Consider the following 72,089-nt stretch of genomic DNA (forward strand, 5'->3'; position numbering starts at 1 on the left):
GCTGGCGGATACCTCATCTAAAGGGGACTGGGGTGGATGCCCTAGAATGGCCGTAAGGACCTCAGTCCTATCTTCGGGGTGTGTGGGAGCCACCCCTAACTGTGGAAGGTGGAGGATTTGGGCTATGAAATCCTCGGAAATAAACAATGGGACACCGGCTACGGTTCCCTCTATTCCCCCATTCCCCCTATGGACAGTACCATAGAACTCTCTAATTAGGCCAGGGTATGTGGGGAGGTCTAGGGAACAAAAGTACTCTAAACCCTGGGCCCTAAGTCTATCTCCTATAGTGAAGCCCTCCCGGGAGAGATAGTCGAAATCGACGTATCTCCCGGTGGAGACCGCCTTTCCGGCACACGGCCTCGAGGGAACGGCCCTCGGCGGGGAACGAGCCGGAGGTTGTGGCCTCACGGGGTCGTTCCGAGCCTTGGAACGCCGCTCGGCACCGGTCGCGGACTGGGGCCTCTTCCGGCTTGGGACAGTGGCTTTGCGAGGCATGGTTGACCTAGAATGGTATGAAATCCTAATGGACGATGAAGGATCAACGGGAAAAGGACCTAGGGGTGGCCGGAGACGTTCTAGGAGTCGGCTCTAGGGTTTTGAACAGTGGCGGCGGTGAAAATAAGTGTTTTCTAAACGATAGAGTTAGGGTTAAAAAGTCGGATCCCGACTGCGAGTCGACTCCACTGAGTCGCGAGTCGACTCGACCTCGAGTCGACTCCAAAATATGCGCGAGTCGACTCTCCTTAGGCGCCTGTTGACCTCGAGTCGACTCCTTACTGTATGCGAGTCGACTCCCCCTCTGCTGCCATTGTTTTCGAGTCGACTCCCGTAAATGTGCGAGTCGACTCCCCCTTACGAGCCGACTCTGAAACTTACTCGAGTCGTCTCGAACTCTGGCACGGACCTAAAAATCATGCTATGTTCGTGCCGAATGAGGGAAAATAACTAAGTTATGATCTGATTTGATGATCATTGTAAAGAGACTCTAAATTAACCACGATCTAATCATCAAAATCAATGAACTAGTGAAAAACACCACTAGCATGGATCAATCACTCCTAATCCCCTCCTAAGCACACTAAATCTCTCTTCACTTAGGGGTTCTGTAAAAATGTCAGCTAACTGATCATCAGTACAAACAAAATGTAGTGTCACATCACCATTCAGTACATGATCTCTTATGAAGTGATGTCTTATCTCAATATGTTTAGTTCTTGAATGCTGAATTGGATTCTTAGTTAGATTAATGGCACTTGTATTATCACAATTAATGGGTATTTTATCTTGTTTAATGCCATAATCTTCTAATTGTTGTTTGATCCATAAGATTTGAGCACAACAACTCCCGGCTGCAACATATTCAGCTTCAGCAGTAGATAATGCAACCGAGTTTTGTTTCTTGCTAAACCATGAGATTAAGTTTTCTCCTAGAAATTGACAAGACCCGCTGGTACTTTTTCTATCAAGTTTACATCCAGCAAAGTCTGAAACTGTGTATCCTATTAATTTTAGGCTAGATTCTTTAGAATACCATAAACCTATATTCTTAGTTTCTATTAGGTATTTAAAGATTCTCTTAACTGCAATTAGATGTGATTCCTTAGGATTAGACTGATATCTAGCACACATGCAAACACTAAACATGATATCAGGTCTACTTGCAGTAAGATACAATAAAGATCCTATCATACCTCTATATAGTTTCTGATCTACAGATTTACCTGATTCATCTTGGTCTAATTTGCATGATGAGCTCATGGGGGTGCTGATTGACTTGTTCCCCTCCATATCAAACTTTTTAAGCATCTCCTTGATATATTTGGCTTGATTGATGAAGATGCCTCCTTCAGACTGTTTGATTTGAAGCCCGAGGAAGTAGTTCAGCTCTCCCATCATGCTCATCTCAAATTCACTCTGCATCAAATCAGCAAATTCTTCGCAGAGGCGATTGTTAGTAGCACCGAAAATAATATCATCAACGTAAATCTGCACTAATAACATATCTTTGTTTTGCTTTTTCAGAAATAGTGTTGTATCTACATTACCCCTAGAGAACTCATGTTCTAATAGGAATTTGCTAAGCCTCTCATACCATGCTCTAGGTGCTTGTTTCAAACCATAAAGTGCTTTGTTCAATTTATATACATGATTAGGGTATTGATGATTTTCAAAACCAGGAGGTTGTTCTACATATACCTCCTCATTAATATACCCATTTAAAAATGCACTTTTTACATCCATTTGAAATAGTTTGAAGTCCTTAGAGCATGCATATGCTAACAATAATCTAATAGCCTCAAGTCTAGCTACAGGAGCAAAGGTTTCATCAAAATCTATACCTTCTTCTTGATTATAGCCCTTTGCTACTAGTCTAGCCTTATTCCTTATGATAATTCCATTTTCATCAAGTTTATTTTTATAAATCCATTTGGTACCTATAATTGGATATTCAGAAGGTCTTTCAACTAGATTCCATACTTTGTTTCTAGTAAATTGGTTTAATTCTTCTTGCATTGCATTTATCCAATTTACATCTTTTTCAGCTTCTTCTATGCGTTTAGGCTCAAAATGTGAAACGAAAGCTAGATGATTGTTTAAGTTCCTAAGGGATGCTCAAGTCCTGATAGGTTGAGACGGATCATCTAGAATTAATTCCTTAGGATGCCCGTGAGCATACCTCCAAGCTTTAGTTAGCCCATGATCTACTATAGTCTCTTGACTTGATGATGCATCTTCAATTAATTTTTGACTGTTATCTTGTAATGTCATCTCGTCAATCTTTTCTTCAAGAATTTTCGTATCATCATCAAAATTAACTCTCTTACTAGAAGAGATATCACTAGAATCATCGAAGACAACATGTATGGATTCTTCTATAACTAGGGTTCTTTTATTAAAGACTCTATATGCTTTACTAGTTGTAGAGTACCCTAAGAATATGCCCTCATCAGATTTAGAATCAAATTTTCCTAGATTATCTTTCCCATTATTATGAACAAAACACCTACATCCAAAGATATAAAAATAGTTTACCTTTGGTTTTCTGTTTTTCCAAAGTTCATAAGGTGTTTTCTTTATAATAGGTCTCAATAAAACTCTATTTAATATATGACAAAAAGTATTAATGGCTTCTCCCCAAAAGTACTTAGGGAGGTTACTTTCACATAACATAGTTCTAGCCATTTCCTCTAGAGTTCTGTTTTTCCTCTCCACAACTCCATTTTGTTGTGGTGTCCTAGGTGCAGAAAAATTGTGTGTTATCCCCTTTTTACTACAAAACTCATCAAATAAATGATTTTCGAATTCGGTACCATGGTCACTTCTAATAGTTATTACTGAAGTATCTCTAGCATTGGTTACTTCTTTATGAAATTTCTTGAAAACTGAAAAAGCTTGATCCTTATGAGCTAAGAACATGACCCAAGTGTATCTAGAATAATCATCTACAATAACTAGACCATATTTATTTCCACCTAGGCTTGTGGTTCTAGTTGGTCCGAATAGGTCCATGTGTAGTAGTTCTAGAGGTCTAGAGGTTGAGACACTATTTATAGATTTAAAGGAGTTCTTTGATTGTTTGCCAAATTGACATGCTTCACATATTTTATTCTTTTCAAACTTTAATTTTGGCAAACCTATCACCAAATCTCTTTTAACTAGTTTAGATATTGTGTCCATGCTTGCATGACCTAACTTACGGTGCCATAACCAACTAGCATCATTGTCCTTAGTTTTATTAACAACTAAACATGGATTGTGTTTGGCAAGATCCTCAAGGTCTACAACATACATATTTCCACGTCTTATTCCTTTAAAAACTAAACTATTGTCATTTGGGTTTGTTATGATGCATAGTGATGGTTTAAACATAACATTATAACCTCTATCACATAATTGACTAATGCTTAATAAATTATGCTTAAGACTATCAACATAGCGAACATTAACAATAAAAGTAGAAGGGGTAATTTAAACTTTACCTATACCAATGATGTGACCCTGGTTATTGTCTTCAAAAGTCACAGCACCTCCCTTCTTAGCTTCAAGGGTGAAGAATTGATCCTTATCACCCGTCATGTGTCTTGAGCAGCCACTATCCAAGTACCAGCAATTTTTGTTGACCTTGGCTGCAAGACACTCCTACACAAGCAGATCATATAATCTTAGGTACCCAAGTTTTCTTGGGTCCTTCATGGTTAGTCATATTGGTTCCTTTTGGAACCCATACCCTTTTAATTTTTCTTTTAGTTTTCCCTTTCCTATAGTCACATACATTTGCTTTATGTCCTACAGTTCCACAACAAAAGCAGGTTACTTTCTTAGTTTTGCTTTCTCCAGCTTTAACAAAGAAGTTACTCAGAAGTTTTTGCTTATTTTTAGGTTTATATCCTAAACCTGCTCTATTGAATACTGCTCGTTGACTATTAAGTATCATATTCAGTTTTTCTGAACTATATGTAAATTTTTCAACCAAGGGTTTGTATTTTTCAAGTTCTTTAGTTAGTGTTTGTTTTTCTGCTTTTAAATCATTCAGTTCTTTTGTGATACTCTCATTTATATGTTTATTGTTTTTGGGTTCTAATGTTTCTTTGTTCAGCCTTTCATTTTCTTTAGTTAAGGTATTATTCTTTTGTATCAAGATTTGGTTGCTTGTTTAAGTTCTGCATTTTTTTTGGTGATACAATCCTTATCCTTAACTAACTTATCGTATTTATGTAGGTAAGATTGATTAGCTATTTTTAGTTCTTTATTCTTAAGATTTATGGCCTTATATTCAATCATTTATTCATTAAATGCATCATACAATTCATCAAAGGTAAAATCGAGATGCGTGTTGGATGTTACCTCATTTTCATTGGCCATGAAACAGAAATTGGCCTTTTCTTCTTGTTCCTCATCCGATGATGAAGATGATGCGTCGGAGTCCGATAAGGTGGTGACAAGGGCTTTCTTCTTCTTGTACTTGCTGCCCTTCTTTAGTAAGGGACACTCAGCTCTGATGTGCCCCGGCTTCTTGCACTCATAACACCCAATCCCCTCATTTTTCCTTTCCTTACCTTTATCCTTGCGATAGGAATTTGAGGGGCCTCTCCTTTGATGATAGGACTTCTTGTGGATGATGAATTTTCTGAACTTGCGCACAAGAAGAGCCTCATCATCATCTCCCTCATGATCTTCTTCTTCACTGCTGCTACTGCAAGACAAATCTTTGTTAGATGATGTAGATTTGAGAGCTATTACCTTTTTCTTATGGGAGGACTCTTCTTCGCTGTGCTGCTTCATTGTTAGCTCGTGAGTCATTAGGGATCCAAGGAGCTCTTCAAGTGGAAGCTTGTTCAAGTCCTTAGCTTCTTGGATTGCCGTCACCTTGGCTTCCCATGACCTTGGTAGACAGCGAAGAATTTTCCTGACAAGATCACTGTTAGTATAGTTTTTGCCAAGGCTTTTTAGGCCATTGACAATGTCAGTAAACCTAGTGAACATGCTAGTGATTGTCTCATTAGAATCCATCTTAAATAGTTCATACTTATGAACTAATATATTTATTTTGGATTCTTTGACTTGATTCGTGCCCTCATGGGTCACTTCAAGTCTGTCCCAAATCTCTTTTGCAGAATTGCAAGTAGAGACTCTATTGAATTCATTCCTATCTAATGCACAGTAAAGCACATGAATTGAGTTGTGCCTTTCTCATGTCATGTTCATCCCAATCCTTTTCTAGTTTAGGTACAGTGACACCCTCTACATAGATGGATGGGATGTATGGTCCATTTACTACAATGGTCCACATCTCATAGTCTTGGGCTTGGATGAATATTCTCATCCTAGCCTTCCAATATGAGTAGTCGGATCAATTAAAGAATGGGGGTCTTTGGGTGGACTGACCCTCAATGTGGGAAGATCCAAATGGGGTTGTCATTTTGATCTTTTACTCTTAGGGTAGAAGAGTTTAGGCTCTGATACCACTTGTTGCCCAGATAGACAACCCAAGACGGGGGGGTGAATTGGGTTTTAAAATAATTTTGCAATTAAAACGTTGTGGATGACTAATTAATGCTTTACCAAGATGATTAATTAATTGCTATGTGCTGTGAATGAAATGAGAGTAAAAGAAAGAGACACACAATCACAAACACAAGGCTTTTATAGTGGTTCGGAGCTAACCCTTGCTCCTACGTCCACTTCCCAAGTCTCACTTGGGAATTCACTATAACCCCTTGGATTACAGCCGGTTGTTTTACAAGCTCACAACCAAACTTATTGTTTTACGAGCTCACAACGAACTCGGTCGGTTTTCCCTGGCTCACCGACTAGAACCACCCCGATTGTTTTTCCGGGATCACAATCGAACCCTTACACGTTGGTTTTACACTCGGCTCACCAACCAACCTCTACACCCTTGATTCAATCCCCCGATTGAACCAAGCAAAGACAATATGGAAAGAATAAGAAACAAACAGAAAAACTGAGCTTCTTAAAAAGCAGATTTGCTACAATATAAACTAGAGAGAAGTTAATAGCCCTCAAACACTTTTGAGTTGGAGTAGAGTAGGGCTTCTTGAACTTTGAGTCTCCTCTGGAATGTCTGGTCGACTTGAATGCAGGAGGAGACTTCTTTAAAATGCTGGGAAGAGGAAGTTGGATGGAGTTAATGGCGCTCTTCCTTCTTTTCGTTGAAGACAAGTATGCAGAGAATGAATGCTTGATTTCTTTGAATGGAATGGTACTTCTTCTTCTTGCTACAGTCCTTTGTGGCTATTTAAGCCATCCCCCATGAAAACTAGCCGTTAGACACCTTTTTCTGCCCGTTCTGCACACTCTGCACAACCTGACAATATGTCCGTTGGGGGTCGGAGTCGACTCGCGCGATCAGGAGTCGGCTCGGCTGTAGCGGGAGTCGACTCATGCTTTTCTGGAGTCGACTCGGCAACTGTTCCGGATTTGAATTAAAGTGGCCTCTTCGACTGGGAGTCGACTCGACTTGACCCGGAGTCGACTCGCCAACTTCTGGAGCTGACTTGGCATTTTCGGAGTCGGCTCATCCCATGAAGTCCACGGAGCCAATTTTCAACCTGGCCCACTCGAGTCGACTCGACAATCCTGGGAGTCGACTCGGCGCTCAGAGCCCGAACTCCCGATCTTCTGTCTTTTGGCTCGTCCAGTCTTGGAGTCGACTCGGACTGTTCTGGAGTCGACTCGGCTCTCAGTTTCCGAAACATGGCCTTCTGCCTTTTTGGTGTAGCGCTGCCTTGGGGTCGACTCGAGCTGTCTGGGAGTCGACTCGGCTCTCAGAGACAATAATTCGATCTTTTGTCTTTTTGGGGTCGCGCTGTCTCGGAGTCGACTCGCGCATTACGGGAGTCGACTCGAATCTCAGAGTCCGAAAACTGCTCTCTGACTTTTGCCTTGTGAACCACTGAGAGTCGACTCTCGCTTTCTTTGGAGTCGACCTACCAACCATCGGAGTCGACTCGCGTTCCACAGGAGTCGACTCGAATCTCAGGGTCGAAATTCGCTCTCTGACTTTTCTGTCTGTAACTCCTTGGAGTCGACTCATACTACTCCGGAGTTGACTCGGTAAACATCGGAGTCGACTCGCGCACTTCAGGAGTCGACTCGCTGACAGGTTTTGAGTTGATGCTTTCTGCTCGTCTGTCTGTTCTCAGTCGGAGTCGACTCGTAATGATCCGGAGTCGACTTGAGCCCGTGCCAGTGATTCTGATACGCTTGGAGTCGACTCGTAATACTCTGGAGTCGACTCGAGTCTCAGACTTTGGTTCAAACTGACTTCATGACTTATCCAAAATATTATGAACCAGGTCTAGAAACACTTTAGACAAGATTTTCACTGAAACACTCAATTGAATTCATTAGTAAACAAGAGATATACTCAGATGCTTTGAGCTCATCAAAATCAAATAGGGTTATGATCAATCACTCCACAGTATTTAACAAAAGAAACCTTGTTATCGAAGAGTCTATACATGTTGTTTTTGATGATACTAATGATATCTCTTCTAGCAAGAGAGTTGTTCCTGATGATGATGCAGAAATTCTTGAAGAAAAGATTGATGAGATGACATTACAAGAAGATGAACAAAAACTAATTGGGAATGCATCAACAAGCCAAGAGGCAATTGTGGATCATGGGCTGACTAAGGCTTGGAGGTATGCTCATGGGCATCCTAAGGAATTAATTTTAGATGATCCATCTCAACCTATTAGGACTAGAGCATCTCTTAGGAACTTAAATAATCATCTAGCATTTGTCTCACACTTTGAACCTAAACACATAGAAGAAGCTGAAAAGGATGTAAATTGGATAAATGCATTGCAAGAAGAACTAAACCAATTTACTAGAAACAAGGTATGGAACCTAGTTGAACGACCCTCTGAATACTCAATAATAGGAACCAAATGGATATATAAAAATAAACTTGATGAAAATAGAATTGTGATTAGGAACAAGGCTAGACTAGTAGCAAAGGGCTATAATCAAGAAGAAGGTATAGACTTTGATGAAACCTTTGCTCTTGTAGCTAGACTTGAGGCAATTAGATTGTTACTAGCATTTGCATGCTCTAAAGATTTCAAATTATTTCAAATGGATGTAAAAAGTGCCTTTTTGAATGGGTATATTAATGAGGAGGTGTATGTAGAACAACCTCCTGGTTTTGAAAATCATCAATACCCCAATCATGTGTATAAATTAAACAAAGCACTTTATGGTTTGAAACAAGCACCTAGAGCATGGTATGAAAGACTTAGCAAATTTCTGTTAGATCATGAATTCTCTAGAGGGAACGTTGATACAACATTGTTTTTAAAAAGGAAAAACAAAGATATGTTAGTAGTTCAGATTTATGTAGATGATATTATTTTCGGTGCTATTAACAATCGCCTCTGCGAAGATTTTGCTGACCTAATGCAGAGTGAATTTGAAATGAGCATGATGGGAGAGCTGAACTATTTTCTCGGGCTCCAAATCAAACAATCTGAAGAAGGGATCTTCATCAATCAAGCTAAATACATCAAGGAGATGCTTAAGAAGTTTGATATGGAAGGAAACAAGTCAATTAGCACACCCATGAGTTCATCATGCAAACTAGACCAAGATGAATCAGGTAAATCAGTAGTTCAAAAGATGTATAGAGGTATGATAGGATCTTTATTATATCTCACTGCAAGTAGACCTGATATCATGTTTAGTGTATGCATGTGTGCTAGATATCAATCTAATCCTAAGGAATCACATTTAATTGCAGTTAAGAGAATCTTTAAATACCTAATAGGAACAAAAAATATAGGTTTATGGTACTCTAGAGAATCTAGCATAAACTTAATAGGGTATACAGATTCAGATTTTGCTGGTTGTAAACTTGATAGAAAAAGCACCAGCGGGTCATGTCAATTCTTAGGAGAAAATTTAATCTCTTGGTTTAGCAAGAAACAAAACTCGGTTGCACTATCTACGGCGGAAGCCGAATATGTTGCTGCCGGAAGTTGTTGTGCTCAAATCTTGTGGATTAAACAACAACTTGAAGATTATGGCATTAAACAAGATAAAATTCTCATTAATTGTGATAATACAAGTGCCATTAATCTAACTAAAAATCCAATTCAGCACTCAAGAACTAAACATATTGAGATAAGACATCACTTCATAAGAGATCATGTATTGAATGGTGATGTGACACTTCAATTTGTGTGTACTGATGATCAACTCGCTGATATCTTCACAAAACCCCTGTGTGAGGATCGATTTTGCATACTTAGAAGAGGGTTAGGAGTGATTGATCCATTCTCGTGATACTCTCCTCTAGTTCATAGATTTTGAGGATTAGTCTATGGTAAACATAAGATTTCTTATCTATGATCATCAATTCAGCTCCTAAATCATGGATAAGTCTATAACTATCTCTTGTGGCACGAAAATAACATGATTTTTGGGTGCGTGCCAGAGTTAGAGTCGACTCGGATACATTTTAGAGTCGGCTCATGGGGGAGTCGACTCGCGCATATTTCGGAGTCGACTCGAGGTCGATGGCATCATGGGGGAGTCGACTCGCGCATATTTTGGAGTCGACTCGAGGTCGAGTCGACTCGCGACTTACTGGAGTCGACTCGAGGTCGGGAATCCGATGTTTTAACCCTAATCGAAATGTTCAATCAACACTTCTATTCACAGCCGATACTGTTCCAATACCCTAGAGCCGTCTCCGACCTCGTCTCTGACCTGTTCTAGGTCTTTTCCGTCGAGCTTTCCTCCTAGTTTCCGTGTCCTTCCCCATCGTTAGGTCAAAAATGCCTAGGAAAGCTGGTATCAAAGAGACCCATCTCCGCGAGCGGGGCCGAGCGACGGTCCAAGGCTCGGAATGAACCCGTGAGGCCACCACCTCCGATTTCTTCCCCGCCTAGGCCGGTTCCCTCGCGTCCGTGCGCCGGGAAGGCAGTCTCCACCGGGAGGAAAGTCGACTTTGACTTCCTCTCCTAGGAAGGCTTCACCCTAGGGCATCGTCTTAGGGCACAAGGGCTAGAGTTTTTCTGTTCTTTAGACCTTCCAACTTACCCGGGGTTAGTTAGGAAGTTTTATGGGACTGTAGCCCGGGGTAGTGGTTGTATCCAGGGAACCGTAGCAGGTGTCTCCATATTCATCTCGGAGGACTTCATTTCTCAAGTCCTCCATCTTTCCCAAGAAGGGATCTTTCCCACTCACCCTCTAGACTGAGGCCATTACAGCAGTCTTAGGGAGTCCTCCACAGTCCCCCATAGAGGAGGTGTTCGCAAATCAGCTGTCGGCTGAAATGCGGCTTCTCCTTAGTGTCATTTCTAGGAGACTCTTCCCAAAGACTGGGAGGTTTGACTTTATCTCAGAGAGGGACCTAGCCCTGATGTACCATATCCTCCAGGAGACTCCTATCAACTTCCCCAAACTTATCTACAAGTACCTCTGTGAGCCTCTAGATAAACCTAGGTTCAGTCTTCCCTATGGCATGCTATTTACTTTGATATTTAGGGAGTTAGAGGTCCTCATTCCTGAGGGGGAACCCTCTCGCTCACTGCGTTACACAGATCGCATGAGTGAGGAGACTCTTCATAGGATGGGATTTCATAGGGTAGAGGGAGTTTGGGTACGGAGACCATCCACTTCTTCTGACCCTACCACTCATCACTCTCCTACCTCTGATCGTGACCAGGACCACCATCCTTCTACCTCTGGTCCTGCACATACAGAGCCCTCCACCTCCACTGCCCCATTCACTCAGCAGTAGCCACTGGAGGTCCGCATATCTTCTGAGCAGCTCCGGGAGTTGCGGCAGGAGATCGTGAGGGATCTGCGAGATGATCTGCTGAGGGAGCTCAGAGGTCCTCAGAGTACTCCCTCCACCGAGCTAGTACCCTCCTTAGCAGCCGTGACAGAGATGGTTGCAAATCTGAAGGAGGAGATCTTCAACATTCGAAGCCTAGTTCAAGGTCAATACTGGAACATAAGTGACGTCAAGGACGACACGAGGGAGATGCGAGATAGCATCAAACATGAACTAGGCAACCAGAGTCAGGGTGCTGAGAGACTAGCCAATGCACTGATCTTCAAACTCGACACCCTCCAAGAAAGTGTGAACAACATATCGAGGATTCAGTCTAGAACCACCTCGGAGATACTCGAACAACTGAGGAACATCAATGAGGGGTTAAGCATGGTCATCCAACACACTAGACTGAGCAAGGGAGCCACATCCTCCACCACAAAGAAACCCTAGTATCTTTTGTTCTTTTTACTTTATGATACAGTCCCTTGAGGACTCACTTGATATGTAATCACACTTGTACTCAATTTTGGATAAATACAATGAGTAGAAATTCTTTGCAAAAATTGTGCATTCTTGAGTTCTTGTCTTTTACTGTGCTTTCTGCCTTTTTGCTATGATGACAAAAAGGAAGAGAAAATATATTGAATTGAAATGTAAAGGGAATCAATAAAAAGAAAACTTTTAAAGCACAAGGTAATTTGTTCTAAGTCGATTCGATACCTCGAGGCTCATTATCTCTCTGTTGGGACTCCTAAAGGAGTCATCTCCAAAATCTATTCAAGGGATATTCGGAGATTAGTTGAATCATACTCAAGAACAAATTGGCAGATTTTCCCTCTAAAATCAAAAATATAAGCTCAAAAGCTTCAATACACTAAAAGAAAATTCAGAGAATCTAAACAAAATTGAATGCATGTGTTGAGGGGGAGAATCTGAAATCTTAAGAAAATAAATTCATTAAATATATATAAGCCAAACAATTGATTGCATAACATGAAGGCTTATATAATTCCAAATGAAAGGGGGAGCTTTAACTTCAGAATTTACTGTTTCACACCTTTCAATTTTGGATAAATTAAATGACTAGACACTTGAATTCATTTCAAAACTTTATTATAAATCTCCTTTTGGTTGAGCAATTCACTTTACAAATACTCAATGTTTTGTCATCATCAAAAAGGGGGAGATTGTGGAGTGATTGATTATAACCCTATTTGATTTTGATAGCTCAAAGCATTTGAGTATATCTTATGGTATACTAATGAATTCAATCTAGTGTTTCAGTCAAATATTTGTGAATTTATGTTTAAGTGTCTCTAGCTTTGGTTCAATACACTTTGGCTAAGTATAGAAATCAATTTGAACCAAAGTCTGAATCTCGAGTCGACTCCGGAAGATTACGAGTCGACTCCAAGCATATCAGAAGCACTAGCACAAGCTCGAGTCGACTCCGGCACATTACGAGTCAACTCCGACTGAGAACAGACAGCCGGACAGAAAGATACATCTCAGAACCTGTCACCGAGTCGACTCCTGAAGAATTAGAGTCGACTCCGATGCTTGCCGAGTCGACTCCAGCATAGTACGAGTCGACTCCATGGAGTAACAGACAGAAAGACAGAGAAGCCATTTTGGACTCTGAGAGCCGAGTCGACTCCCGAAGAACTCGAGTCGACTCCGACGGTTGGCAGGTCGACTCCTAAGGAAGCAAGAGTCGACTCTCAGAGAAATGCAAGGCTAAAAGTCAGAGAGCCAACTTCGGTGTCTGAGAGCCGAGTCGACTCCCGCAAAGTCCGAGTCGACTCCAAGGCAGTTCAACTCCAAAGACAGAAGACCGGTATTTCGTGTCTGAGAGCCGAGTCGACTCCCGCAAAGTCCGAGTCGACTCCGAGGCAGTTCAACTCCAAAGACAGAAGATCGGTATTTTAGTGTCTGAGAGCCGAGTCGACTCCCGCAAAGTCCGAGTCGACTCCGAGACAGTTCAAGTTCAAAGACAGAAGACCTGTCCTTCCGGCTCTGAGAGCCGAGTCGACTCCTAGGAAATTCGAGTCGACTCGAGGAAGTAAAATCGAGAGGATGATTTTGGAATCTTGAAGATCGAGTCGTCTCCAAAAGGGAAAATCATCTCCGGACAATTGGCGAGTCGACTCCAGGTTCAGCCGAGTCGACTCCAGAATGGGACGGCACTTTATTTCAAATTTTGAATAGTGGCCGAGTCGTCTCCAGTACAGCATGAGTCGACTCTAGCAACACTCGAGTCGACTCCTGATCGAGCGAGTCGACTCCGATCCCAACGGACATTTTGTCAGGAGTTGCAGAATGTGCAGAACGGCCTTCAATCTGTGTCTAACGGCTATTTTTCTTTGGGAATGGCTTAAATAGCCTGAGTGAACAATAATAGAGTAAGAAAGAGAGACTCCATTCAAAGCAAAAGGGATTTCCACCAACCAAAGCCTCTCTAGAGTGATTACAAGAAAAAGAAGGAAGAAGTGCATTGAAGTCTACTCTCCAACTGTCTTCCTCACATTCAAGGCTCTCCTCCTGAAAGCAAGTCTACATCAAATTCAAGAGGAGTCAAAGAGTTTGAAAAGCCCCTTCCTCCATCTCCTAAAATCAATTTGAGGGCTTCTTACTCTTCCCTGCTTATATTGTTTAAATACGCTTATTGAGAAGCTTCCTTTTTTTATTTATTTCAACCTATTTGTTTCTTACTTGATTCAATCAGGGGATTGAATCAAGGGTGTTAAGGTTTCTTGGTGAGCCGAGGTTAAAACCAACGGTGTAAGGGTTTGATTGTGATCCCGGAAAAACAATCGGGTGGTTCTAGTCGGTGAGCCTGCGAAAACCGACCGAGTTCGTTGTGATCTCGTAAAACAACAAGCTGGGTTGTGAACTTGTAAAACAACCGGCTGTAATTCGAGGGATTATAGTGAACTCCCAAGTGAGGCTTGGGAAGTGGACGTAGGAGCAAGGGTTAGCTCCGAACCACTATAAAATTGCTTGTGTTTGTGATTGTTTCATTGTCTCTTCCTTTCCCTTCATCCACTGCATATAGCAACTAATTAATCCACTTGCAATTAAGTTTTAATTAGTTACTCACAAAGTTTTTAATTGCAATAATTACTTTAAAACCCAATTTACCCCCCCTCTTGGGTTGTATTTCTGGGCAACAAGGTTGTTCTACATAAACCTCCTCATTAATATACCCATTCAAAAAGGCACTTTTTACATCCATTTGAAATAGTTTGAAATCTTTAAAACATGCAAATGCTAGTAATAATCTAATTACCTCAAGTCTAGCCACAGGAGCAAAGGTCTCATCAAAGTCTATACCTTCTTCTTGATTATAGCCCTTTGCTACTAGTCTAGCCTTGTTGCTGACTACAACTCCATTTTCATCAAGTTTATTTTTGTACACCCATTTAGTTCTAATTATTGAGTATTCAGAGGGTCTTTCAACTAAGTTTCATACTTTGTTTCTTGTAAATTGGTTAAGTTCCTCTTGCATAGCATTTATCCAATTTACATCACTTTCAACTTCTTCAATGTTTTTAGGTTCTAGATGTGAAATAAATGCAAGATGATTATTTAAGTTTCTAAGAGAGGCTCTAGTTCTAACAGGTTGAGATGGATCATCTAAGATTAACTCTTTAGGGTGACCGTGAGCATACCTCCAAGTCTTTGTAAGCCCATGTTCAGCAATTACCTCTTAGCTTGTTGAAATCTCTTCAATTTGCTTCCGTTCATCCTCTTGTATGGTCATGTCATCCATCTTTTCTTCAATTATCCCTGCATCATCATCAAAAGCTACTCTCTTGCTAGAGGAAGCATCATTAGACTCATCAAAAACAACATGAATAGATTCTTCAATAACAAGGGTTCTTTTGTTGAAGACTTTATATGCCTTACTTGATGTAGAATACCCCAAAAAGATACCTTCATCAGATTTGAAATCAAATTTACCTAAGTTATCTTTGCCATTATTATGAATGAAACACCTACAACCAAAAATATGAAAGTAGTTTACTTTGGGCTTTCTATCTCTCCAAAGTTCGTAAGATGTTTTCTTTATAATTGGTCTCAATAGAACTCTATTTAGAATATAACATGATGTGTTAATAGCTTCACCCCAAAAATACTTTGGAAGATCACTTTCACACAAAATGGTCCTAGCCATTTCCTCTAGGGTTCTATTCTTTCTTTCCACAACTTCATTTTGTTGTGGAGTCCTAGGTGCAGAAAAATTATGAGTTATCCCCTTTTTACTAGAAAATTTTTCAAATAGATGATTTTCAAATTTTGTTTCATAACTGAAGTATTTTTTTGCGTTTGTTACTTTCTTATGGAATTTCTTAAATACTGAAAATGCTTCATTTTTATGAGCTAAAAATATGACCCATGTGTATCTAGAAAAATTATCTACTATGACAAGACCATACTTGTTTCCACCAAGACTTGTGGTCTTAGTTGGTCCAAAAAGGTCCATATGAAGTAGCTCAAGAGGTCTAGTAGTAGAGATACAATTTATGGACTTAAAAGAGCTTCTAGATTGTTTGCCAAATTGACATGCTCTACAAATTTTATTTTTCTCAAATTTCAGCTTTGGCAAACCAATCACAGAATCTCTTTTAATTAATTTAGATAATGTGTTCATGCTTGCGTGACCTAATTTACGATGCCATAACCAACTTGTCTCACTGAGCTTAGCATCATTAGCTACTAAGCAGTGGCTGTTTTTAGCAAGATCATCAAGATCTACTACATAAACATTGTCACATCTTAATCCTTTGAAAACTAAGCTATTGTCAATTAAATTGGTTATGATGCACATAGATGGCTTAAACAAAACATCAAAATCTTTATCGCATAATTGACTAACACTAAGTAAGTTATGCTTGAGACCATCTACAAACCGAACATTATCAACAAAGATTGAAGGTGTGATTTGCATTTTACCGATACCCATGATATGACCTTGGTTATTGTCTCCAAAAGTCACCGCACCTTCTTTCTTAGACTCTAGGGTGAAGAATTGCTCCTTGTCACCCGTCATATGTCTTGAGCAGCCACTATCCAAGTACCAGCAGTGTTTATTGAGCTTAGCTGCAAGACACTCCTACACAAAGAAATCATATAGTCTTAGGTACCCAAGTTTTCTTGGGTCCTTCAAGGTTAGTTATGTAGGTTCCTTTTGGAACCCAAACCTTTTTAATTTTTTTTTTAGCTTTTGTTTTTCTATGATTATACATATTAGCTTTATGTCCTACTTTTCCACAACAGAAACAGGTTACATCTTTAGCTTTACTTTCACCGGCTTTTACAAAGAAGTTTTTAAGAAATTTTTGCTTGTTCTTAGGCTTATACCCTAAACCGGCTCTATTAAACACAGCTCTTTGACTATTAAGAATCATTTTTAGTTTTTCAAAGATATAAGTAAACTTCTCAACAATAGGTTTATATTTTTCAAGTTCTTTTGTTAAGTTCAGTTTTTCTGTTTTTAGTAAGTTTAAATCTTTTGTAAAGTTATCTTTTAGAGCTTGATTATTGTTTTTAAGTTCTGAAATTTTCTTAGTTAGTCTTTCTTTATCTTTAATTAAGGTATCAGTTTTTTGAGTTAGCAATTGGTTGCTTGTTTTAAATTCTAAATTTTCTTTGACAATAGAGTCCTTATCCTTAATCAATTTATCATTTTTATGAATGTAGGATTGTTTAGTTAGTTTCAATTCTTTATTTTTAAGGTTTATTGACCTATACATCCATTAGTTCATTAAAGACATCATACAATTCTTCAAAGATAAAATCTAAATGTGTTTCAGATATTACCTCATTTTCATTTGCCATAAAGCAGAAATTGGCCTTTTTCTCTTGTTCCTCTTCCGATGATGATGATGATTTATCGGAGTCAGTCCAGGTGGTGATAAGAGCTTTCTTCTTTTTGTACTTGTTGCTCTTCTTCAACAAGGGACAGTCGGCTCTGAAATGACCCGGCTTCTTGCATTCATAGCATCTGATTCCCTCACTTTTTCTTTCCTTACCTTTATCCTTGTTGAAGGAACTCGAGGAAACTCTCTTCTTATGGAAGGGCTTCTTCCGATTGATGAATCTTCTGAATTTTCGCACGAGAGCCTCTTTTTCATCTTCCTCATTGTCTTCTTCTTCACTGCTGCTACTGCAAGAAAGATCCTTGTTAAAAGAAGTAGACTTGAGGGCAATTACCTTTTTCTTATGGAAGGATTCTTCTTCGCTGTGTTGTTTCATTGTGAGCTCATGCATCATTAGAGATCCAAGAAGCTCCTCGAGTGGCAGCTTGTTCAAGTCTTTTGCTTCTTGGATTGTCGTGACCTTAGCTTCCCATGACCTTGGTAAAGAGCGAAGAATTTTTCTGACAAAATCACTGCTAGTATAACTTTTGCCAAGGCTTTTTAAGTCGTTGACAATATCAGTAAATCTTGTGAGCATGCAAGAAATGGTTTCATTAGACTCCATTTTAAATAGTTCATATTTGTGAACTAGCATGTTAATTTTAGATTCTTTGACTTGATTTGTGCCCTCGTGGGTCACTTCAAGTCTATCCCATATCTCTTTTGCAGAATTACAAGTAGAGATTCTATTGAATTCATTAGGATCCAAGGCACAATAAAGAACATTCTTTGTTTTGGCATTTAGTTGTGCCTTCCTTCTATCATTATTATCCCAATCTTTTTCAAGCTTGGGTATAGCAATGTTATCAACATAGATAGAAGGAATATGTGGTCCATTAATTATGATGCTCCAAACATCATAATCTTGAGCTTGGATAAATATCCTCATTCTAGCCTTCCAATAGGTATAGTTAGCTTCATTGAACAATGGAGGCCTATTGGTAGATTGCCCCTCACTAAGAAAAAATCCAAAAGGGGTTGTCATCTTAATCTTTTACTCTTTTTAAGGATTGAAACACCAATCGATATGAGAGCACCTGCTCTGATACCACTTGTTGCCCAAGATGACAACCCAAGAGGGGGGGTGAATTGGGTTTTAATTAAATATTGATCAATTAAAAATATGATGAGTAATTAACTAAATCTATTGCAAGGGAATTAGTTAGATTACTAGATGCAGTGAGTGAAGAGAGTGAAAGAGACACGAAGCAATACAAACACAAAAGATTTATAGTGGTTCGGAGCCAACTTTTGCTCCTACGTCCACTCCCCAAGCTATACTTGGGAGTTCACTATAATCGCTCGGATTACAGCCGGTTATTTTACAAGCTCACAATCCAACTTGTTGTTTTCACGAGGTTACAATGAACTCGGATGGTTTTCACAGGCTCACCGACTAGAACCAACCGATTATTTTTCCGAGTTCACAATCAAACCCAGTTGGTTTTTTCCGGTTCACCAACCACAACCTTACACCGTTGGTTTTATCTTTGGCTCATCAACAAACCTTACAACCCTTGATTCAATCCCCTGATTGAATCAAGTAAGAAAAACAAAGTTTATGAAACATTGAATGTTAGCAATGATGGTTCCCTTTGGAACCCATATCTTTTTAATTGAAACATTGTTCATATGATTCTAACTTATAGGATTGTAAGTGGCATATCTCTGTTTCAATTTGTCTAATTTGAATGGTACAAATTTTGGTTTAACATAAGCGGGTTTCACAAAAATGTTTTTCAATGATTTCTATTTCTTCCAAGGATTATATCCTAAACCAGCTTTATCATAAACAACTTTCTGACTTTCTAGAATTAAATTCAATTTCTCAGAGCTTAGGGTGAATTTATCAACAATAGGTTTCAGTTTTTCAACTTCATTAGCTAACTTCTGATTTTCTTCATGCAGTTTCTTCTTGTTATCCAGAAGCAATGCATTTTCTTTTTCTAATGATTGGTTCTTAGTCTTCAGTTCCTTGTTCTTTAAGCTAAGCTTTTTATATTCAATCATAAGCTCAGAAAAAGCATCTTGAAGCTCATCGAAAGTAAAACCGTAATCAATATTCAGATATACCTCATTTTCGTGTCCCATTAGACACAGATTTGCAGCTTCCTGCTGCTGTTCTTCTTTTCCAGAGCTGGATTCATCACTGTCACTCCAAGTAGCCATCATAGCTTTCTTCCTTAACCTCTTTGGAGCGTTCTTGAATAGAGGACACTCTGTTCGGAAGTGTCCAGGCTTTTTGCATTCATAACAAACATATTGCTCCTTATTTTCTTTGCTTTGCTCTCCTTTGATCACAGACCTTTTCTTAAAGTTTTCTCTATTTCTTCTAAAGAATTTTCTGAACTTTCTTGTAATCAGGGCTATTTTCTCACTGTCATCAGGTTCAGAATCCTCACTTTCATCCTCATGTAGAGTAGATTTAAGAGCGATGGTTCTGCACTTCTTAGGTTCATCCTCCTCAAGATTCTATTTTATTGAGAGCTCATGAGTCATTAAGAAACCCAGCAGTTCTTCTAGTGGGAGAGAGTTGAGATCTTTGGCTTCTTTAATAGCAGTGACCTTTGCTTTCCATGCTCTAGGAAGAGACCTAAGAATTTTTCGAACAAGATCACTATTAGAGAAAAATCTACCAAGGCTTTTCAGGCCGTTTATAATATCAGTGAATCTAGTAAACATTTCAGTTATAGATTCACTGTTTTCCATTCTAAATAATTCATACTTATGCACTAGCATACTGATTTTAGATTCTTTGACCTGGTTAGTGCCTTCATGTGTAACTTCCAGCCTATCCCAGATTTCTTTAGCAGTCATGCAAATAGATATACGATTAAACTCATATGCATCTAAAGAACGGTAAAGAACATTCATGGCTTTTGCATTCAGCTGAGCCATTCTTTTATCATGGTCATCCCATTCAATCTCAGGTTTGAATAAGGTGATGCCATCAACAATTTTAGTTGGTGTGTGAGGTCCATTAATAATAACAGTCCATAAGTCATAATCAAGTGCTTGAATAAAAATTCTCTTACAAGCTTTCCAATAAGTAAAATTTGTGCCATTGAAAAGAGATGGTCTATTGGTAGATTGCCCTTCGGCAATAGAGGATCCCATAGTGGCTGCCATGACCTTTTAACTCTTGATTGTTAGATCAAAAGTTTCTGGAGTACCAGGCTCTAATACCATTTGTTGCCCAGAGGTGCAGCCCAAGAAGGGGGGTGAATTGGGTCTCTTAAAAAAAAATTATTAACGTTGAAACATATGGAGAGTATGAGTTACTAATATCTTATAGATTCAGTAGCGGAAATAAGATTGCACAAATATGACAGTAAATAAAAGTTAGGAATGCAGTAAGGAATATGCAGAGGAAAGGAAGAGAAGAACCGCAATCACAAACACCAAGATTTATAGTGGTTTAGTGCACTCCCAGCACCTACATCCACTCCTCAAGCCTAGCTTAAGATTTTTACTATAACCCAACAGATTACAGCCTCATTGTTTTCCGGGCTCACAATCAAAAACCCAGTTGGTTTTTTCAGGCAACCAACCGAGAACCTTTTGTTTTCCAGGATAACAAACAACCCAGTTGGTTTCTGACAAACCAACCAAAAATTTTACACCGTTTGTTTTTCCGAGCTCACAAACAACCCAGTTGGTTTTCAGATAAACCAACCAAAACTATCACCCTTGCTGAATACACCTGATTCAGCAACTTCCAATCAAGGCTTGAAAGAGCCTTTACAAGCTTCAAATCAACAAAACTGTTACAGCAGCAATTAATCCAACTAAAAGAATGCTGTAACTTGAAAACTTAAAGCTTCAGAGCATATAAAAAATAAGTCAATGAAAGCAAAAGCTGAAGCCGATGAAGTAGTTTGCTGTGGAAGGATGTTCCAATGTCTGAACAGCAGCTCTTCACGATGCAGTGAGAAACTTCGACTGATCTCCTCACAAGAGAAAGTTTCTAATTACAGTGCTGGTGAGGAAGATGAACTGTTAAGATTTTCTCATCTTTTTCTCAGTGAAAACTTTTTGTTTTCAATGGAATCTTTTTCCTTTTCTAGTTGTTTCCATTTTGAGGCCTCCTCGTATTTATAGACAATTTTTTTGGTGGGATTTGAATTCCTTTCTTCCTATTCTGATGAGAATCTTTTTCTGTTACAGAAGAAGACAAAAATCGTTCATAGCTTTCCGTTGTGGTCCCAGCAGTACAAGGGTCGACTCATGTATCTCAGGAGTCGACTCATGTTCTTTCTGGATCGACACTTCAAATCGTGGAGAGAGTTTTTGCTGTGTCATCTTCAAAGGGTCGACTCTTAATTCTTAAGGGTCGGCTCATCTTTATCAGGAGTCGCCTCTTTAAACACAAGGGTCGATTCATCTTCATTAGGAGTCGCTTCTTTAAGCACAAGGGTCGGCTCACACTTTAGTTTTTCGGCCGGCGCTGAGACTAAGCAGGGGTCGACTCTTCAAATGCAAGGGTCGACTATTCAATTTCGGGGGTCGACTCATTTTGAATAAGGGTCGACTCTTCAAACTTTTCTCAGGCGATAAAAAACTTTTTGTTTACTACACAAGGGTCGACTCATATTTTGCGGGGGTCGACTCTTTGACTGTGTTCCTTGAATAAAACTTATCAAAATCAACTTAAACTTATCCTTTTTGCTTAGAAGTTGACTCAAGTCTTTCAAACAGAAAACTTTAGACTTCTTCTCTGATCTCCATGGACTATATTAAGATCAATTCCTTTTAGAATATGTCCAATGAAATATTTGCGAAGAACTTAAGATTTTGCAATGCTTCAATTCTTCTGATTTTTCTTGACTTATAAAACTTCACAATTAAGCCAATGTCATTAGTACACAACATGATCTCAAGTGTTTTGTAATCAACAAAATTCGGATTTTTTGCGTGGATACCCTTCTAAATATTCAAATTTGCGTAAATACCTTCTTAAAATTTATATTTGTATCTATACCCTCATAAAACACTGTTATTATATAAATGCCCTAATATAACGGTTGTTCTAACACCGTTAAAAAAATCATATTTATATTAATTAAAAATAAAATATATTTTTGAAATTACGTAATTGTCCTTCTTCTCTTCTCCTGCTTCGGGATCGCGATCGCGGTCCCGCGGGCGATCCCGTGGGCGATCCATTGTCCCTGACCTCTGTCGAATCGTCCGGTCGTTCATTGAGGACTCGGTCAGCTTCATGTCACACGATGGCCAGCTTGATTTCTACCCCATTGTCAAGAAGTATCTCGACCGCCTCCTTGGGGAGGTCGTCGATGGTGCCATCACCTACGCCTTGTTGAGGCTGGAGGGTTCCGGTGTGTCCCAAACCATGCAAGTAGCTGCCAACATGCTTGTGATGGAGCGGGCCTGTGACTTCTTCTTCCGCCATGCTGCACAGCTCTCTGGCATCCCCCTCCGCATTGCCGAGAGGGGCAGGAAGGAGTTCCCATTGAAGATGTGAGATACAGGGCTGAAGTCGGCAGCCCCAGCAAACTTCAGCCCCGATCCTGATATGGGAGGAACCGGACAGAGGATCGCGATGGCGATCCTCTCCGGCTCCTCCGGGGACATTTGGGGCAAGGCACCGCGGGCATCCCGCGGCACCCCCCCCCTCCGGTCACACCGCGGCCAATCGCGGCCGCGGATCGCGCTTGACCGCCGCAATTTTTGCGGCGAAGAGCCGTTACGAGGGGGTTGATAAAAACCCCCATTTTCTCCTCAATCGGTCACCTCCGAGCCCCCTCTTCTTCCTCTCCTCCCTCTCCTCTTCCTCTCCTTCCTCTGCTCCCGCTTCCCAAGTCGTCGGCGAGCCGCCTCGGCCAACCACCACCACCACCCGAGCCTCCCCTGTTTCAAGATCTCCTTCCTCTTCGGAAAGTGCCGTCGCCGCCGCCGCTTGACACCGGATCGAGCCTCCCTTGGCCGAGACCCACTACCTCCGTCGACCGCCAGTGAGCTTCCCTCCTCCTTGTCTTCGTTCCGCTGCCATTTACCCTTGATTTTTCCCTCTGTTTTGGCCCCAAACCGAGACCACTCTCTGTCTCTTCCTCCCTGTTGGCCACCGCAACGGCCGCCAGCCGCCATGGCGGCCAGCTGGCCGTCGACTGAGGGGTGGCCTCCGGCCGCCCCGCCGCCCCCTTCCTCTTCCGCTCTCCCTCTCGATTTTCTCCTGCCGTGGGGGGGCATTGGGGAAGAAGAAGGCCCATATGGGCCGAACTGGGCCAAGGCCCAATTCACTGTGGGCCCAACTTGGGCCCAGTTGGAACCTGAAAACAAAAAAAAAAGAAATGAAACCCAGTCCATACCCTAAATCCGAAATCCAGTTCAGACCCGAAACCCGAAACCGGAACCCGAAACCCGAACCCGTTTAGCCAATAAATGAAATTTTGCAGATAAGCCCTTGACAGTATATTATTTCATAAAAGGATATTCTGTAATTTATGTTTGGTCCCTATAAGAAAGATTATTACATAAGGATCCCCAAATATATTTGATTGGTCCCTTCAGTAAAGTTTTATGATAGAACAGTACCCTATAATTAAGTATTAGTCTCTGCAATGAATTGTATTACATAAATAATCCATTAGAGACCAACTTTGGGGGCCCTATTTGGCCGGTCCTATGCGGGCCCATTGGGCCGTGTCCGATATGGGCCCTATCGGGCCATGCCCATTATGGGCCAACTCTGGACCCTGTTGGGCCGTGTTCAATAGCATTATTTATGGATTTTGCTTAATTCTAAAATTAACAAGGAATTAATTAAATTTAAACAGGTGAACCTGATCCGCCTATCTGAAGTAGAAATTAAGCGAGAAGAGGTAAGTAACTTAATACTTCAAGTGTGATTTATAAATTATTTGATAAACTGATTAAGTTTTGACATATGTTTATATTCAGTAACTTGAGTCAGGCATGTTAAATTTTATTTGAAAATCATGTTATATGCTCTCAAATCCGTGAAATATGACGGGATAATTTATGAAACCTATTTTTATATATATGCATTCTCAACATGGCTATGATCTGTTCTGTTCTGTTCTGGCCCCGCCAATGGGGATTATACGTTGGACCTGATGATTTATAATCTGTGAGGAACCAGTTTCGATACTATGCCACCAGTGATTAGAATAGTGGTTTCTAGACACCGTTGCCACCGGTGACTAACAATAGTAGTTTCTGGCACTCTGTGCAACCCATGCCACTAGGTTACGTAGCCGTAGCCTATCATGTTGAGATTCTGGTATCAGAGTTTTTGGAAAAATGATAATAAGTTTTGAAAATAGTAAAACAAAGTTATTTATGATTTATTTCAGTCATTATTCTGTATTTTGATCTGATATGCTCTGACCCCACTTTGGAGTATTTTGTTGCTTACTGGGCTAGTGTAGCTCATTATTTTATTTTCTCTATTTTTCAGATCCAGAGGCTTGATCGCACAGGATTGGGGAGTACGTTAGATTTTTTGATGATTTCTTCAGTTATTGGCATTTTAGTTAGATTAGTTTGGATATTTGAATTTAGCAAATATTATTTTGAAATTTTGTAAGACTGCTTTTGAATGACTTTAATTATTTATGTTAATTTTAAGCATCTGTGATTAACCCTTAAATAAGTTTTGAACATCCGTGATTGCTCCGATATGATTAGCTGCCTTGCACGCCTGTGCGGCCCGCCATGCGGGCGTGCGGCGTCTGCCGCGCCTCGGGCTCGGGGCGTGATAGATTTGGTGGTATCAGAGTTCAGGTTTCCGATTCCTAGGAATTGTGTTTGAAATAGTCAGACGGAGCTTAAGTTTTAGGATTTTTAGAATTCGTCGGAAAGTTTAAGAGATTTTATGAGATTCTTCGAGGTTAAAATATGTAGAATATGGATCAAACATGAAATTGTTATATATAAGTAAAATCATAGAGCTTATATCTTTGTAGAATTTCTTGTAAATCTTTAAACCAGATTATTAGATTCTTGTGAGTTAAATATTTATAAATCATGGCCATGAGTTGATTATGGATTTTGTATCACCATATGTGAAATGCAAGTGGGATATCATGAGAGGCCCAAATGAGTTTAGCCTAAAAGAAAAGATTCGGGATGATTGAGTAAGCTCCTGAGTAAGTTAATCTAGAATCTTTTAATTATCGAAGCTTGGAATAAATATCAACTTATATAATGGAATTGTCAAGGAAAACTAGAATTGGCTTAGTTCAAATTTGGATCTAGAATATGATTACTTGATTATATGATGGTACAAATACGACAACCATCTCAAGTGTTAATCATAACCTAGTGTACTTGGGAAGCAAGGATAAAATTTTGCTTGGATATTATAAAAAAAAATATTGATGATCTGGGATCATGAAGAAATTTTGGAGAATATTGATCAAAGTTGCGCAGCGAAAGTATGATGGACTGAGTCAATTTAAACTGGTCAAAAATATTAACTGTGTTTTGGTAACATGTTATTATGAAAGACTATGTTGTTCAATAATGAAAGATTTTGTAAAGAAAAGGTGAATACTATTGATTCTCAGGTCAATCATGATATGATTATGTTATCTCTTGGATAGACTCTACTATTTTTGGGTATGCTAAGAAAATAATAATAACAATAATTGAGCGTATCATGACTCGGGTTAGTTGATTGTTGATCAAATATGGTCTAATTTGTTAAGTATCTGAATAAACCATGCATTATCTGCTCCCATGTTATGATTTATAAGTTCAAGTTAAAAGCTTTGTGGCATATTGAATCATGGTATCAATACTTTGCCTTCTCAGACTTGCTTTTGTTATTTGATGCAAATCATTTTTGAGATAGACTGTTGCTATCTAATGATCATCAGTACATGTTCATTTTGTGAATTACATTACTAGCCATATAATGATTTGATTCTAAGGTTGGTTATCATCCTTTGAGCGATCAGCACACTACCATGAAAGTGTATGAGATCTATTTCATTTCAAGTTCTATCCCAAACACAACTACTTTTAATCAATCATGTTGTGAATCGATCCTGATCCGATCTCGAGTGAACATGCATCAAGATGATACTTTCAATCTGAGATTTCAGTTAGTCACTTATCTAGTACTAATCTTGCGAGTTTATATGAAAGTTTTGATAATTGATTCAAAGTTATCTATCACACTGATTTTTATCGAGGAGAATGAGATCTTGGATTTTTATTATTCAATGGGTTGAGCATTTCTAAATTTGAAAGGCCTAGATCTCTTAAATTTCGAGGATGAAATTTTTTTAAGGAGGAGAAAATGTGAGATACAGGGCTGAAGTCGGCAGCCCCAGCAGACTTCAGCCCCAATCCTGATATGGGAGGAACCGGACAGAGGATCCCGATGGCGATCCTCTCCGGCTCCTCCAGGGACATTTGGGGCAAGGCACCGCGGGCATCCCGCAGCACCCCCCCCCTCCGATCACACCGCGGCCAATCGCGGCCGTGGATCGCGCTTGACCGCCGCAATTTTTGCGGCGAAGAGCCGTTACGAGGGGTTGATAAAAACCCCCATTTTCTCCTCAATCGGTCACCTCCGAGCCCCCTCTTCTTCCTCTCCTCCCTCTCCTCTTCCTCTCCTTCCTCTACTCCCACTTCCCAAGTCGCCGGCGAGCCGCCTCGGCCAACCACCACCACCACCCGAGCCTCCCTTGTTTCGAGATCTCCTTCCTCTTCGGAAAGTGCCGTCGCCGCCGCCGCTGCTTGACACCGGATCGAGCCTCCCTTGGCCGAGACCCACTATTGTTGCCCATGGTGACAAGCCAAGAGGGGGGGTGAATTGGTTTCTCTTAATTTTAACTATCTTACTTATGTTAACTGATGAGTTAGTAGAATTAAACAAATCACAATACAAACAACAAGAAGTATAGTGGTTCGGTGCCTTCCTAAGCACCTACGTCCACTCCCCAAGCGACCCCTTGGGAATTTACTATAATCTCGCGGATTACAGCTGGATTGTTTTCCAGGCTCACAATCCAAAAACCTTTACACTTTGGTTTTCCGGGATCACCAACAACCTATGTTGGTTTTACGGGCTCACCAACGAACCTTCACAATTGGTTTTACGGGTTCACCAACAACCTATGTTGGTTTTACGGGCTTACCAACAACCTATGTTGGTTTTACGGGCTTACCAACAACCTATGTTGGTTTTACGGGCTCACCAACGAACCTATGTTGGTTTTTCGGGCTCACCAACGAACCTTTACAATTGGTTTTACGGGTTCACCAATCAACCTATGCCATTGGTTTTGCGGGCTAACCAACTAACCTTTACAAGGAGTTTAATAACCAAAGTAAGAAGATTTAAGCTCCTAGATGAGCAAATATAACAATATAATCTACAAAGAAGAGTTTAGAGAATAGTTATCGCTTGATGTGACTTCTCTCTTCTTTGTCAAGGATGCTTCACTCTTCAAGGGTGGATGGAACTCTTAATGACTCTTTGAATCTGCTCAACCACTTTCTTTTGACTCTTGAATGAAGCACTTGGATCAAGAAAATTAGGGCACTTTGTCTTTCTTGTGTACTCTTTGATATTTTGCAAAAGGATGATCTCTCTGATGAATAGTGCCACTTTAAATAGTTTCCTTCATCCATTGGACAAGCCCCAATGCTTAGAATTCAAAAACTAGCCGTTACTCACTGTTGGAAGGACAAAAAGTACTTCTGCAGAACTAGCCGTTATGCTTCTGCCCGTGTTTGGGTCGGCTCAACCTGTCCTTGGGTCGACCCAACTTTCACTTGGGTCGACTCAACCTTTCCTTGGATCGACCCTCTCAGAATCACAGAAACTTGCAATTCAGCCTTCCTTCACTTGGGTCGACTCAACATTTCTTTGGGTCGACTCAAGGTTCAGTTGGGTCGACTCAACTTCTTCTTGGGTCGACCCTCTCAGGGTTTCCAGAGAACCTTTTCTGTTATGTATTCTGTCATTGTCTTTGGGTCGACCCCTCAGTGTTTGGGTCGACTCAAGCTTGGGTCGACTCAACTTCATCTTGGGTCGACCCTCTCAGTATTTCCAGAGAACCATTTTCCTGAGTCTTTGAGAGGCTTGAGGTTTGGGTCGACTCATGCTTTCCTTGGGTCAACCCAACTACTGTTCATCCGTGCCATTTTTGCAGAAGTGTGCCAGATGCTTTCTTTATGTGCCGGGGTCGACCCAATCAACCTTGGGGTCGACTCAATCCACACTTTGCTGCAACTCAAGGTTAGATTTATCCATATAAACAATGAAATGCATCTTTATCTTATTATACAAATATAATGAGAGTAACAGACTTATAAATGAAGTATCGAATTAACTTGTAACATACTCTTGATTATTGCTTGTTAATCATCAAAATAACACTATCATCCTCAATCTCCCTCTTTTTGATGATTACAAAATATAGAGTATGAGCCTATTGATACTTATCTTAAAATCAGTTTTAAAAGGGCTCAAGTTGCTGAATTTCAGCTTTTCAAATATGAGAGTGAAGTCTCCCCCTATATCATTCAAATGTTTCCAATTTGACTTTTTGAATTGCTCCCCCTTTCATTTATATTTCATTAAAGATGAAACTCCAAAAATTTGAGATAAAGTATGAGTTTCAGGTTATGTATCGAGGTGTGAAAGGTGCGTGCCAAATTCTGAAATTCTATGTGCCAAATTCTGAAATTTTGGATTTGATCATTTTCATTGTTACAAATTGCTATCATTTTCATTGTTACAAATTGCTCCCCCTTAAATGTATATGCTTTCCCATTATAATTTTCAATTTGTTTTACAACTTATTTCTCTTTTCTTACACAACTTATTTCTCTTTCTTTACTTCTCCCCCTTTTTGTTATCATCAAATAGGTGCATGGGAATAGATACAATAAATAATAAACATTCAAACTTCATTGATCAAAATAGGAACATTTTAGTACAATAATGCCAAAAACAAAAACAAATACAATGTTCCTCAATCAAAGTTTAAAATACATGATAAACACAAAATACATATGAGAACTAGATACCTATCCTAGGCTCTAAACAGAAATACTAATATCAGCCTAGGGAGTATCTAATGGCTGGGATCTAGTCCTCATCCTCCTAGTGTACGTGGCGAGGGGAGGTCGAGCCTGATGAGACTGAGTCTGGCGTGGAGCACGATGAGCTGGATGACTCTGTACCGAAATCTCTGACTAAGCAGTCTGTGGCACAGATGGTCCATGAGTCTCTCTCTCTCTCCGTAGAGCTCCTATCTGCTCCCTCAGATCACTGATCTCAGCAGACATGATGTCTAATCTGCTCGTCAGCCCATCAGTGATAGTCCTCGCCTGAGCTGACATAAGCTCTGTCATCCTACTCCAGAACTCATCTGTATCTCCCGCAGGAACAGATGACGATGGTCCAGCCTCTGAAGGTGCAGTAGGATGATCCATATGCTCCTCATCCTCAGGGATAGGGTCTCCAATATCTGGTGCATCACCCTGAATCCCTACTCCAGTATGAACCCACTGCCCGTTTACTTTCTCATAGCCCATGCGAATAAGTGATCGTGCAGTGTATGTATCAGTATGAAGCAGATGTCTGGAGATCTCCCCCTCGACAGATATGTCGTGCTGTCGGAAGATCAAGGTGAGTATCATACCATAAGGCAGGGATACTCTGGAGTTGTAGATCACCTTCCTCATCTGCCTCAGTATCATGGCCGGGAGATTCAGGAGAATACCCTAAATAATATGCTCCATCACTACTAGATCTCGCTCTGTAATGAGATCGAATCTCCCGCTCTTCGGAAATAGAATCCTATTTATGATGCTGAGCAACAACCTCATTTCTGCAGAAAGAGAGCTCGCTATTACCTTCTCCGAAAAGTCGAAGTCTTCATTCTCAAGTATCAACTGCAGGGCTCTCATCTTGTTTTCTGGCTTTTCTGGAGTTGCTCCTTCGCAGGGGAGATGAAGCAACTCACTCAAACTCTCCTCGGAAACTCGAACTCTAACTCCTCGAACTTCCGAAATGAGCCCTCCCATCCTAGTTTTGAGGAAGGCATAGAACTCCCGAACTAGTCCGGGATAGATCACCACATCTAGGGAGCAAAGATACTCCCAACCTTGCCTTCGGATCCATTCCCCCAAATAGAACCCTTCTTGATCAAAGAACTCGGAATGGATCCTTCTCCCCGTTGTAACCGGTCTCCCCGCAAACTTTGCAAGTTGTACTGAGGGGGAGGGAGGAGGAGGTGGCTCTACACGTGTCTCATGTTGTGGAGACACTGTAGATGGCTCCGTAGCATCTCTTTCCTCACGTTGGATCCGTGAGACTCTCCCGGATCTCTTGGCTACGGCTCCTTTGGGTCCCATTTCTCCAAGATCTTGAAGTAATCTAGTGTTTGGAGATGATTGGAGGAGATTGGAGAGTGGGGAATAAGGTTTTCGGAAGAGGACAAAGGGTAAACAGTGCCCTAGAAGCTCACGGGTCCCCTTATTAACAGTGGGGTCCCGACGTTGGCTCGACTCAAGAATTTTCTTGGGTCGACTCTGTTGGGGTATGTGGAGACCTTTGGTGATGAAGAGAATTGAAGGAAAATCGATTCTGCATAGTTTTCTGTCTGGCGGACTGTCGGAGTCGACTCGAGCTTCAGTCGAGTCGACTCGGGAACAGTCGAGTCGACTCGAGGTCTGTCGAGTCGACCCGAGAGGAGAAAGCCGCAAAAACCATGTTTCTGTCTGGACTGTTAGAGTCGACTCGAACTACAGTCGAGTCGACTCGGAGCATCGTCGAGTCGACTCGAGATATAGTCGAGTCGACTCGAGATCGTGCCAGTTAAACTGGAAGTTGTTCAGACGTGCCAGAGTCGACTCGGACTTCAGCCGAGTCGACTCGGGCTCGCAAAAAATCGTACGGACGATTTTCTTTTGGTGTTTTTGGTGGCGTTTCGACGGCTATGATCATCTGAAGGTCTTGAGACTATATATAGGACTCATGAGAGCCCTAGGGAAAGGGTGATTGGCCGTATATTTGAGAGAGACTCTTGTTTGTGAGGCTAGGGTTCTAGAGAAGAAGAGGATTGGGATCCTACTTCTTGTGCAAAGAGAATTCTGTGTGAATCTCTTGTAGATCGATCGCTTGTGATCGTTCGGGTGTGTGCTATCTCTGTAATCAGTTCATCCTTATTGAGATTTGGAGCGGTGGAGGACGTAGGCTATTTGTAGCCGAACCTCGTTACATTTTTTGTGTTTGCTTTACTATATTCTTCCTTCTTCTTCCTTTGATCTTTGATAATCCGTTGCGGTGCTCAAGTGTTTTACCCTACTGATACCACGGGGTAATCTTTTGCCCTTCGTAGGCGGAGCGAAGAGGTGATCCTTGAGTCCGGAGTCGAGGGAGCGAGAGAGTGCTTATCCGTTTGTATCTCTCTTGCTTGTCCGACGTCGGTGGCGGCGCTGGTGTGAGTGGGTTCCGGTGCGGGGCGCCGACAACAAATTGGTATCAAAGCTATTGGTTATTCTGCAATGGCGGATGAAGGGAAGTTGCGAATTGAGAAGTTCAATGGCACGAACTTCGGGTTTTGGAAGATGCAAATAGAAGATTACCTTTACCAGAAGGATCTCTATTTACCTCTTGGAGGTAGAGCAAAGAAACCAGAGAAGATGTCCGATGAAGACTGGGAGGTCCTCGATCGGAAGACGCTCGGCACCATCAGATTGTCACTTGCATCCCAAGTGGCATTCAACATCAAAAACGAGAAGACGACGATGGAGTTGATGGCAACATTGTCGCGGATGTACGAGAAACCCTCAGCATCAAACAAGGTATTTCTCATGAAGAGGTTGTTTAATCTTCGTATGAAAAATGGCGGCAGCATAGCAGAATACCTCAACGAGTTCAATGGACTCACGGCCCAGTTGGAGTCAGTGGAGATTAGTTTTGACGATGAGATTCGGGCATTGCTAATCCTCTCCGGATTGCCTGATAGCCGGGAGGGCCTGGTGATGGCGGTGAGCAACTCTTCGGCAACGGGGAAGTTGATTTTTGATGACGTTGTGGGAGTGCTTCTGAGTGAAGAAGCAAGAAGGAAATCTTCTGGAGCTACGGAGTCGTCTGGAAGTGCACTAAACACCTCTGACCGGAGAAGACAAAAGAAGGACGGTCGATTTCGAAGCGACTCGAAGTCGAGATCCAGCAGGTCTCGAGCACCTCAGAACAAGGGAGCGAAGTGCTGGAACTGCGGGAAGACGGGGCACTTTAGGAGGGATTGCAAATCTCCTAAAGGGAAGCAAGGCGACCACACCGAAGGAGTCAGCAAGGATCTGGCAAATCTTGCTGAAGACGGTGATATGGATGCCCTCGTTCTATCTTTGTCTACCTGTGACGAGTCTTGGGTGATAGACTCGGGCGCGTCTTTCCATGCTACATCCCAACGGAAGCTTCTTGGAGGATATGAGAAGGGAGACTTTGGCAAAGTCTACCTAGGGGATGGAGAGCCTTGCACCATACAAGGAAGGGGAAGCGCGGAAGTGAAGTTGGTTTCTGGATCTTCACTTGAGCTTGAGGACGTACGGCACGTACCTCAACTGCAGAGGAATCTGATTTCTGTTGGACAGTTGGCGAGCCAGGGGTACAAGGCTACTTTCACAGCTGATCAGTGGAAGATATCCAGAGGTTCGTTGACGGTGGCTAGTGGCAAGAAGGTTGGGACACTTTATGTCACCAACGGCACGGAGAACTCTATTGGAGTTGTTGCAGCAGATGTGGACACCAAGTTATGGCATTGTAGACTTGGGCACATGAGTTATCAGGGACTGGAGGTGATGCACCAGTTGGGAAAGCTGCAGGGTCTCAGGAGTGTTGAGATGGACTTCTGTGAGGATTATGTTCTCGGAAAGCAGAAGCGTGTTTCATTCAACAAAGAAGGTAAACCTCGGAAGCAAGAAAAGCTAGATCTCGTGCACACGGACGTGTGGGGGCCTGCACCAGTTTCTTCCATTGGTGGATCTCAGTACTATGTTACTTTTATTGATGATGCTACCAGGAAGCTTTGGGTGTTCTTCTTGAAGCACAAGTCAGAGGTATTTGGGGTCTTCAGGAGATGGCAGGCGATGGTAGAACTCGAGACAGGAAAGAGGTTGAAATGCCTGAGATCGGACAACGGTGGTGAGTATTGTAGCAGGGAGTTTGAGGACTACTGTGCAGATGCTGGGATCGTCAGGCAAAGGACAGTTCCAGGAACACCACAACAAAATGGAGTTGCTGAAAGGATGAACAGAACAATTAATGAGCGTGCCAGGAGTATGAGGATACATGCTGGATTGCCACAGCAGTTTTGGGCGGAAGCAGTTAACACTGCTGCCTACTTGATCAACAGAGGGCCATCAAAGAAACTTGAATTTGGGATTCCTGAGGAAGCATGGACAGCGAAGAAGATTGATTTGGCGCACTTACGAGTATTCGGTTGTACCAGTTATGTCCATGTTGATTCCAGTCAAAGAAGCAAACTAGACGCCAAATCAAAGAAGTGTATTTTCGTTGGATACGGAGGTCAACAGTTTGGGTACCGGCTTTGGGATCCCGAACACAAGAAGATCATTCGTAGTAATGATGTGGTATTCAATGAGAAAATACAGCAGAGCACTGAATCAGAAACAAAACCTGTTGAGCCGTGTTTTGTGGATCCTGAAGAGGAGTCTACAAATTCTGGTCAGAAGACTCAGTCAGAGCAAGAACCTGAAGCATTGGCACCCCCTCCACAACTAAGAAGGTCCACTCGTAGTACTCATGCGAAGCCTCCTCAAAGGTATGATGGGACTCTTAGTTATTTGCTGCTCACAGATAATGGCGAACCTGAATGCTTCACGGAAGCATTGGAGGTTGATACCAGGAAGGAGTGGGAGTTGGCCATGGATGATGAGATGAAGTCATTGGAGCAGAATCAAACGTGGGATTTGGTGGATCTGCCCAAGGGGAAGAAAGCACTGTCAAACAAATGGGTTTACAGGCTGAAGGAAGAGCAAGGCGGGAAGAAGCGATACAAGGCCAGGCTGGTTGTAAAAGGATTTCAGCAGAGAGCAGGTATCGACTTCACAGAGATCTTTTCTCCTGTAGTCAAGATGAGTACTATTCGAGCGGTGCTGAGCATGGTGGCAGTAGAGGATCTTCACTTAGAGCAGCTTGATGTGAAGACGGCCTTTCTCCACGGAGATCTCGATGAGGAGATATATATGCAGCAGCCGGAGGGATACATTGCAGCTGGCACGGGTGACTTAGTCTGCAAACTAAAGAAAAGCCTCTATGGTTTGAAACAGGCACCCAGATAATGGTATCTCAAGTTCGATAGTTACATGCTTGAGATAGGATACAGGAGATGTCAGGAGGATCACTGTTGCTACTTCCGGGACTTCGGTACATCTTACATTATCTTGCTATTGTATGTTGATGACATGTTAGTTGCAGGAGCTAGCATGCATGAGATTGCAAAATTGAAGCTGAAGCTGTCAAGAAAATTTGCAATGAAGGATCTAGGAGCAGCAAAACAGATCCTTGGGATGCGGATCAGTAGAGATAGGTCTAAACATATCCTCAGACTATCTCAGGCGGAGTACATCAGCCGAGTACTCAGGAGATTCTGCATGGAGGGTGCCAAACCTGTTGGCACACCGCTGGGTGCCCATTTTAAGCTCTCAAAAGGGCAAAGTCCGAAGACGCGGGTGGAGGAGCTCAATATGTCAAAAATCCTGTATGCATCGGCAGTGGGGAGCTTGATGTACGCTATGGTGTGTACGAGACCAGACATTGCTCAAGCAGTGGGAGTTGTGAGTCGCTTCATGAGCTACCCAGGCTTGGAGCATTGGCGCGCAGTCAAATGGATACTGAGGTATCTGAAAGGCACTGAGCACATGTCATTGTGCTATGGAGGTTCTGAGATCCGGTTACAGGGCTATGTGGACTCAGACATGGCAGGGGACTTGGACGGCAGGAGAAGCACGACAGGGTACTTGTTCACCTTGGGCAGTGGAGCCGTCAGTTGGATTTCCAGGTTGCAACCAGTTGTTGCATTGTCGACTACGGAGGCGGAGTATGTGGCAGCCACAGAGGCGTGCAAGGAACTAATATGGCTTCAAGGCTTGATGAAGGAGCTTGGGAAGGAACAGAAGGATTGCATGTTATATTCAGATAGTCAATGTGCAATTCATCTGGCAAAGAATTCAGCTTTCCATTCAAGGACGAAGCATATTGACATACGGTACCACTTCGTGAGGTCATTGCTCGAGCAGGGACTCGTCAAGTTGGAGAAGATTCATACAAGTCAGAATTCTGCAGATATGTTGACGAAGGTCGTCACGGTGGAGAAGCTGAGGAGTTGTTCAGCTTCTGCTGGTCTTCATGCTTGAAGACGTTGAGGAGGCATCGTACCTATTTCACTAGGATGATTTAGTTTCAGTGGGAGCACAGAGGAGAGCCAAGTAACAAGAGGATATACCCAAGGTCTCCAAGTGGGAGATTGTTGGGGTATGTGGAGACCTTTGGTGATGAAGAGAATTGAAGGAAAATCAATTCTGCATAGTTTTCTGTCTGGCGGACTGTCGGAGTCGACTCGAGCTTCAGTCGAGTCGACTCGGGAACAGTCGAGTCGACTCGAGGTCTGTCGAGTCGACCCGAGAGGAGAAAGCCGCAAAAACCATGTTTCTGTCTGGACTGTCAGAGTCGACTCGAACTATAGTCGAGTCGACTCGGAGCATCGTCGAGTCGACTCGAGATATAGTCGAGTCGACTCGAGATCGTGCCAGTTAAACTGGAAGTTGTTCAGACGTGCCAGAGTCGACTCGGACTTCAGCCGAGTCGACTCGGGCTCGCGAAAAATCGTACGGACGATTTTCTTTTGGTGTTTTTGGTGGCGTTTCGACGGCTATGATCATCTGAAGGTCTTGAGACTATATATAGGACTCATGAGAGCCCTAGGGAAAGGGTGATTGGCCGTATATTTGAGAGAGACTCTTGTTTGTGAGGCTAGGGTTCTAGAGAAGAAGAGGATTGGGATCCTACTTCTTGTGCAAAGGGAATTCTGTGTGAATCTCTTGTAGATCGATCGCTTGTGATCGTTCGGGTGTGTGCTATCTCTGTAATCAGTTCATCCTTATTGAGATTTGGAGCGGTGGAGGACGTAGGCTATTTGTAGCCGAACCTCGTTACATTTTTTGTGTTTGCTTTGCTATTTTCTTCCTTCTTCTTCCTTTGATCTTTGATAATCCGTTGCGGTGCTCAAGTGTTTTACCCTACTGATACCACGGGGTAATCTTTTGCCCTTCGTAGGCGGAGCGAAGAGGTGATCCTTGAGTCCGGAGTCGAGGGAGCGAGAGAGTGCTTATCCGTTTGTATCTCTCTTGCTTGTCCGACGTCGGTGGCGGCGCTGGTGTGAGTGGGTTCCGGTGCGGGGCGCCGACAACAGACTCAACGTTGGGTCGACCCTATTTTGGGTTGGGTCGACCCAAGTTCAGAAATTTTTCCTTTCTCTTCCTTTTCGCTTCTAAAAATTTTTCTCGCTTCCAATCCTTACAAATTCTTTCTGGGACAATGATACATGAGTAAGGAATCTATAGATGACAAGTTTGACTCATGTTCCATGGGTTTTTAGAAATGGGAGGAATGTATCATGAGACTGCTTGCTCCCTTTTATATCTCTTCAATAAAAAGGATCACATATGCCTAATTCCCTCCTTAGCGTGCAGAATCTATCTTCGCTCAAGGGTTTTGTGAATATGTCACCTAATTGTTTTTCAGTATATATATGCTCAATACATATGTTTCCATTTTGCACATGATCCCTAATAAAATGATATCTTATTTCTATGTGTTTGGCTTTAGAATGTTGAACCGGATTTTTAGTGAGGTTGATGGCACTAGTATTATCACACTTAATAGGAATGTTATCTAGCTTAACTCCATAGTCCTCTAGTTGTTGCTTAAGCCACAGTACTTGAACACAACAACTGCCAGCAGCTATATATTCAGCTTCAGCTGTTGACGGTGCCACTGAATTCTGCTTTTTGCTAAACCATGATACTAAGTTGTTTCCTAAGAATTGACATGTTCCACTAGTGCTCTTCCTATCTAATTTGCATCCAGCAAAATCAGCATCTGAGTATGCAAGCAAATCTAGACAGGAGTCTCTTGAGTACCATAATCCTATGTTCGTAGTTCCTCTTAATATCTAAGGATTCTTTTAACAGCACTTAAATGTGACTCCTTAGGATCTGATTGGTATCTAGCACATATTCCTACACTAAACACGATGTCTGGTCTACTAGCAGTAAGGTAGAGCAAGGATCCAATTAGTCCTCTATAAAGCTTAATATCAATACTCTTTCCTTTCTCATCTTTGTCTAGCTTGCTAGTAGGATTCATTGGAGTGCCTACTTCCTTATGATTTTCATCCCCAAACTTCTTTAATATTTCGTTTGTATACTTAGTTTGATGAATGAATATACCTTCTTTAGTTTGTTTGATTTGTAATCCTAGAAAGAAACTTAGTTCTCCCATCAAACTCATTTCGAATTCTCCGTGCATTAAATCAGCAAATTCTTTGCAAAGAGTATCATTTGTGGCACCAAAGATTATGTCATCCACATATATTTGTACCACTAATAGATTTTCGCCCTTTCTTTTGAGAAACAGTGTTTTATCTACATTTCCTCTACTAAAGTCATTATTTAGCAGAAATTTGCTTAATCGATCATACCAAGCCCTAGGTGCTTGCTTCAATCCATATAATGCCTTATGTAATCTAAACACATGATTTGGCAATTTATGATTCTCAAAAGCAGGAGGTTGCTCTACATATACTTCTTCCTCTATAAAACCATTTAAGAATGCACTTTTTACATCCATTTAATACAATTTGAAATCCATGAAACATGCAAATGCTAGAAGTAATCTAATAGCCTCTAATCTTGCTACAGGAGCAAATGTTTCATCAAAATCTATCCCTTCTTCTTGATTGTATCCCTTAGCTACAAGTCTAGCTTTATTTCTTATAACTAACCCATTTTCATCTAATTTATTTCTAAAGATCCATTTTGTTCCAATTACAGAGTTATGTTTTGGTCTTTCAGTTAATGTCCATACATTACTTCTTTTGAATTGATTTAATTCTTCTTGCATGGCATTTATCCAATTGGTATCTTTTTCAGCTTCTTCATAAGTAATTAAGCATAATCCATTTTTCTTGCCTAAATCATGAAGATCTACCATGTAAATATTTCTTTGCCTTTGTCCTACAAGTACAATGCTATTATCTTTAGGATTTGTGATTATGCATACAGATCCTTCAAATGTGACTTTAAACCCTTTATCACAAAATTGACTTATGCTAAGTAGGTTATGTTTCAAACCCTTAACTAATAAGACATTTTCTATGAAAGTAGATGGAGTAATGAAAATTTTACCCTTTCTAATGATATACCCTTTTCCATTGTCTCCATAGGTTACTACTCCACCCTTCTTAGATTCCAAGGTGACAAATTGATCTACGTCACCGGTCATGTGTCTTGAACAGCCGCTATCTAGATACCATCGTTTTTCCACTTTATTAGCTGCAAGACACCCCTGCAATAAAGATCAAGAAAGAGCTTTAGGTACCCAAACTATGTTGGGTCCTTTAGGGTTAGTACTTGATGTTCCTTTTGGAACCCAAACTTTCTTGAATTTAAGCTTATGATTATTACTCAATTTGTTTTGACTGGACTTTCTATAGTTACATTCATATGCTTTATGTCCTAATTTATTGCAGCAATGACAAGTAATATTTTCATTTTTAGCTTTTACAAAAATGTTCTTTAAGTATTTTTGTTTCCTATTTGTTTTATATCCTAATCCAGCCTTATCATATACAGCTTTTTGACTATCAAGAATCATATTTAATTTGGTAGAACTAAGTGTAAACTTATCTACTAAGGATTTATATTTTTCAGCATCTTCTTTTAACTTGACATTTTCAGCAATTAGATTCTTGGTTTCATTTGTGAGTTTCCTACTTAATGTTTCATAGTTATGAGATAGTTTTAACTTATCTTTGATAAGAGATTGATTTTCTTCTTTTAGAACTTTATTTTTATTGATTAGTTTTTTATGTTCTTCCATAAGTTCTAAAAATGCATCATGTAATTCATCAACAGTAAAATCACATTCAAGTTCAGAATCTACCTCATCGTCATTGGCCATATGACATATTTGGGCCGTCTCTTGATGATCTTCCTCTTCCGAACTTGACTCCTTAACTTGATTAGTCCCTTCATGTGTGACCTCAAGTTTGTCCCAAATTTTTTTTGCAGAGATGCATGTAGATATTCTATTGAATTCACTTACATCTAATGAACAGTAAAGTACATTAATTGCTTTTGCATTTAATTGTGCTAATCTTCTATCACTTTCATTCCAATCCATTTCTGGTTTGGGTATGATAGTGCCTTCTATACTAATTGTGGATGTGTGAGGTCCTCTAGTAATGATATACCACAATTCATAGTCTAAAGCTTGAATGAATATCCTCCTAGCTTTCCAGTATGTGTAATTTGTGCCATTAAATAGAGGAGGTCTATTTGTAGATTGCCCCTCACTCATAGAACATCCCACTTGGGTTGTCATGATCTTTAACTCTTGATTGTGAGATCAATAAGTACTATTGGAGCACCTTGCTCTGATACCACTTGTTGCCCAAGGTGACAAGCCAAGAGAGGGGGGGTGAATTAGTTTCTCTTAATTTTAACTATCTTACTTATGTTAATTGATGAGTTAGTAGAATTAAACAAATCACAATACAAACAACAAGAAGCATAGTGGTTCGGTGCTCTCCTAAGCACCTACGTCCACTCCCCAAGCGACCCCTTGGAAATTTACTATAATCCCGCGGATTACAGTTGGATTGTTTTCTGGGCTCACAATCCAAAAACCTTTACACTTTGGATTTTCGGGATCACCAACAACCTATGTTGGTTTTACGGGCTCACCAACGAACCTTCACAATTGGTTTTACGGGTTCACCAACAACCTATGTTGGTTTTACGGGCTTACCAATAACCTATGTTGGTTTTACGGGCTTACCAACAACCTATATTGGTTTTACGGGCTTACCAACAACCTATGTTGGTTTTACGGGCTCACCAACGAACCTATGTTGGTTTTTCGGGCTCACCAACGAACCTTTACAATTGGTTTTACGGGTTTACCAATCAACCTATACCGTTGGTTTTGCGGGCTAACCAACTAACCTTTATAAGTAGTTTAATAACCAAAGTAAGAAGATTTAAGCTCCTAGATGAGCAAATATAACAATATAATCTACAAAGAAGAGTTTAGAGAATAGTTATCGCTTGATGTGACTTCTCTCTTCTTTGTCAAGGATGCTTCACTCTTCAAGGATGGATGGAGCTCTTAATGACTCTTTGAATCTGCTCAACCACTTTCTTTTGACTCTTGAATGAAGCACTTGGATCAAGAAAATTAGGGCACTTTGTCTTTCTTGTGTACTCTTTGATATTTTGCAAAAGGATGATCTCTCTAATGAATAGTGCCACTTTAAATAGTTTTCTTCATCCATTGGACAAGCCCCAATGGTTAGAATTCAAAAACTAGCCGTTACTCACTGTTGAAAGGACAAAAAGTACTTCTGCAGAACTAGCCGTTATGCTTCTGCCCGTGTTTGGGTCGGCTCAACCTGTCCTTGGGTCGACCCAACTTTCACTTGGGTCGACTCAACCTTTCCTTGGGTCGACCCTCTCAGAACCACAGAAACTTGCAATTCAGCCTTCCTTCACTTGGGTCGACTCAACATTTCTTTGGGTCGACTCAAGGTTCAGTTGGGTCGACTCAACTTCTTCTTGGGTCGACCCTCTCAGGGTTTCCAGAGAACCTTTTCTCTTATGTATTCTGTCATTGTCTTTGGGTCGACCCTCTCAGTGTTTGGGTCGACTCAAGCTTGGGTCGACTCAACTTCATCTTGGGTCGACCCTCTCAGTATTTCCAGAGAACCATTTTCCTGAGTCTTTGGCTTGAGGTTTGGGTCGACTCATGCTTTCCTTGGGTCAACCCAACTACTGTTCATCCGTGCCATTTTTGCAGAAGTGTGCCAGATGCTTTCTTTATGTGCCGGGGTCGACCCAATCAACCTTGGGGTCGACTCAATCCACACTTTGCTGCAACTCAAGGTTAGATTCATCCATATAAATAATGAAATGCATCTTTATCTTATTATACGAATATAATGAGAGTAACAGACTTATAAATGAAGTATCGAATTAACTTGTAACATACTCTTGATTATTGCTTGTTAATCATCAAAATAACACTATCATCCTCAACTACCTCCGTCGACCGCCGGTGAGCTTCCCTCCTCCTTGTCTTCGTTCTGTTGCCATTAACCCTTGGTTTTCCCCTCTATTTTGGCCCCAAACCGAGACCACTCTCTGTCTCTTCCTCCTTGTTGGCCACCGCAACGGCCGCCAGCCGCCATGGCGGCCAGCTGGCCGTCAACCGAGGGGTGGCCTCCGCCGCCCCGCCGCCCCCTTCCTCTTCCGCTCTCCCTCTCGGTTTTCCCCTGCCGTGGGGGGGGGGCGTTGGGGAAGAAGAAGGCCCATGTGGGCCGAACTGGGCCAAGGCCCAGTTCACTGTGGGCCCAATTTGGGCCCAGTTGGAACCTGAAAACAAAAAAAAAGAGATGAAACCCAATCCAGACCCGAAATCCGAAATCCAGTTCAGACCCGAAACCCGAAACCAGAACCCAAAACCCGAACCCGTTTAGCCAATAAATGAAATTTTGCAGATAAGCCCTTGACAGTATATTATTTCACAAAAGGGTATTCTGTAATTTATGTTTGGTCCCTATAAGAAAGATTATTACATAAGGATCCCCAAATATATTTGATTGGTCCCTTCAGTAAAGTTTTATTATAGAACAGTACCCTATAATTAAGTATTAGTCTCTGCAATGAATTGTATTACATAAATAATCCATTAGAGACCAACTTCGGGGGCCCTATTTGGCCGAGTCTATGCGGGCCCATTGGGCCGTGTCCGATATGGGCCCTATCGGGCCATGCCCATTATGGGCCAACTCTGGACCCTGTTGGGCCGTGTCCAATAGTATTATTTTTGGATTTTGCTTAATTCTGAAATTAACAAGAAATTAATTAAATTTAAACAGGTGAACCTGATTCGCCTATCTGAAGTAGGGATTAAGCGAGAAGAGGTAAGTAACTTAACACTTCAAGTGTGATTTATAAATTATTTGATAAACTGATTAAGTTTTGACATATGTTTTGTATTCAGTAAATTGGTCAGGCATGTTAAATTTTATTTGAAAATCATGTTATATGCTCTGAAATCCGTGAACTATGACTAGATAATTTATGAAATCTATTTTTATATATATGCATTCTCAGGATGGCTATGATCTGTTCTGTTCTGGCCCCGCCAATGGGGATTATACGTTGGACCTGTCGACTTGTAATCTGTGAGAAACCGGTTTCGACGCCACGCCACCGGTGATTAGAATAGTAGTTTCTGAATACCGTTGCCACCGGTGACTAACAATAGTGGTTTCTGGCACTCTGTGCAACCCATGCCACTGGGTTACGTGGTCGTAGCCTATCATGTTGAGATTCTGGTATCAAAGTTTTTGAAAAAATGATAATAAGTTTTGAAAATAGTAAAACAAAGACTTTAATTATCCTGTATTTTGATCTGATATGCTCTGACCCTACTTTGGGGTATTTTGTTGCTTACTGGGGTAGTGTAGCTCGTTATTTTATTTTCAATATTTTTCAGATCCAGAGGCTTGATCGCATAGGATTGGGGAGTGCGTTAGATTTTTCGATAATTTCTTCAGTTATTGGCATTTTAGTTAGATTAGTTTGGATATTTAAATTTAGCAAATGTTATTTTGAAATTTTGTAAGATTGCTTTTGAAAGATTTTAATTATTTATGTTAATTTTAAGCATCTGTGATTAACCCTTAAATAAGTTTTGAACATCCGTGATTGCTCCGATATGATTAGTTGCCTTGCATGCCTGTGCGGCCCGCCGTGCGGGTGTGCGGCGTCTGCCGCGCCTCGGACTCGGGGCGTGATAGAAAAAGTCTCGGGATGCGGCTGAGGAGCTTTTGCTGCGCTTGCTTGAGGCCAAGCTCGATGATTTTATGATCTTGACCGACACTGTGAGCTGGATGGCTGACGACCCGCCTCCAAATGGGAATGAGTATGCGAATGAGGTAATTATATACCTTGAGACCTTGGCCTCCACTGCACAGCAGATACTGCCCATCCCAGTCCTCCGGCGGGTGCTTTATGGGGTCCTCGCCCAGGTATCTGAAAAGATCGTGGGGCTTGTCCTTAGTGATTCAGTCAAGAGGTTTAATGCAAATGCTGTGACAGGAATAGATGCTGACTTGAGGCTTTTTGAATCATTTGCTGATAACCAATCCCATTTGTTTGGAGATACTGAGGACTCGGGTGCAAGCGAACTGAAAATGCCTTTATTGGAAGCAAGGCAACTGGTTAATTTGCTCATGAGCAATCACCCAGAGAATTTCTTGAACCCAGTGATCCGGGAGACGAGTTACAATAAGCTGGACTGCAAGAAGGTAGCCACAATATCTGAGAAGTTCAGAGATTCGTCAGATAGGCTGTTCTCAACATTTGGTACAAGGGGTTCGAAACAGAACCCAAAGAAGAAATCACTGGATGCCTTGATAAACAGGCTCAAGGATGGGAGCTGAAAGCAGCGGCTTCATTATAGTAAGAGAGCATCTCTTTCACCTTGTTATGTTAAATCTTGTGATTTAGAGTGTGTTTGTCATCTACTGATTGTCAATCACTAACTACGATTGTCGATACTTTCCATATTACTGCCTTCTAGTTCTACTTTTTGTGATGCTAGATACCTAGTATATGCATGGAAAATATGTTCTTAGCTATTTTATTATAACCCATGCCCTGTTCTTCAACACAAGTCCATGGTTGGGAAGCGTTGTCTTTTATCTGGAAGCCAAGAGAATGGCAAATAGTCTTTGTCACATTCAGACCAAGGACTAAATGCCCAGAGAGCGAGAGAGATTCCATAGATTCACGTGAAGTGGAATAGAACATCAAGACAATAATGATCCAATTAATAAGACACATGTCACCCTCTCATAAATCCAAATTACATGGAGTTCATGCTTCCACAGATCAAGGCTCTCCCGTGGTGTTCATTTTCCTAACGGCTATAACAATAATTAATAAATACAAAATTTTAATTTGTTTGCATTAATTTTCTGCATATTTACTTATTAGTTAGTTGCTGAAATTAATATTTACCTATCAAGTTTTTATTCCGCTGCATTATATTTAAATTTTCGAAAAGCCCAATTCACTTTCTCTTGGGCTACATAATTGGAAGATGGGCTCCTCGATTGACATAATCTTGATTACCCATCCTCTGCTTTTTTCGAGCTCATTTTTGTCCTGCTGAGCCGTTTATGCTTCTACTTTCCGAACTTGTTCCCATCTGATTATCGTCCAGCTATCACAACTTTTTCTGCATTATATTCTTTTCAGCTCGGATGAGAAGCTCCCGATGGCTTTTCGAAATCTTCTCAAGAAAGAAGAGGAATCAAGAGGTTTCCATCCCATGCTTCAATGCAAACACAGCGACCAAAGGATCTAGGTCACACACTTCCAAAGTCACAACGTTAAAATAGTTGGCATAGTCACAAAGGAACTCTCAATTCGACTGCTTGATAGCAAATAGATACTCTGATCACTTCCTCTATCTATGACTGCTAACAAAGTGCGTCACAAATAATCGGCCAAACTATTCAAAGAAATGAATTGAGTTTGGACACAATATGGTATACCACAATCGAGCTACTTTCCGAAGAGTAGCTAGAAAAGCTCGGCAAAGCACTGCATCAGTGGCTCTATAAAGCATCATGAAAACTCTGAAACTTTTTTAAATGGTCTAGAGGATAAATAATTCCATCATATATCTCCAGCTAGGACATCTTGAATTGAAGAGAAGAATAAATGCCTCCATAATCATTACCAAGAACACAAAGTCGATATTTAAATCAACTCAGCCTCGAGCTTGGCATTACGACCTCTTAAAGCCTCACGACATTGATCCATCTCCTCCAATCTACAATCGAAATCAACCTTCCTCCTGAAGACCTACTCAGAACGATGGTGAAATAAATGCCTTGGCGTCAATCCCTTTTGAGACTGCAAACTCAAAGATTGACACTGCTTCGCTCCTATATTCCATGAGCCAAAATAGAGCTTGTGTCAAGCCAATATTGAATTCCAAAGACCAAAAAAGTGACTCAACTACACCAGATCCTCCTATTCTCACAAAGCATGAGTCAGTTATGGTAACTGCCGTGGCCACGATTGCAGCTACTACTAGTTGATGCCAGCTGCTGCAGATTCTAAACGGCGGGAGCAAACATCTTGACCTACAGCATGAGTAGATAAAACTCCTCTATGAAAATTACCAACAAGTCAGACTTTGTCTCGTATAGTGGAGGAGCCCTCCAAAAGTCCTATAAAGAGCCGTGAGTCTTTAGTGTTGCATTTTATTGGGCAGTTGAAGTAGTTGCCTAAATTCTCATTTATTTTACAACTGTGCATTGTTCACCTGATCCACCAAACCTCAAACCTCCGATGACAGAATCAAAACTCTTCCTCTAACATAAATCTGTTCCGGCTAGAAGCTCCCAAGTTAATAATGATGGCTGAAAATTCCTAACTCATCATCCATTCGAAACGATCAGATAACATCGTTACATACCTTCCCAATATAGCCAATATAAATCTCCTCTTCCATACTTTTCAATAGCAGAATTTACTCGAATAGCGTGAATACCATAAAACTACGACCGATACAACCAAATTGTTGCCATATATGAAAAGCTAAAATTATAAAAAAATTCTCCACATTGTAACCTTTGAATGATCCAGACGGTAAATTTGATCAGTTCATCTTGTTAACATGGATTGTCCCGATAGGTAACAGTAGCATCGCTTATCTTCCACATCATTGTATACCCATTTTAGAAAACCACCAAAAAAAAGATAAACTTTCATAAATATTATCCTCCAAAGGGAGAATAGAGCGATAATCCTTTTCTGCCCGGCACACGGCAATCACACTTTCATTAGCAAGGCTATCAACGTCTCCGCGAAGCCAACCAAGCTAGCAACAAGCTTAATGCTCAACAAACGACGGAGCCGGTCAGAGGGGATGACGACTCCTTGCAGAGGCCAAGTAGTTCTAGACCCAAGCCTGACGGTATGTACGATATGCACGGTCACATCTAATCACGTCGCACGTAACAGCGAGTTCAGTACCCAGCAAACAAAACCCCCCATCTTTCTCCATACTGTTTTATAGCTCCTCTTTCACTCCCCGTAATTTCCTCTCTCTCTCTCTCTCTCTCCCCCCGCCCGCTCTTTAATACCACTCTCACGTTCTCCCATCCTTGTACGGCGCAGCGCAGCGGAAAGCAGCTGCAGGGAAGAAAGGGTACGTTCTTTTGGTTCACACCTACATCCCATTAAGGAATGTCCGAACGCACCTCCGGGCTTGGGGCTGCACTAACCGGTTTCTTTTCCAAAGACGTCATTTCGTTCCTTCACTCACACACCACACACACCACACCCACGTAGAACCGAGCGAACATTAGGAGAGAGAACACATAGTACTAGTAGAAACCAGAAGATAAAGACGGGCAGCTCCACGCTACCGCTACTCGCCTGACAAAAGATAAAAAAGTCTAAAAAAACTTAAAAGATTACAAAGAGGTCATAAAAAAAATACTGTACTGAAGACCATATTATGAAGTCCTCCCTCTGCTCATTCCATAGCCTGGGATGCAACGTGAATCCGCCTACAAACATACTCCGGCTCTGCTTGATTAAAGCCATTGCGGCATGGCTGGAAGCACATCGGAAGGAATTGATCACGCTCGCAGATGAATACAGAGTTTTTGAAGTGATCCTTGAGATCCTGTAAGCCCTAGTTTCAAGAATTGATGAAAGTTTATGATATTAGACTGTAGAAGTTAGCTTCATCAAGCCTACTACATTATTTCTTATCCCTTCCCCTTACAAAAATATACAGATGTTAAGTATAACAAAAATATAATATAGACCAAAGAGGTTCATCGTCCTTGAACATAGCTCAGAACGTGAGCCCGATACTAAACCATTCCTCTGGTACCATATGACCCAGGTACGGAAATTAGAAAATAACATATAAATATGTGATTAAATAAAACAACAGTAGTTAGAATTCATCCATCCTATTAGAACCCATAACTGAAGCACGGATGGCTGGATTTCCGTCCCTTCTATCAAAGAATTAAGGAGAAAAAAACGATATAGAAAGTTAATAACGAACTTCGAGTAGATAATAAAATTTGGGACCCGAATGTATGATGTCTACCTGGATCCTGGCGTAGGTAACCTCGCATATCTTGCGAGATCCGAAGCATTTCCATTCAAAGTCATGCAGATAGTCGTGCAGCCTCCGGGCTGCAATTGAGCTTGAGAAGTTCACGAAGGCGTAGCCCAAATTACTGCCGCTCCTGATGCCATCCATCCAACATACCCTCCATAAATATAGGCAAGTAAAACCAAAATGGAAACAAGGAGGAAAAGGAGGGAATTTCCCATAGACTTGTCGAAAGAAACCCTGACTAATGTCATGCACATATTTATTAATGTGTGGAGACGAGCGACGGAGAAATGTTTAATTACCTGAAGTCTATGGGAAGATATAAGAAGTCGAACTCGGATAGGGTCGTGACTACCTCAGCATCTCCCAGTTTCACATCAGATGCTTCCTCCTCTCTTTTTAAAGAGAGAACCTTCTTATTCTCTTCTAGGCAGTGCTGATCGAGTATGGCCAGGAGCTTCTCCGTGCTGCCAAAGAGAGTGGAAATATAAGCGAGAGAAGACAACCAAAGAAAAAAGATTTTGTACTAGATAAGGAGAAGGTCATATATAGGACTCAAGTACGTGAACTTATTGGGGAGATTCTTTATCATGACTGTAGTCTTGGCCTCACGTATTGAGTCTCCAGCGCCGGTCTCCACCTTCTTGAACTCGAAGTCGCCGGTGAGCTTTCTCCGGCGAAGGAGAGGCGGGAGCCCCCCCTGGCGTCGCACTGGCTTCTGTGCATACACTCTCTCCCCCCTAAAAGAACCACTCCCAGAGCCTCTAAACCCCTTCGAACCCGTGACACCCTTATCACCTTCCCTTCCCACCACTCCCTCTTTGACTCCTTGCTTCAGTTGGGTCTCGGAGACGACGTCGTCCTGGGGCTTATGTTTGTTCGTCTCCTCGCTTATGAGAGCTAGAGAAGCCCGTGGCTGATCGAGGCCACAAGGAGGGGGAGGGACAGGGACAGGGACAGGGAGTGGGAGTGCGTGTGGCCTCTCTGGGCAAGCTTGGGGAATCTGAAAGTAAGTAAACTCCTTTCTATAGCAACAACCGTAAGAGGTCGAAGGGGAGATACAATAGCAAAGGTCCTGCGTGTAAGGAGGCAGAGAAGAGGTATAGAAGACATCGTTTGGGTATGGAGTTTGGTTGTACTGGAAATAGAAGGGAGGCAACGGAGGTTGGTGAGGGAGAGGAAGAGGAGAATAGTAGCCGCCCAATGAAAGGAGGTGGAGAGATGGGATGTAGAGCGGCGCGTTTGGGTTCAAAGCGGCCATGTTTGAGGGTGGGAGGCCCAAAGGTCGGCAAGGGAGGAGAAGGGAGAATGCGGACGAGAAGCGAGGCGATGCCTTGGGGCTTGTGAGGAGAAGACGCCGCGAACAAGGGGATGCATAATACCGAAGATGTTATTGAGATCGTGGTATTGGGGTCGGTGAGGGGTAGGGACAAAGAACGCGGAAAGGGGGAGGAGAATGAAAGGCGGCAGACTCCATCATTAGTATCTTCTACAACCCTCAAGGGCTATTTAATGCATGGATTTGGCTTTCAAATCGAACTGTTGAACGGAGATACTATTGCGCTCGCTCTTTCTCCGGCCTTGGGAGTGCACCAGCCTGCTGGCTAACGGCCGTTAACGGTCTGTTATAACGGTTTGTGAGATCTGGCATGCTTCACGCTAGCTTGGTACTATAGTGTAGGCTGCATGTGCCCATTAGGATTTCTTAGAATGAAATATATATATATATACATATATATATATATATATATATATATATATATATATATATATATATAAATATATAATTATAAATATAGATATAAATATATTGGTAACATTCTTTTTTAGACAATAACAATAAATCTTTATTCAATTATATTAATATTATAAAAATAGAACAATATTTGTCCTGCAACAGTAAAACTTAATTTAACAATACCCACTGTAACATATGGTTGCTAGAATTAATTAAATCATAATTAAAATAATTATTTTGGTTAAATACTTCTATGTATTGCATAACGTAGTTTAAAAGCTCTCAAATTGTAGTATTGTCCATTATAATATCGTACTGGCTTTTACATTAAACATCAGTTATATTGACTCAACTTATTTTAGTTCAGCCCATATTGTGGTAGTTTATGATTCAGTCAACAATTAAAATTGTAGTCAAATATTGATTATGCTATTAACAATTATTGGTTGTGAAGCATTCATAATATTTCAGGCATTATTAAGCTTCTATTATTTCACAAATGTGGAACATATCTCTTATTATTTCTAAGCTTATTTATAGCCTCCTAGAGCTTATGAAAATAATTGTTATTTGTCTTTTAGAATATTGTTAATTAAAGAATATGAAAATCATGTATTATTTAGATAATGCCGTGTGGTAGAGAGTGAATGACATCTGAGAATTTGCTAATTTGTTTCATTCTATTTGAATTTAGTGGTGGATCCTAATTATTGTCTCCCATCTTTTAATTGCTTATTCTCTATATTGAGGCCTTCCTCTTCTTTTGCCTAACCCTCTATCATTTCCGACATCAATATTTTTTTATATTATAAAATTAAATTCATACTCAAATATTAATTTTTCTACTTTGAAAGATTCTATGGTGTAAATAGTTACATAATCAAATAATATTATTATCGTGTCATTACTTACTCATATTATGCTACTATAATGGCAAATGTTAATTTTGATAATAGAGATTATTATTATTTTCATAGCCAGTATACTATCACATGCTATCATATAATTCATCTAACGGAAATTATATTTATAAATTAAATATTAAACTCTTATCATCAAATCATTAATATTATTCTGTTATATGGGAATAAAGGTAGATAACATGTGATGAAATAGGTTAAAAATAGTAATAACTATAATGGTTGTTATTTGCAATTATAACATAACAATCCATAACAAAAAAAAAACAATTATTTGTCGAAATTGCTATCAACCTGATACGTTTCTTATGCTATGATAACATAAAAAAAATGCTTTCTCGAGGTAAGACAAAGATTTGAATTTAAAATGTAAATTTGACATCATAAATTTCTTAAATAATAATCAATTTAATATTTTCTGGTAAGCTCACAAAGGCAGAATAAACATGAAATAGATGCAAAAGAACGGAGTAGCTAGTCCTGGGATAAAAGAATGCCAATAAAGTACTTCTCGAACATTTTATGGCTAACCATCAATTCTCAATAAATGAGATGCAAATAAATAGTCTTTTATTTCGATTATATGACTTCTAAATATAGTACATATCTTTGAAATTGTTTATTATAGAATAAGAGAAATATAAATGGAATTTAGGAAAGAAAAAAAAAAAAAGATAATCAGCCCGATGATAATAAATCTTAAGAATGTTCCTCTAGCTACAAAAAAGAAAAAAAATATTAGCGACGCTTTTTAAGATCTTTACCGACGTCGGCTAAAACAAAAAAAAGCGTCGCCAAAGCGTCGGCGATACTTGAATGGGAAAAAATTTTTCCGATACTTTGGAAAAGCGTCGTAAAAGGTTGATTTTTAGCGACGCTTAAAAGCGTCGCTAAAAGCCTCGAATTTTTTAAAAAAAAAATTATAAGGGCCTGTTCATGGCATTCACTACATTCATCAAAATAAGGATGATTCTGTTCTTTAAGAGCCTTCAGCGTCATTTAGAGCAGAAAATCGTTACAAAGAAAAATCGTAACAGTCAAAGATCCTCTCGATTACTTACTTCAAGCATGAATGACATCCTGTAGATCGCTCACGGTGGCCTGCAAACACATCATAGAACAAGTTTTCTCAGTTTTTATACTCATCAGAAACATATTTCAACTGTCCCAAGATAGAATTTTAATTGCATTCATCCACAATAAATTTTAGATCCACAGGGTAATTTCAACAAGCGACATGGATGCACTTAAAAGACTAGAAGTATAGAACACAAAAAATCTAAACTTTGTTGGACCTAAGATTAACCGAGAGAACATAAAAATCAAAACATTTCTGGAAACAAAGAGAGAAAAGGAAAGGGGCACACCGAATCCTTGAGATCGATCTCGCCCTTGATGACTTCTCTGCCGTTGCGAGAGACAACGGTCACCTTCATCGCGTCCGAGCGTTCGAAGCCAAATCCACCGCGGCCAAAGAGGGAAGAAGGAAGAATGCGGCGTGGGGCAGATGTGGATCAGAGACAGAATAGGGGCGGCTAGGGCATCGATCGACAGAGTATAAGGAGAGGGGGGCGAGCGGTTGTGAAGGGCTTTCGTCGACGCTTAAAAAGCATCGTCGATTGCCTAGATTTATCGATGCTTTTTAAAAGCGTCGGTAAATCTTGGCGCTCAACAAAAATCTCCCGACGCTTGCCCCCGGCGTCGGGGAAAAAGTGTCGGGATAGCACATATTTTACAAGCGTTGGGGAAAAAGTGTCGGGAAAGCACATATTTTCTGTAGTGTCTCAATAAAAATAGTAATGGCAAAATAATCTAGAACGATGACGAAAAACCTAAAGCTAGCCTTGTTATCTAGACATCAATTTACATGATCCAAATAGATATATAACACATATTCGCCAACTTAATATTTATTAAATATTATTTTATAGTTTATTATATTCACATAATCCATTTAGATTATATATATCAATAAAAAAAATTTGTCTTTTTTGATGCTATATAATGCATATACCAATGCTTATAAACGCTGATAATTTCATTGCTGACAATTTCTAAAGCGTCGGTAATATCAGGATGAAATTTTTTTTTGCCAACACTTTACACGACGCTTCTTAGCGTCGTCGTAATTTTATGGTTGTCGATGCTACTTTAAAGTATCGACAAATTTTGGCGCCGAAGCTAAAGGTGCCAACGCTTCTACCTAGCATCGGCATCTATATGTCGTTATTCCCTACCTTTGCTGTAGTGTATATGTAGTGCAAATTGCATCTCATTTGAAATAATCTATTTTGTAAGTTTCTACAAATTATGAGTTAGTAGTGTTAAATTTTCTAGCTCATTCTAGACCCTTCTTCTTCAAGTATGTCCTTAGGAGTATGAAAATATATATATATATATATATATATATATATATATATATATATATATATATATATATATATATATATAGGGATTGATAACCTACTCTCTGTTATGGTAGGTTATCAATCTACCCATTTTTTATTAGACAAAAATGTCCTTAGTTTCTATAACTTTTAAGGGTGTTTTTTGTCTTTTCATAATTTCATATTAACTAACCCTCCCAACGTGCAATTAATACTCTCTCTCTCTCAGAATTCTTACCGTCACGGAGAGAGAGAGTATTTGCCGCCAAAATAGAAAGAGAGAGAGAGTACGCATTCTCTCTCTCTCTCTCTCCAACAATAAAGAGAGTACGCTCTTTCCATCTTGGCGGCAAATACTCTCACACACTCTCTCTCTCTCTCCATAAAAATTCTGTTCTTATGGCAGGGGGTTCTGTTCTTACGGCAGGGGATTGAAAATCATTGGTGAGCCTCTTTTATTAGTTTCTAAGGTATCAACTCATCCGTTGCAATATACCTTTTATTTCTCAAAATGCCTATTGCTCAATTTTTTTTTGCTAAGACCTTATAATGCATGTTACACTATGTGTGTCAGATGACTACTTCATACTTATGATATGTTTTTTCAATTAGATGTCAACAATTCCATTTATTGACACTAGTGGAGGTCGGTCAAAGCGAATATGTCCATGTGAAAGTACTGAGTGTTATCTTTTACAAGAAAGACATGAGGAAAGTACTAGATCTACTTGCAGTGAGCCCTTATATTCATATGATCAATTTGAAATTGAAAACTCTGTATGTGAAGATGGTGACACTAGTATTTTTCCATATGCCAAACAGTCATTCAATAGTGATAATGATGCCTATATGTGGTATTCTAACTTTGCTAGAAAGAATGGTTTTTCAATAAGGCGGAATTATCTTTTAGGAGGTAAAAATCATCCGTTGGGAGTCTATTGGAGGGAACTTGTTTGTCATCGTGCTGGTAAAGCTCAGCCAAGCAAAGTGTTTGAAGTTGAACGACAAAGAAATAGAAAATCTTCAAGATGTGGCTGTGGGGCAAAAATGATAATATCAAAAGACATTGTTGATGGGGTTTGTCAGTGGAAAGTTACTAAATTTGATAATGTTCACAATCATGAATTATTGAAAGATAATGAGGTTCGATTTCTTCCGGCATATCGTGACATAGATGTCATTGATCAACAGCGTATTAAAATATTATCAAAAGCTGGTTGTTGAATAAAAATCATAATGAGGGTTCTTGAATTGGAAAAGGGATTGGAACCAGGTAATTTACCATTTACAGATCGGGATGTTAGAAACTTAATTCACTCTCAAAGTTATCAAGGACTAGAAGATGATGCACTAGAACTTCTTAAGTTGTGTAAGAGTTTGAAAGACCAAGATGCAGACTTTTGTTATGACTTCACAGTGGATGAAAATCAGAAGCTGTAACACATTATTTGTTCTTTTGGTGACTCTGTTCGAGCATATCAGACTTTTGGTGATGTACTTGTCTTTGATACAACATATCGTTTGAATCGTTACGATATGCCGCTTGGAGTATGGGTGGGCTTGGATAACCATGGAAATTCAATTTTTTTTGGTTGCGTTTTATTGCAGGATGAAAAAGCTCCTTCATTTACATGGGCCTTGAAGGTATGTACATTTTTCCTAATGGTAGATTTGGACTCTATATATTTATCATAAAATTTTATTTAAGTTAATTTTTAATAAATGTTTATGCAGACTTTTCTTCAATTTATGAATAAAAAATCCCCACAAACAATTTTAACCGACCAAGATCTTGCACTCACAGAGGCTATATCAATAGAGTTGCCAAGTACAAAGCATGCATTTTGCATTTGGCATATAGTAGCAAAGCTGTCAACTTGGTTCTCTTTTATTTTAGGTGGGCGATATAATGATTTCAAGGCTGAGTTCTATAGACTGTATCATTTGGAGAGTATTGAATATTTTGAAAAGCAATGGGATAATATGGTTTATCAATTTGGACTTGCTTCAGATAGACACATTGGTTTATTGTTTTCTCATCGAGCATGTTGGGCGCTACCATATTTACGAGATTTCTTTTTTGCCGGAATGACAACAACTGGACGTTCAGAATCTATAAATTCATTCTTGAAAGCATTTTTGAATGCAAGAACAAGTCTAAAGGATTTTGTTGAGCAGGTAAATTAGACTATGCTTTATTTATTTTTTTAGCGAACATATAAATTTAATATTTGAGTTAAAATTCTAATATTTGTCTAATGAATTCTCATTACAATTTTCTAGATGGGTATTGTTGTGAGTATAAGAAACAGAGCTGGGGAAGAAGCGGCCATGCATCAAACATATCTCAATCCCAGCATAAAAACATCTATGCCAATGGAAGAACATGCCTCCAGTATTTTCACCCCTTATGCTTTTGAATTGCTACAAAACAAAATGGTTTTGTCTAATCAATATGCAGCAATTGAAATGGGAGCTGAAATATACACAGTAAGACATTGTACGAAGAATGATGGGGGGCGTTTCGTGACTTGGGATCAAATGAATGAGGAAATTCATTGCAGCTGCAAAGAATTTGAGTTCTCAGGTATTTTGTGCAGACATGCTATAAGAGTTCTCTCCATAAAAAAACTATTTTCATCTCCCAGAGAAGTATTATCCAATACGATGGAGACGTGAAAGCTCATTAATATTGAAATTCAGTCATATCATAAGAAAGAAAGATGACAACTTGGAGCAAGCATTTCAATCTCATGTTGCAATTCTGCATTTAGAGTCTTCCAAGTCCAAAGGGGCGTGCACGATGTACTAATAAAGAGTTGCAAAAACTTATAAGCCTTATTAGAGGCATGCCAATAGGCAATGATTCAACATTGGAATTGGAAAGTTGCCTAGTAGAGTCATTAAATCGTGATGATTGTCAGTTCATTCGAAATCCAGAACCATCCAAAACTAAGGGACGTCCGAAAGGGAAAAGACTAGTTGGAGGAGTTGAGGTTGCTAAGAAACCAAGAAGATGTCATGTGCAGAATTGTGGTGGAACAAACCACGATTCAAGGAATTGCCCAAACAAAAAAAGGCATATTGAAGAATCCATTGTTAATTCTCCCATCAAGTACGTATTTTTAGTCTTTTTTACAAACTTATAATTACTTGATGCATGTCCATATTAAAAAAATTGTCTTCTTATTCTTGTATGTTAATAATGCTTTTAGGACACGGAAGGGCTAGAAACGAGGAAATGAACTATCTCAAAAATAATTGTTGCAGCTTTTGTTCTGATATTTGAGAGATTATTTTAAAGTAGAGTAGATATATGAGGCTCTTGGAACAGACGATCTCTAAGCAGGGACAGAACTCGTGTTTGCATATTCAAGCGTCCATCATGTTTGCATATTTTTTGTGTGGAATCATTCAATTTGATACTTACAGTGTACTCTCTCTTTCTATTTTGGAATCATTCAAATAGGGACAGAACCGATATTTTGATACCTTAGAAACTAATAAAAGAGGCTCACTGATGATTTTCAATCCCCTGCCATAAGAACAGAATTTTTATGGAGAGAGAGAGAGTGTGAGAGTATTTGCCGCCAAGATGGAAAGAGTGTACTCTCTTTATTGTTGGAGAGAGAGAGAGAGAATGCGTACTCTCTCTCTTTCTATTTTGGCAGCAAATACTCTCTCTCTCTCTCCGTGACGGTAAAAATTCTGAGAGAGAGAGTATTAATTGCATGTTGGGAGGGTTAGTTAATATGAAATTATGAAAAGACAAAAAACACCCTTAAAAGTTATAGAAACTAAGGACATTTTTGTCCAATAAAAAATGGGTAGATTGATAACCTACCATAACAGAGAGTAGGTTATCAATCCCCTATATATATATATATATATGGGATTGATAACCTACTCTCTGTTATGGTAGGTTATCAATCTACCCATTTTTCATTGGACAAAAAATACCCTTATTTTTTGTAACTCTTAAGGATGCTTTATGTCTTTTTATAATCTCACCTTAACTCACCCTCTCAACCCCCAATTAATGCTCTCTCTCTCCCTCTCTCTCTCTCTCAGGTGTGTGTGTGTGTGTATATGTGTGTGTATTTATGTATGTACATACATATGTATGCATGTATGTATATGTATGTATGTATGTCTATATATGTATGTATGTATGTATGTATGTATATGTGTGTGTGTATGTATGTATGTGTATGTATGTATGTATGTATGTATGTATGTATGTATGTATGTGTATGTATGTATGTATGTGTATGCATGTATGTATGTGTATGTATGTATGTATGTATGTGTATGTATGTATATATGTATGTATGTATGTATATTTATATGTATATGTATGAGAGAGAGAGAGGGAGAGAGCATTAATTGGAGGGGTTAGGAGGGTGAGTAAATGTGAGATTGTAAAAAGACATAAAGTGCTCTTAAAAGTTATAAAAAGTAAGGGTACTTTTTGTCTAATGAAAAATGGGTAGATTGATAACCTACCATAACAGAGAGATATACACATACATACGAGGAGGCCTGTTGGTGATAAACTACATGGGGGTGGTACTCTACCAATACCCCTTAACTCCAGAACCTCGGTAAAAGTCAGAATTTAATATATGTCATTTGACACAACCATCAAAAATATCATATTGGTGTACTATATAGCACACTATTCGGTCATTGACTTCTAATTAGTCCCTATTTTATAAACTCACACGTTTCATTTATGTGGAAGAATTCTTATACTGACAGATGCAAGAGGTAGGCCGTCTATTAGTATCTTTACTATTTTCTTAAGTATATCATCACCATAGTTTTAAGAATTATAATCCAGTATAAAACTCTTCATCACTCTCCCTTTTTGTGAGCTGGGCATAAGAAATGGAGCTCTTCTACTCATATTTGCCCATTCTTTGTACCATGTCCATAGCCTTTTCCTTGCCAAAAAATGAGATTCTAGGTGTCTTATTCATTTCCAAGTTAAGAGACCATGATACAAGAGGATTGTCAAATCTGTTACGGACCAGTTTGGTCACTTCAAGGGGATCCAAATGGAGTTTTGGAGCATGATCCATCCGCATCCAGGACTCGATCACAAAATTGTGACTAGGCAAAATTTCTCATAGGACAGCCATTTCTGACATGTGCAAAGATCACACTAGTACTACAAGGGTGTGCAACCATTATTAGTAGAGACTTGTTTGTAACTCGTTGATGTAGATATTTGATAATTTAGGGCTTAAAATAGGTCTCTCAAACTAAAACTTTCTTTTCAAGCATACTAGAATTGTTGATATCTTCTAATCTAAGAAAAATTACGCAATACAAGAACAAAACAAGTTGATGTAGAAATAAAACTCTAAATCTTAAATAAGTTCACTCTAATATAATTTTCTTATTATTTTTAAAAGAAATTCTTTTTTGTTCAAAAGAGGAATCTAGTTATATTTAATTAAGGAGATTAACTTTACTATTATAAATAAAGGGATTTTGCATCTATTTATCATTAATCAATGAAAGTAAAATAAATTCAAAATTTTATTATTATTTTTATTTTTTTACTACTTTGAAGATGGCTGAAGCAAGTAAATTGAAGAATTTGCTTTATTAAATCTCTCCTCCAATGGATCAGAGCAATTAATAGAATGCATCAATCTCTACTCCGTGCTGCAAATTCTAGGTCTACCATTAAAACTATTTCTTTGATTAATTGTTGGCATACCATATGGCATAAGAAAGATTTCTGTAAGGGCAAATTCCTCATTGCATGGGGCATGTTAATAGTTCAAGAAAATATTTTGATTATAAATTGAGCCCCTATATGGCACATTTTCTCTACAATTATCTTAGTTGATATCCAAAACGATCTTTATTTATCTAACTATGATTACCTATGTACGTACTATATACCATACAGTACCAGCAGGATCTCCTACGTGTACTAACAGTCGCCAGAACTCTGAACATCACGACTGCCATTATTTCAGAGATGGCCCCAAAGTCCTCTCGACGTTCAAATAGCGTGCTTGCAGGGGTACAAAGGGAAGGCTTTATGTAAGAGCCCAAACTTTTGGATTAATGAAAATCTAAATTTTTGGATTAATGGTCGGCCTGAAGAGACGAGACTCATTAACCGGCAATCAAGATTGTTTGTTCCTGGTTGACCGATCATAAAAGAAGTGGAGAAGAACTTCCACCTCTCTGATTGTACTGAAGGTCCAACCACTTGCTCCTCCGAATTTCTCGTAGGGCATCGCATAAAAATTCTTTTTTTTCTTTCCCTTGTTCCGTCATCAAGATCAAGATCCCGACGCCCTCCACCTCATTGACAAGCACTACGGCATCGTTGCTATCTTTGTTAGATTTTTATTAAATAATAATTAAAAGTTTTCATACTTAAAACATATATATTATGTATATATGTTAAGAAGGGAGTGTGGTGTGGATGGTTGGTGTGCCCGCTTGAGGTGCTTGAGGTAGGTGGTTCGAATCTCTGTTCCCTTCTTTTTTAAATCTCTCATATGGAGGATTTATTTACGTGAAGGCTCGGTTCTGTGCCTGTGCTCGTCCGACCCGACGGTCTTTGCGCTTGAGCCTGTGCTCGCTCGGCCCTGCTCGTCCGAGGTTCCTTGCACTTGTGCGACCCAGAGCTGAGGTCGTCCAAGAGACTGAGGCCCTGCTCGTCTGAGGTTCCTTGTGCCTGTGCTCGTCCGAGGTGCCGAGGTTGAGGTCGGACCACAGGTGCAATGAGCCCAGAGGAGCCGAGGTCGGACAACAGGTGCGATGAGCCAAGAGGCGCATGAGTCGTGCTTCGCACCCTTAGCACGAGGAGCCACGTCGCTTCCTCGATAGCACCTCTTCGCAACCGACCTCGCATACCAAGGAAAGTGACCAACATACCACGCCTCAGCATCTCGGGTTCCATTTTTCCACTTTCTCTATTTATTTTCTCTAAGCCTATTTCTGCCTATTATTTATTGAAGTAGAGTATTATAGATTTAAAATTTTCTGGGACAGTATATTCCCAACATTCTTGAAGTAGATTTCTTCCTACATATAATAGGCTAGTACTTAGAGTTACCCCAATGGCCAATGCAAGTGACCCGGTTCCTCCTGAAAAATTTAATGGAAATAACTTTAAGCGTTGGAGACAGAAGATGGAAATCTTCTTAACCACACTTGGGTTATTTTCCATAATCTTTGACTCTCCTCCAAATGAGGAAGAAAATGAACCAGCTAGAACTTGTAATTTGGAGGAATTTAAGAAGAAAGACTACCTGTGTAGGGGAAGGATTCTGTCCTATCTTACTGATCCCCTTTTTGATGTCTACTGCACTTTTAAAACCTCCAAGGAGATTTGGGATGATCTTAATAAGAAATATGGTATCCAAGATGCCGGAATGGACAAGTATGCTGCTAGTCAATTCCTGTCTTATAAGATGGTTGACACCAAGCCCGTAGTTGACCAAGCCCATGAGTTAACAGTGATTTATCATGAGTTAGGCTTAAGGGGAATGGGAATAACTGAGAGCCTTCAAGTTGCTTGTACCATTGACAAGCTCCCACCTTCTTGGAAAGACTTTGGGTTATCCCTGAAACATAAAACCGAGGATATGACAATGAAAACTCTATTGTCTGCCATTAGGATCCAAGAACAACACCTTGAGAAAGATAATGAGCAACTCATTAATTTCTGAGCTTCTAACCAAGGTGAACTTTGTAGAAAGCCAAAATAAGACCCATAAGTTCAAGAACTCCAAATTTGAAAAAGGGTGGACCTAGAAACAAAAGAAAACCTATGAAGCCAAAACACCATATCAATAAGAATGATTGGAAGCCGATTTGCTACAATTGTGGGAAACTCGGTCATATGGCTCGAGTATGCCGGATGAAGAAGAAGAAGTATCAGAACTATGAACATGCGCCTTCTCAACCTGCAAATCCACAAACCAACATGGTGCTATCCAGTACTGGTCCTACTAGTACTGATGATCGGTATGTAACTTTAAGTCCAGAATTAAATTTGGCAATTTGCTCTACCGATTGGTTAGTGGATACAGGTGCGAATGTTCATATGTGTACTGATCATACCCTTTTTACTACTTATCAGGTCCGGAGCGGCCTAACAGTAACTATGGGGAACTCCACCTCGGCACGAGTGCTTGGAACTGGAAAAGTACTTCTAAGGCTGACGTCTGGGAATGTGCTTACACTATTTAATGTGTACCATGTGCCCGATGGAAGGAGGAATCTGATCAGTGGATCTCTTCTAAATAGAAGTGGTTATTCTTTGTTATTTCAATCTAAGAAAGTGATTATAACAAAGAATGGAACATTTGTAGGCAAAGGTTATGAGTGTGATGGCTTGTATGTAATAAATAATGTATCTTTGTGTTGCTGGTGGTCCAAACCGAGAACGATTGGCACAGCGGTGTGAACGGGATTCCGTCTGAGCTGCCTTGGTTGATGTTGATTGTGCTCCACCTTCCACCGGGAAACCTGCAAGCAAGCCTCGCACCACCACTGGGGTAGTGGGGGCCCTCCGACGATCAAGTCAGAGGAGATTGGAGGAGAAGGAGAGATAATTGCAGGTAGTAGGAGAATGCTCTGGAAGTTCTTGCTTACCCCCCCTTCTCCCCCCAGCCGCATATATACCTGGCTGGGGGGTCTCTCCGGGGGGTTTGTCATCGTGGGGCGCGATGGAGTGGCCACTGACATGGCCGTTACAGGGCGTCGTGGAGCAGCGCTGGGTACGGCCATGACAGGGCGTAGTGGAGTTCCGCTTTGTACGGCTGATACAGGAGATCGTGGAACAGCATCGGATACAGCCGTTGCAGGGAGTAGTGGAGCAGGAGGCCTCGGCGTGCCTCTGGGAAGCAGCCTGTCGTTATCAAGAGATCTCCGACTCGGGGTCGGAGTGCTGGATCAGGGGGCAGCCGACTCGGGGTCGGGCTGCGGTGCTGAGGATATCCGACTTGGGGTCGGATTGCTAGATTAAGGGGCAGCCGGGGTCGGGCTGCGAAGCCGAAGATGTCCGACTCGGGGCCGGACTGCTGGATCGAAGGGCAGCCGACTCGAGGTCGGGCTGTGGAGCCGAAGATGTCCGACTCGGGGTCGGATTGCTGGATCAAAGGACAGCCGTAGTCTTCATGGGCGCGCGTGCCGGTCACGTGGAGCATGGCGGCTTAGTTCCCCCGTAACAGTAGCCCCCCACTTCCGAGCCTGGAACCAGAAGGGGAACGGGTGAAGGGAGTGATGCTTCGAGATTGCCGCCATCCCTCGGAGAGGCGCGGGCGCTTCGAGCTCCCCGCCTTCTTTATGGCGTATGGCGGTTGTTGCTGACCTGGCAGTCTGAGGATTTCGGCGGACATCCTTCCTTAATGGTGTCGATTCGCCTTTGGGGCGCGAGCGACCCTTCGGCGGCCAGGCGTCCTCTGGCGTCATCGAGGCATCACCCGCCTTTCCGCCTATTTAACCGGGGGCCCTCCCCTGTCCGTCTTCCTCTTTACAGACATTTTCGAGTTTCCCCTTTGCGCTGCCGTTGTTGCCGTCGGACTGTTCGCTTGCTTCTCCTTTGACGCTCTCGGAGCCGTTCTTCCTTCTCTTCCGGTGAGTTACCCCATTTTTCTACTTAGGGCTCTCCATACTTTCTCCTTTTGTACTAGTGTACCCCAGTCGTCCCGGTCTTTCCCCCCTTCTTGTCCCCGTCCTGACCGTAGGTTTATTGGCCATTAGGAATGGGCGAAGTGAGAGCAGACCACATTAAGTCGGAGCTGGTCGCCGAAGACTTAGACAAACTCGTGGCTCGGTACCACCTTCCCGAGGCCTGCAACGTTACGCTCCCGGGGCCTGAGGAGAGGATGTCCCATCCTCCTCCAGGGAAGATCGCCATCAATGAGGGCATTCTCCAGGCCGGGTTCCGCTTTCCTCCTTCGGACTTAGTCGTGCAGGTACTCCGGGGTTTAAGAGTTGCGCCGACGCAACTGGTGCCGAACTCGTGGCGTGCCCTGACGGTCTTCCAGGTTCTCTACCGCATGCACGAGATTCCCGCCACTCTGAATGTTTTTTGGGAGTTCTACAGCCTGAGTGGCCACCCCCAGGACAAAGGGTGGTGGTGCTTTGCGGCGCGGCGAGGGTGCGACCTCGTCAAAGAGGCTCCTTCCTCCATTCACGGCTGGAAGGAGCGTTTCTTCTTCATCGATGTAGATCCCTCTTGGGAAATCAGGGCGACCTGGGAGACGCCGATGAAGTCCCCGATCGGCCTATCGAGACTGTCGAGGGAGGAATCCGATGGCTTGGCCGCCTTGAAGGGGTTGGTTGCCGAGGGCCAGCTCCCCCCGGTGGCCCGCCTTATTTCCGAGGATACCTTGGTGAATGTCGGTCTGAGCTCGGTCCCCACCGACCGTGAGCCCGCCACCATTTCTTTTTTGACTCTTTTCTCCTCTTTCGTCTCGTTCTTTCCTTCGGTTTCTCAGCCCTCGACCATCTCGTTCTTGTTGCAGAGATTGACGACGTCATGCGGTCGGACAAGGGACCGGCTGTTGGTAGGTCGTCCCTATTGGAAGCGGTCCGGAGGAGGAAACGAGCTGAAAAGCAGTCCCGGAAGGTCGCGGACTATCGAGAGAGGTGGGAGAAGGCTCAGCGGTCTGCCGACAGCGCCCGCAACCGAACCCGGTCTCTTGAAGCCAAACTGGGCGAATTGGAGTCAGCCTTGGAGAGGTCCCGCGCGAACGACCAAGAGCTCCGTTCGCGCCTGGAGGAAGCTGAGGCCGCTCGCACTGCTGCCGAGGCGAAGCATAAGGAGGCTCAGGTTAATCTGCTGAGGGTCTCCTCCGAGGCTGAAGACCGAATTGTGGCGAAGGTCTTGGAGGCTAAGGCTCAGATTACGGAGCGAGCAGAGGCGGCGCTGGCCGAGAAGAGTGCGGAGATCGGGCGCCAGGCGGTACAGGCTTATCGTCAGTCCGCCGAGGTCACCCGTGATATGTCGGAGGCGGTATGGGCCTATCGTCAGTCTGACGAGTTCGTCCGTGACGCGTCGGACGCGGGGTCCGAATCCTTCATCTTAGGCTTCGAGGAGGGCCTGGCAAGGGTGTCGGCTAAGTACCCCGAAGTTGACCTGAGTGGGATTTCCCTTCTCGACTCCTCTCCGGCGCCATCGCCTGCTGATTCTCCTACCGCCTCCCTACCCCCTGCGGACGAGCCCGACGCTCCCGACCCGGGGGTTCCTCCAAGCTGACCTCTTGTACCTTTCGTTGTCCTCTCTTTTTTTGTATGTCGGCGTTTTGCCAAATTGTATGGGCCTTGGCCCTGAAACAATGAAAATTAATACAAGTCGAATGTTTCTTCATCTCGCTTTCGTCCTCCTCTTTTTTTTTCTTTTTAACTCTTGGCAGCGTCTTGCCGACTCCTGACTCTCGAAGTTCTTCCGGCCCTAAGCCAGGCATCCGAGGGTTAGGCCTCAGAAAATTCTTCCGGCACTAAGCCAGGCGTCCGAGGGTTAGGCCTCAGGAAATTCTTCCGGCACTAAGCCAGGCATCCGAGGGTTAGGCCTCAGGAAATTCTTCCGGCACTAAGCCAGGCATCCGAGGGTTAGGCCTCAGGAAATTCTTCCGGCACTAAGCCAGGCATCCGAGGGTTAGGCCTCAGAAAATTCTTCCGGCACTAAGCCAGGCATCCGAGGGTTAGGCCTCAGAAAATTCTTCCGGCGCTAAGCCAGGCATCCGAGGGTTAGGCCTCAGGAAATTCTTCCGGCACTAAGCCAGGCATCCGAGGGTTAGGCCTCAGGAAATTCTTCCGGCACTAAGCCAGGCATCCGAGGGTTAGGCCTCAGGAAATTCTTCCGGCGCTAAGCCAGGCATCCGAGGGTTAGGCCTCAGGAAATTCTTCCGGCGCTAAGCCAGGCATCCGAGGGTTAGGCCTCAGGAAATTCTTCCGGCACTAAGCCAGGCATCCAAGGGTTAAGCCTCAGAAAATTCTTCCGGCACTAAGCCAGGCATCCGAGGGTTAGGCCTCAGGAAATTCTTCCGGCGCTAAGCCAGGCATCCGAGGGTTAGGCCTCAGGAAATTCTTCCGGCACTAAGCCAGGCATCCGAGGGTTAGGCCTCAGGAAATTCTTCCGGCACTAAGCCAGGCATCCGAGGGTCAGGCCTCAGGAAATTCTTCCGGCACTAAGCCAGGCATCCGAGGGTCAGGCCTCAGGAAATTCTTCCGGCACTAAGCCAGGCATCCGAGGGTTAGGCCTCAGGAAATTCTTCCGGCACTAAGCCAGGCATCCGAGGGTTAGGCCTCAGGAAATTCTTCCGGCACTAAGCCAGGCATCCGAGGGTTAGGCCTCAGGAAATTCCGCTCGTTGGTCGGCCAAGGCTGGCGCAAGCCGAGGCGACCGGTCGGGGCTTCATGCTAGTCTGGTCCCGGGATGGTCATCGGGTTAGCCTGGCATCCGAGGGCCGAGCCTCGGGAGATTCCGCTCGTTGGTCGGCCAAGGCTGGCGCAAGCCGAGGCGACCGGTCGGGGCTTCAGGCTAGTCTGGTCCCGGGATGGTCATCGGGTTAGCCTGGCATCCGAGGGCCGAGCCTCGGGAGGTTCCGCTCGTTGGTCGGCCAAGGCTGGCGCAAGCCGAGGCGACCGGTCGGGGCTTCAGGCTAGTCTGGTCCCGGGATGGTCATCGGGTTAGCCTGGCATCCGAGGGCCGAGCCTCGGGAGATTCCGCTCGTTGGTCGGCCAAGGCTGGCGCAAGCCAAGGCGACCGGTCGGGGCTTCAGGCTAGTCTGCTCCCGGGATGATCATCGGGTTAGCCTGGCATCCGAGGGCCGAGCCTCGGGAGATTCCACTCGTTGGTCGGCCAAGGCTGGCGCAAGCCAAGGCGACCGGTCGGGGCTTCAGGCTAGTCTGCTCCCGGGATGACCATCGGGTTAGCCTGGCATCCGAGGGCCGGGCCTCGGGAGATTCCGCTCGTTGGTCGGCCAAGGCTGGCGCAAGCCGAGGCGACCGGTCGGGGCTTCAGGCTAGTCTGCTCCCGGGATGATCATCGGGTTAGCCTGGCATCCGAGGGCCGTGCCTCGAGAAATTCCGCTCGTTGGCCATGCGCCTGTCGCTTGCAGCCCGACGGAGTTTCTCCGTGGCCAGCTGCGATCGTGTTTCTCCTCTTCTCCAAGCGTTGCCTGGGGAACACCAGAAGGGCATTAAACGCTAATTGATGCGTTACCTGGGAAATCGGATCGCCAGTTGCTGCTTGCGAGGAGTGTCAGTTAAGCGGCCGCGATGCGCGCGTTCTTCGAGGCGGATGCGGCCTGGGCGCGAGCGGAGATATGTGGACCTAGGGGTACGTGCCACCCGGAGTGTCCTGCACAAAGAATGCGATTAAGGAGAATGACGCTTAGGAAATCGCGGGAAGATACGCCTCGAGAGCCAGAACGGCTCCGGATTCAATGCGTCCGCATTTATGGGAGCCACCCGCATCGGAACGACCGGGGGGCTGCAGTTTGGCTATAAATACGGGTGCAGGTGCGATGGAGTTTGCCAAGCCGGAGCTGTTCAAGTTGCCATGGATCGTGGACCTTCTCTCTGGCGCATGGCTGAGAGACTCCTGCCGAAGGAACGGGAGGCGCGCCCCTCGCGACTTCAGCCAACTAGCCGTTTCATCTGGGATCAGCAAGGAGGGTCTCCCCGGCGGAACTCCGCTCTAGGCGTTTCATCCGGGATCACATCTCCCCTCCTTGAAGTTCAGCCTCCCGATTGAGCTCTGCACCAGACGCTCGATCCGGGACCGCGCCTCCATATGCTCTTCTCCCTCGTATTCCTTCTCTCCTCTGACACTGGGGAGGATCGGAATATCCTTTGGAGGCGGCGTTCCCCTGGAGGCAGCGGGAGCTTCGTCTGCGGCGGCTCCTCATCCTCTTCGTGGGGCGTGGATGGCGCCTCCGGTTGGAGGCAGTGTGGACTTCTCCTTCGTCCACTTCTTCTTCATCCGCGCCGGCTCTTCGTCTCTTTCGTGAGACGCCGATGGCGCCTCCGGTTGGAAGCACCCACTTCCGACGGGATTGCAACCGCTTCAGATGGAGGTTTCGGGATCCCAGATCTTCAGCTCCTCGGAGTCTCCACCTCTTCTTTACTTTCTTTACACCCTAATTTCCCTCTGGGAATTCCTTGTAATCACACGAGCACGCCGTCGTAACCAGAAATTATTGAAATGCAAAGTGTTATACATTTTTGAACTGTCTTTCTGGCATCGTCGTTCTACTGGTAATACATCCGCAGGTTAGCGGAATTCCAGCTCCTTAGAATTTCTCGACTATCTAGGGCCTCCAACTGGTAGGAGCCAGGTCGGTTTACCCAGCGAACCTTATATGGGCCTTCCCAATTTGGCGCTAGCTTCCCACCTTCCGCAGGTCGAGATGCTTTAGCTCGCCTTAGCACCAGATCTCCGATTCTGAAAAGCTTCGGTCGGACCTTGGAGTTGTAATATCGGGCCACCCTCCGCTGATACATCGCCATCCGAACCTGCGCCATTTCCCTCGCTTCTTCCAAGAGATCCAGGTTCCCTCGGAGTTGTTCCGAATTGGCCTCGGGTCGGTGCGCGGCCACCCGAGGTGAGGGGAGTCCGAGCTCCACGGGGACAACGGCTTCCGTGCCATAGGTTAGGCTGAAAGGCGTCTCCCCGGTAGGGGTCCGATGTGTGGTCCGATACGCCCAAAGGACATTCTCGAGTTCTTCGACCCAAGCTTGCCCCGTCCGACCGATTCGCGCTTTGATTCCTTGGAGGATTGTCCGATTTGTGACCTCGGCCTCGCCGTTGGTTTGGGGATGCGACACAGATGTGAACCGGTGCTCGATCCCGAACTCCTCGCAGAAGTCACGGAAATGCTTGTTGTCGAACTGTCGCCCATTATCCGAGATGAGGACCCGAGGTACCCCAAATCGGACAATGATGTTCTTCTTCACGAACTTCCGGACTTGCACCTCCGTGATAGTGGCCAGCGGCTCTGCCTCCACCCACTTGGTGAAGTAGTCGATTGCAACAATCAAAAATTTCCGCTGAGCTGAAGCGACGGAGAATGGTCCGAGGATATCCATTCCCCACTGGGCGAAGGGCCAGGGTGCAGTGATTGGTGCCAAGGGGACAGAAGGGACTCTCTGGACGTTGGCGTGGCGCTGGCAGGCGTCGCATTTCCGTACATGATCCTTTGAGTCCTCCAACAAGGTAGGCCAATAATAGCCTTGCCTCATGATCTTGCGCGCCAAGGACCTAGCCCCCAAGTGGGATCCGCAAACGCCTTCGTGGACTTCGCCGAGGACGTAGGCCGCTTCCGAGGGGCGGAGGCACCTTAAGAGGGGGGCGGTGAACGAGGTCCGATACAGCCTCCCTTCATAGAGTACGTAGTGGGCGGACTTCATGACGAGTCGCCGAGCTTGATCTTCGTCCTCTGGGAGGATCCCTTCGGCGAGGTAGGCGACGAGCGGGTCCATCCAAGATGGCTCCGGATCAATCGCCATCACCGCTCCGGCCTCGCCGATGCTCGGGGCATCCAGGGTCTCCAGGTAAATCGCCCTCGACAAGTTGTGCGCGTCTGCGCCCACCAAGCGGGACAGCCTGTCGGCCCTGGCATTTTCGCTTCTTGGGACCTGCTGAATGTCAACACTGCCGAGGTCGGGAATGAGTGCTTGCACCTTCCAGACATAGCTCTGCATGGTCGGGCTCCGAGCCTCGAACTCCCCTCGGACCTGCCCGACCACCAGCTGGGAGTCGGTGAAGACCTTCAAACGCCGGATGCCGAGCTCCTTGGTGAGTTTGAGTCCTGTGACTAGGGCCTCGTATTCCGCCTCGTTGTTGGTCACTGGAAATCCGAACCTCAAGGCATACTCGGCTATCACTCCATCGGGACTGGTAAGGACCAGCCCGGCCCCTCCACCTTCGGGGTTCGACGACCCATCAATGTGAAGCGTCCAGATTGGGAGGTCGAGGCTGGGTGTTTCCGGCGGCCTAGGTTCCGCCTCCTGCACAGTGCACTCAGCGAGGAAGTCCGCGAGCACCTGGGCCTTGATGGCGGGTCGGGGCTGGTAGCGGATGTCGAACTCACCAAGTTCTACTGCCCACTTCACCAGCCGTCCCGCATTCTCAGGATTGCTGAGGATCTGCCGCAGTGGTTGATCGGTCAAGAGGGTGACAGGATGAGCCTGGAAATAGGGGCGAAGCCTCCTGGCCGCGGTGAGCAGCGCGAAGGCGATCTTTTCCGCCTTCGTATACCGTGTCTCGGCATCCCGTAGGACCCGGCTGATGTAGTACACAGGCTTCTGGAGCTTTGCCTCTTCTCGAACCAGTACTGCGCTGACTGCGGTTGGGGAGACCGCCAGATAGAGGTAGAGCATCTCCCCCTCTTGCGGCTTGGACAGCAGGGGAGGAGACGCCAAGTACTCCTTGAGTTGGTCGAATGCCACTTGACATTCGGCCGTCCAAAGGAAGTCTTTCGGGCGCTTCAACACCTTGAAGAACGGTTGGCAGCGTTCGGCCGATTTTGCCACAAATCGTCCGAGCGCGGCGACCCTTCCAGCGAGCTCCTGAACCTCCTTCACTTTGGTCGGAGGGGACATATCTTGGATGGCCTAGATTTTGTCCGGGTTGGCCTCGATCCCCCGCTGGTTGACAATGAAACCGAGGAACCTCCCGGCCGAAGCACCAAAGGCGCACTTCGCTGGGTTCAGCTTCACGCGAAACTTCGGCAAGGTGGCGAAAGTCTCCTCCAGATCCGCAATGTGCTGGTCTGCATGGCGACTCTTCACCAGCATATCGTCCACGTACACCTCCATGTTCCGGCCAATCTGCTCCTTGAAGATTTTATTGACGAGGCGCTGGTAAGTGGCGCCAGCATTCTTCAGACCAAAGGGCATTACCTTGTAACAGTACAGCCCCCGGTCTGTTATAAAGGCAGTTTTCTCCTCGTCCTGTGGAGCCATCATTATTTGGTTGTAGCTGGAGAAGGCGTCCATGAAAGACAGCAGCTGATATCCGGAAGTCGCGTCGACCAGTTGGTCTATCCGTGGAAGCGGAAAGCTATCCTTGGGGCACGCCTTGTTCAGGTCGGTGTAGTCGACGCACATCCTCCACTTCCCGCTCGCCTTCCGGACAAGTACGACGTTTGCCAGCCACTCGGGGTAGCTCACCTCCCTTATGAAGCCTGCATCCAAGAGTTTGTCTACCTCCTGGTCGACCACCCGGATCCGATCCGGGGCACAGTGTCTCTTCTTCTGCTTCACTGGTCGGTGGGTCGGGTCGACGTTGAGGGCGTGAGAAATGACCTCCGGGTCGATCCCAGGTACATCGGCCGCCGACCAGGCAAATACATCAGCATTGGCTCGGAGGAACTCCACTAACCTAAGCCGAGCTTCCGAGTCGAGGTTGGCACCGACCCGGACCGTACGGTCCGGGCGACCCTCTTCAAGGGGAACTTCGATCACACCCTCGGCCGGCTCCCCGTGCCGCAAAGCCACCTCGTCTCTGGCGTCAAGGGACTCGACGCTTAGGGCCTCCATGGGCTTCTTCCCTTTGAGAGTTGCTAGGAAACATTGCCGTGCGGTCGGTTGGTCACCTCGGACCTCTCCAATTCCGGCCGCCGTGGGGAACCGCATTAGCAAATGGTATGTAGAGACTACCGCGCGAAGGGCGTTCAGTCCGGGTCGTCCGAGGATAGCGTTGTAGGCCGAGGGAACACGGACGACCAAGAACCCGAGCCGCACCGTGGCTTCTGCGGGTGCAAAGCCCGCAGTCACAGGCAGCTCAATGACACCTTCGGCCGAGATAGCGTCTCCAGTGAATCCTATGAGGGGGGTGGATGTTTTGTGCAACACTTGTCGGGACAAGCTCATCTTTTGGAAGGCCTCGTAAAACAAAATATCAGCTGAGCTTCCACTATCCACAAGAACACGCCTTACATCATAGTTCGCCATAGTGAGGGAGATCACCATGGCATCATCATGGGGGGTCTGAACCCCCTTTACATCCTCATCACAAAAAGTGATTACATTTCCGACCCACTGCCTCTTCGCGACGGCCACCCCTGATGCTTCCACCGAGCCCCCTGCGTTCCTCACGGGCCGAGAGCAGCCCCCAGTGATGGTGTGGATTACGCCCGCGACGGGTCGATTCTGCTCCCGAGGCTCCTGAGGGGCCGGGTCGGCCGGATGCGGGTCTGCGGGGGGACGTCGGTCGTTTACATATCGACCGAGACGCCCTCGGCGGATGAGAGCCTCGATCTCGTCCCGAAGCTGGAAGCAGTCTTCGGTGTCGTGGCCGTGGTCTCGGTGGTACTCACAGTACGCCCGAGAGGGCCTCCTCCCAGGGATTTTCTTCATCTGCCTCGGGACCGGGAGGTTCTCCCGCCCCTTGACCTCCATAAGGATCTGGGCCCGGGGGGCCAGGAGTGGGGTGTACCGGTTGAAGCGTCGGTGCGGAGAACGAGGGCGTGGGGCGCCGTGGTTCCTCGCCGGTGACGGGCTTCTGCGCCGATGTTGAGGCGTCGGGCTCCTCCTCTGGGGTGCCTCTTTTCGCCTTTTCTTCCCGAGCTTTAGAGGGGCCTCGGCGGCCTCCTTGTTCCGGTGGGCGGCTGCCTCCTCGGCGTCTGCATACTGGTTCGCCCGAGACAACAGCTCCGGGAAGCTCCGCGGCAGGCGTTTGTCCAGGGAGAAGGTGAGTCTGCCCTTCCGGAAGCCACGCTTCAGGGCTGAGAGAGCCACCTCCTGGCTCAGGTTCCGGACCTCCAATGTAGCCTTGTTGAAGCGGGTAAGGTAATCCCGCAGGCTTTCTCCCTCGTTTTGCCGGAGATCAAAGAGGGAGTCGGAAACCAATCGCCGCCGGCTACTGACGGCGAAATGGCTGATGAAGAGGCGAGTGAACTGGTCAAAGGACTGGATAGAGTCAGCCTCCAGGCCGGCGAACCACGCCCTGGCTGGGCCACGGAGGGTCGCCGGGAAGGCCTTGCAGAGGAGAGGATCTGATGCTCCATGGAGGAGTATAAGAGTCCTGAAACTCTCCACGTGATCCCGCGGGTCCGCCGCCCCGTCATAGGGCTCGATCGCCGGCATTTTGAATCCCGGCGGATTTGGGGTCCGCAGGATCCTCGAGGCAAGCGCCGGTTGGGAGGAGATCTCCAAGTCGGCGAAGAGATCTTTGGAGTGGCCCTTCAGGACCTGGAGTTGTCTGTGGAGATCGTCCACCCGCCGGTCCAGGGAGCGCGACCGGTGGGTGGGAGACAAGGAGCGGCGCGAGGGGGACCGACTGGAGTGCGGGCCCCTCGAGGACTGGGGGGTCTGAGAACGCGCC

The 72,089-nt window shown here is 43.2% G+C and overlaps 2 protein-coding genes and 2 pseudogenes across 3 annotated transcripts; 3 read left to right on the forward strand and 1 right to left on the reverse strand.

Moving 5' to 3' along the window:
- Positions 1-22,799: 22,799 nt before the first annotated feature.
- On the forward strand, positions 22,800-44,472 carry LOC103721846 (exocyst complex component SEC15B pseudogene; annotated as a pseudogene).
- A 1,954-nt stretch (positions 44,473-46,426) lies between these two features.
- Positions 46,427-49,159, reverse strand: LOC103721845 (uncharacterized). The gene is made up of 4 exons (XM_039119667.3): positions 48,287-49,159; positions 48,026-48,190; positions 47,712-47,853; positions 46,427-47,282 (listed from the first exon to the last, which is right to left on the reverse strand). The coding sequence occupies exons 1-4, from the start codon at positions 48,982-48,984 to the stop codon at positions 47,121-47,123; spliced, it is 1,167 nt and encodes a 388-aa protein (XP_038975595.3). The 5' UTR covers positions 48,985-49,159; the 3' UTR covers positions 46,427-47,120.
- A 3,966-nt stretch (positions 49,160-53,125) lies between these two features.
- On the forward strand, positions 53,126-55,580 carry LOC103717035 (protein FAR1-RELATED SEQUENCE 11 pseudogene; annotated as a pseudogene). Its single transcript, XR_016396735.1, has 3 exons — positions 53,126-54,412; positions 54,503-54,946; positions 55,052-55,580. The product of XR_016396735.1 is annotated as a protein FAR1-RELATED SEQUENCE 11 pseudogene (transcript).
- Positions 55,581-59,862: 4,282 nt separating this feature from the next.
- Positions 59,863-60,474, forward strand: LOC149752690 (uncharacterized). Its single transcript, XM_089925986.1, has one exon. It carries the CDS (start codon positions 59,863-59,865, stop codon positions 60,472-60,474), a length of 612 nt encoding a protein of 203 aa, XP_089782112.1.
- The last annotated feature ends 11,615 nt before the right edge of the window (positions 60,475-72,089 follow it).

Source organism: Phoenix dactylifera, chromosome 10 (genome assembly GCF_051530095.1).
Source record: "Phoenix dactylifera cultivar Ajwa chromosome 10, Ajwa_hap1_PhDact_Kaust_v1.1, whole genome shotgun sequence".
Lineage (NCBI taxonomy): Eukaryota > Viridiplantae > Streptophyta > Magnoliopsida > Arecales > Arecaceae > Phoenix > Phoenix dactylifera.

Bases quoted from the DNA above. Each gene is read 5' to 3' on its own strand.
- LOC103721845 (XM_039119667.3), bottom strand. From the start codon at position 48,984: ATGGCCGCTTTGAACCCAAACGCGCCGCTCTACATCCCATCTCTCCAC. The intron at 48,191-48,286 runs GTACTTGAGTCC...TCTCTTTGGCAG, and splicing joins AATCTCCCCAATAAGTTCAC to CACGGAGAAGCTCCTGGCCA. The intron at 47,854-48,025 runs GTAATTAAACAT...GGATGGCATCAG, and splicing joins TATCTTCCCATAGACTTCAG to GAGCGGCAGTAATTTGGGCT.
- LOC149752690 (XM_089925986.1), top strand. From the start codon at position 59,863: ATGGCCAATGCAAGTGACCCGGTTCCTCCTGAAAAATTTAATGGAAAT.